A 72089-nucleotide genomic window follows, 5' to 3' on the forward strand; every position below is an offset into this window, starting at 1 on the left:
TGGAGGAGGTTGAATGACACTATAGCTAGTCGGTTAGGGATTTTGGGTACTGATATGGTAGGTTGGTTTACCCCTATACACTGAGGTCCTTTTTTCCAGCGCATAATTCTGTGTATGTGCAGAATCCCTGCAACATGGTGCCGCAAATGTTTGGTCTGGTTGTTATCTGTGAGACGCTTGAGTATTGCTTGTGCTTGTCTACAATCCCCTCACTTCTGTTTCCGGAGACAGCTGTGATTGTGTATCCTCCTATATTGATGTTTTTATAGGTTCTTTCAAGTTTGAAGTTTTTAAAAGGGTTTTCATCTTTCTTCTTAACCCGTTATTGCGCTGCCGCACTCTAAGTTGTTAATCTTTGTTTTTCGTGATGGCGGTTGATGTTCCGCCTTATAGCCACCCGCGCGCAAGACTTATTTGGTTCAATATGGAGTGCCTGACGTGGGTGCAGAGCTTATATTTGTGGTGGAAGCAAATCCAGCGTACCACTTGGAGGTGTTTTATTCTTGGGTCACCTGGGATGGAACAGATGATTTGTTCCATGAATACACTGCCACGGCCCTTCCTCACGCTTATCAGCCTTATAGGGCTTTTGAAGTTCCGCTTACAGCTTGGCAACACCAAATTTGGTTTAATGGCGCCCTTCCTCACCCAGTTCACCGGTCCGTTTGGGTCCTTTATCGATAGATAGGGCCACTTGGCCCGTTTTGGCTGGGTACAACCCATACTCACGTTATTTAACTTTTGCAATTGGAGACCTTCAAGTCTTACATACATCTTTGATACGCGTACATAAGGCTGTTATTCAGTACATTACACGCACCGTCCAGGTGGACCACCTGGCGTTGATGCGCAACCTGCTGGACTTGGTGGTGTGACCATTAGTCCCGTTATAGTTAATTCAGTAATGGGCAAGCGCCAACAGAATAAGGATGAATTACCTTATTGGCTTGCTGAAAAATGTGGACAACTAAAGGTGTTTTTTCCAAATACCTCTCCTGTGGAGAAGCACAGGAAATTGACTATTAGTTTGCGTAAAGACTTACTTCCCGAGTTAGCTGATTGTAACACCTGGGGTAAGGTGTTTGCAGCGGTATATTCAAAGTGTCTCGGCACTCCCTCCATGACCGTGCTCCCCTCCGTGATTAAAAGTGTTCAAAATGAACACGGCGCTGAAGCGTCTGTAGAGCTGGGGATGAGACTGGTGGGTGTGTTGACGTGGTTGCTGATACGATCCTTGCCAATGCCAAGGGTGATGCAGTAAGCGTTCAAGTGGCAAACCACTAGGAAGCTGTCCCTGATGTGAACAAGCCACACAAATTACAAAATATTATTGCAAAAGCTTATAAGAACATATGCCGCAATAGTCTGGGAGTTAAGCCTTTTACTCAAACTCAAACTCAATCTCAGACTCAACAAAAGGCCCCCACTGATAAAAATGGGCATCTGTTCGTTCCTAAAAAGAACTGGAAAAATAAAAAAACAGCCGCAGCTACAACAGAAGTAAGGTTCGCGTGCTGGTTCACCGACACCAGAGTCTTCTGAGCATACTTATGACTTGCGCGATAGCGTGATAATTAAGTTTCCTGATAAATTTCAAGTCCCTGATCAGCGTTCTCCTCGTTCTTCACAGGACACATCTGGCTCCCAAGTCAGTGGTGGGGAACACCGAGATCGTTGATGAATACAAGCCCCAGCTAGGCCCGCAGCATACAAGGGTTCGCTCTCCTATAACGGAAGCTAGAAGGAAGTTGGCACGGAAACTGCAAAGTACAAAGACAAAGTTTATTAACCCTTAAGGGTGGTCCTACAATCCATACAACACTCTTCAGTATTGCATAGAGTAGCACAAAGAACTTGCGTACATAGTCCCCTTTTATACACAATAGAGGGGCTCATAAGTGGGTGGATACAACATGGAGCAAAATGCATTACCTTTTATGGGCATTTTCGATACAGAATCAATATGTGGGCGGAGTAACTAATTTCCTGAGCCCGCGAAAACATGGTCAAACAAGGATTAACTGATTACAGATGTGGTCAAGTCTGGGCATGCGCCAGACGGACAAAGGAGCTATTTATAGCCTGTTACTGGGCAGATTGTAGAGCAACTAGCAGAAAGATAGGACTCGTCTCGTGCAAAGCACGTGGAGACATGACAACACAAAATGGAGTCCAAACATTAGTCAACATAGGAGGGAAACTTGGCCCGGCGATAAGGGAATTCATGTCTTTGGTGAATGCTTAATCACATCGTTGTTTCAATTTTCAACAGACGACCCTTTCAGCATTCACTGAAGACATTCGGTTTATTAGGATAATCATCATATATGTCAATTTTCATCATTTCTTCTACTTCTTTAGTTAAATGTTTCTGATAGGTGACTTTGGCAATAGCTTTCTTATCAGGAATACAGAATGACACACATAGGGAACAGAGTAAAGGACCACATTGGATACAAATGCAACAAGAAAACAGAATTGCTACGATAATACAGAGACCAGTTAAAACCTTCCATCCCCATGTAGTAATCAATGCCCAAAACCATCCAGAAAAGGTCCAAGTGCCATTTTCTGTATGGATTTCAGCTGCAATTTTATGCAATTTATTGATAGCATTATAAACTGATGGCGTGTGATCAGGAATAAACACACAACAACTACTTCCAATAATTTTACATGCTCCACCTCGGTCAGCTAACATAACATCTAATACCATACGATTCTGTAATGCAACAATTCTAGTAATTTGCAATTCTTCCGTAAGATTCCCAAGAGCAGCAGCGGTCTGATTTGTCACAGCCTCTACAACTCTTGTTAATCTTCGAACTTTCCTACAATTTAGGGCAGCTCCAACAAAGAAAAACAATCCTAAATTGAAATAAATATACTGTTGCAAACTCGTATCAGTTTGATCGACATCATCAATAGATAGAGTACGTCTATACCTATTTACAGTCACATTATTCAACAACTTCAAATCTTTATGATAAGATGCAGGTGCCAAGAATACAGGTGGTAATAGGAATGCTACATAACATACTCCGGACCAACCGGCTGGCAAACGATAATAACCCTTATTCCCACATACGAAGTATGTGTTATGGGATGCTAAGAAAGTACTGTTATTCAATCCATCAATGTTCAGGATAATGATACAGTCACTAACACCAACAGGAATATAACCCACACTCTGGACACACAGGTCCGCTTGAGCTTGTGCCACTTGAATCACAAATTGTTCCTTCCCTACAGTGTCTCTAGTGTTCGTGAAAATGTAGGGGATCGATTCATTGTCTGGTCGATACTCTTCCGATTCCCATATCATCCCATTCGCTTGTGGGTAACCATCTTTATCTTGATGACATTCCCTATTGAGTCTAAAGAGTAATCGTCCCACTGTAGGTTTCCGGGTGGCGAAAAGCAAAGTATACCATGCTCTACAAGAGCCATTATGAGAAAAGGGAAGAGGTATGAATGGCGTTCCTCCTTTCTTCTGATGAGCTGGCATCATACCACATATCCAACAGTTCGTAGCATTTGTAGCAACATGGGTATGATGCAACATCTGGATGAAAGTGTTATTCAGATAAGACTGCCGATGCTTCAATTCTTGGTACGGAAGGGTATAAAAGTAGTGCTCTTCAGGCACTGGAGTGGTCAAAACAAGCAACTCACGGGCAGGAGTCACATCCTCAATAAACCATGTGGTTATACCAACAATAGCCACAATGATAATAAAGCTTGTCGCACAAAGAATCTTCTTCGTCTCCATCTTGTAGTAAGAAGTCAATATCTTCCTGAAACTAAAAGGTTGTCAGAACTCTTCCCCTTAGGCAGCCGTTGATTTCTTCACCAGCGGGCCAAGACGGGTGTCGCTATACTAATGCAGGGCTGATCCCCCCCCCCCCTTGCCACATTGGCTCTCCGTTTCACTAACCTAAGGGCCGTTCTGACAACTTTGGATACAGCAATCACTTTCTTGATCTGAGGTGATATCTTCTTCTTCCAGGAATCACCTGGTCCGGGAAGAGCTCCTCAGTGTCGTTCGGTTCCACGGCACGGCCTTTCTCCGCAGTCAGGATTTCTCGATGGTCGGTCAACACAGCAGGCTCCACCAATCCAGACGGCACTTTGCGACAGTGCAAGGAGTGGATCCAGTTCTTCCGATTGGAAACCCGCACAGCTGTCCTCGTTGCGAGCAAGACTTGCTCAGGACCAACCCATCTCGGCTCCAAACTGTTCGTCCTTTCGAAGACTTTGATCATCACCTGATCACCAGGTTGGAGATTATGGCCTTCACCGGTGGACCGATCAGGGAGCGCCTCTCGAACCTGTTGATGAATAGAAACCAAGTTATCCGTTAACTGTGCCAGATAATCATTCATCATTACACAAGGTACATCATACACGGACTTAGGTTTTGGTGGACCCCAAATATTCATTGGGCGTCCAAAGACGATCTCATAAGGTGTGAGACCGGTTCGAGAATGCGGTATCGATCTAATTGACAATAATGCCAGCGGCAAAGCGTCTGGCCAAGTCAAAGAAGTCGAAGCTTGGATCTTAGCGATCTTGAGCTTCAGAGTACCGTTATACTTCTCAACCAATCCTGCAGACTGAGGGTGAAATACTGCATGGAACTTCTGGGTAATGCCTAGACCCTTCAGGACATACTTAATAACGTCTGCTATAAAATGAGGTCCGTTATCACTCCACAACAATCTGCAAACACCGTATCGAGGGAAGAACTCCTTCAATAGCATCTTGGCTGTAGTCATTGCAGTATTGTCTTTCGTAGGGTATGCCTCAACCCATTTGCTGAAGGCACAAATCACTACTAAAACATACTTCAGATTGTTACAGCGCTCAAGCTGGATGTAATCCATCTGCAAAACCTCAAAGGGTGCAGTAGGTGTCGCAAATCCTCCTGCTGGAGTTCGGGTACCCTTTCCCGGGTTATATCTCAGGCAAATCATGCAGGTCTGTACTACCCTCTTTGCCGTACTAGCGATCTCCGGATGCTCCCAAACTCGTGTGAGTAATTTAACAATTGCGGAAGCTCCGACATGCGCTAGTCCATGTGCCATCTGAACCATAGGTTGTACGAAGGCTGTGGGTAACTTCCATTTATCCATCTGCTTATTTCTCCAACATCCTTCGTCATCTAATTCTCCATCATTGGACCATTGCTCCCGTTCCTTATCGGAAGGGGTCCTCTGTATTTCCAGCACTTCTCTCCTAGCATCGTGCCATCTTTCTGCCTGCGACTTCACAACATACATTGCGGTAGCACCAGGCTGCATCGCAGTCTCTCGTGCCACCCGGTCTGCCAAAGCATTCCCTTCTCCAACTTTATCAACCACTTTCTTATGGGCACTACATTTAATTATAGCAATCTTCTTTGGGTATGTTAATGCAGTCAAAAGGTTGTGAACTAACTCCCCGTACATTATCTGCGCTCCATGTGACGTTAGAAACCCTCTCTCCTTCCAGAGTAGGCCGAAATCGTGCGCTACTCTGAAGGCATAGCGGCTATCTGTATAAACATTCACACACAATCCTGCACTAAGCTCACATGCTCGTGGTAATGCTATCAGTTCCGCTGCCTGAGCTGATTTCTGCGGTCTGCGTGCTGTCTCCACTATTGTTTGCAGTGTGGTGATTGCATACGCTGCTGAAGTCATACCATCTGGTAGCTTCAGGCATGATCCGTCCACCCACAGTTCTCCATCTACATCTGTAAAGGCCGTATCCTGGAGATCAATACAACCCTTTGTCTGTTCCTCAGTCACAAGAATACAGTTGTGTGCTTTCCGTGCTTCGGACTGAGTTTCCGGGAACGGCAACAATGTAGCCGGATTTAACGTTACACACCTCTTTAACGTAATATGAGGAGCCAAAAGCGTCAACTCATATCCCGTTAAACGGGCACTGGTCAAATGCTGCGTCTTTGTCTGATTAAGCAGGGCATCAACAGCATGGGGGACTAATACCAACAGTTTGTGAGATAACACAATTCCCTCACTTTGACGTATTGACACAGATGTCGCCGCAACCGAGCGAAAACAACCAGGCAATGCTCGGGCAACAGGATCAAGTACGGCCGAAAAATATGCACAAGGGCGCTGCTTGTCGCCGTGCATCTGCACTAAAGCTGATAATGCACATCCATCTTTCTCATGCACATATAGTGAAAAGGGCTTCGTATAATCAGGGGTCCCTAACACTGGTGCTGAACAAAGGGCCTGTCGCAATTGCTGAAATGCAATTTCACACTCATTTGACCAGGGAAGAGGAATTGGTGTGTCCTTTGTCAAAAGGGCTAACAATGGTTTAGCTATGTGTGAAAATCCCAATATCCATTGCCTACAAAAAGAAACAAGACCCAAAAATGCACGCACGTCCTTCTGTGTGGAAGGCACTGGCGTGTCAAAAATTGCTTGAATACGATCTGGCGTGAGTGCAAGCCCCTCCTTAGACAAAAGGTGACCCAAATAAGTCACCTTTGGTCTACAGAATTGCAATTTCTTCTTCGACACTTTGTGATTGTGAGATGCCAAAAAGGAAAGCAAGGATAACGTACTTTTCTCACAGAGCTCAGGGGTGTCAGCCGCCAACAAGATGTCATCGACATATTGTATAAGGGCGACACCCTCAGGCAGAACAAAGGAATCCAATTGCCTTTTCAATGCTTGACTGTAAATGCTAGGGCTTTCTGTGTAGCCCTGAGGAACTCTACAAAATCTATAAGACCTATTATTCAAAGTAAAACCAAAAAGGTATCGGCTATCGGGATGAATAGGGATCGAAAAGAAGGCATTTTTCAAATCAATAACTGAAAACGTGGTCGCCGTTGGCGGGACCAAAGTGAGCAACGTCGTGATATCAGAAACCACTGGATACTGAGGTATCACAATCTTGTTCACTTCTCTTAAATCAATGATAAACCGATAAACCCTGGCATCCGTATCCTTCTTCAAAATGGGTAAAATAGGACTGTTGCAAACATTATAGGGAACTTCTTCCACTACTCCCACTTTAATCAAATCCTGCACAATCTGAATGAGTGCCTCCTCCCCCTCCTGGGAAATGCGATACTGAGGGAGGCGCGGTAACACCGCACCCTCCTGGACACTAATATGGACCGGTGGAATCACCATCTGTCCCACATCAGTATCTGAAGTAGCCCACAATGAATGAGGGAGGGAAGCTAACACAGTATCCTCCACGACCACACACATCCGGTCTGTCATCGGGTGATTATCATTTAATATCACACATACTCCAGCGGGGGAGCAGCGGATCATAGCTCTGAAGTGCTTGAGCATATCAAGACCCATGATGTTATCAGGCGTGTTCGGGGCAAGCAGAAACGGACAGGGTGCAGAAAAGGGATCAACATGGAATGCAAGGGGTCGGGAAAGAGGGCTTCGAGAGAGTGTACCATCAAACCCTACCGATGTAACCATTAAGCCAGATGGGGGAGCCCTCGGAACCAATTGTTTTGACAGCGCACTGCGGGTCGCTCCTGTATCAACTAGGAACCGATCAGTAGAACCCAAAACCTTTGCTGAAACATAAGGACCCTTCTGATCAACCGGCACTTCAACTGATTCTAACCCCCATCCAACGCATTCCTATGCGTGCTGCGGATCATGGTACCCAAAGCGGTCAGTCCCTGACATTTGATACTGGTGCTGTCGATCAAATACATTGGGTCTATCTCGTTGCTGCGCATTAGGTTCAAAACGAGCACGATCAGTAGAATTCCCTCTGAAATTCGAAAAGCCCCCTCTACCTCTCGGTGGTCCCTGACCACGTCCCTGACGAGATGCATACAACGCCGGACAATCTCTGGCCCAATGGCCCGACTGTTTACAATATGCACATTGATTCCTATTTACATCTGACCGACCCGAAGGGGGACCATAGAATCCTCCCCTACCTCTGTCGACACCCCGACGAGGCGGACCATACACTTGTGCTAACATCACCTTTGTTTTCAAATCTTTCGATTTCTTCTCCTCCTGCCCCTTTGCTTCTTGTTCCTGACGCTCATAATACTGAGCCATAATCAAGAGGGATGCCGGAGACGAGGTGGACCAAGAACTTTCACTCGCTTTTAAACGAGCTGCTATTCCCGGTAATAAATTTGCCACATATTTATCCACAAAGAGATGGCGACCCGTATCATCAGTAAGTGACTGACCACTGAAATCATGAAACGTCTCCTCAAACCGCGTAAAGAAATCTGAGACTGATTCATCAACCTTCTGTTTACACGATGCTAACATATTCCAGTCAATCTTTTTAGGGGGGATAATCATTTTCAACTTAGTCAAGATAGCAGCAGGAAGATCTAAAATAATCTGCGGTGGTTTTTGCGCGGGTTTTCTCTCCCTATCCTCATCCTCAATCTCGGACCACCTAGCCTTAAAAGCGGGAACATCATCCACCTTCCGCACAGATCTCCACATATCCGGGGGTAATATGAGCCCAAAGAACAAATCTATATCTGCTAAATTCATAGTACAAGAGTTCAAGGCCCCTTCGACCTCTTCATAAAAGGCCGCTGGGTTCTTGCGGGGGTCAGGCAATGCATTCTTTAATGCCATAACATCAGCCCTATGCCAGGGAGTATAGACCCAATTATACATAAAATATCCCTTAGCATCGGCGGAAGTAATATCCGAACTAGTTCCCGCTCCTTTAGGAGGAACATACAAAGGCGCTGCCTCTCGCATCGGTTTAGCATGCACTAGTTCGCTCTTATCTGAGTGGGAGGTAGATGACTGGTCATCGCCGATACGTGGATTCGACTGCTCCTGCTCCCCTGCCTTTAGGCGCGCTCTCTCTTTAAGGTCACTCGCCGCGTCCCGCAATGCAAACAGCCGTCGAACCGCATCAGGTGCCTTAGAGGGAGAAAAAACACCGTTACGTAATGCTTTAGCATCTAATACTACATCATCAGGCTCAAAAACTTCTGAATATTTCCGAAAGGCAGTAATCACTTCATCAGAAAAGGCGCCCAAAATATACAACTTCTCCCTGTCCTGCCACTGTTCCAAAGAATCCAATAACTCAGTAAGGGATAACTTGCCCTTAAATGCACGAAGAGAAATTTTCCGAAGCTCACCCATACGATCAACTGATAACATAGACCGCGTGTCTACCTTATCGGAAACCACTCCAGAATCCTGCGATCTCGGGGCAGACGCGCCAACATAAGGGGGCGGAGAGCGATCTAATAAATAAAAATCATCTTCAAGATTAGTAAGGACAGGATAAAGTGGCTGGCGGACAGCATATTGACCCGAGACTTGCAACCTACGCTCTTTCTCTTGTCTCTCCACCAAATCTCTTTCCTCCCGGCGCTTCGCTTCCTGCGCTCTCACATGATCATTTTTCCGTTGCTCTTTATCGATCAGCGCTTTCTCACGTTTCTCTCGCTCACGCACTTCCTTCACCCATAACCGTACACACTCAAACATGTCTTGCCGAGCACGCCGTTTACACATGCACTGTTCCACATACTCAATCTTACGCATATCAAACGATCCATACAAAGGCCAGCGCAACTCAGGATCCTTTTTGGTGTATTTCCTCCATACTGTGCTGTACATTATAGAAGAAAGACCATGCTTCACATACATATCCCTATTAGGAGTCCCCTCCGGGGGGGCTGGAGCAGATTCCTCGAGGTTTAACCGGTTTCCAAAACAGCAGCACCACTTACGGAGTGCGCTAAAAGCAGGCATGCTCAAAAATAATGCAAAATATGCAGTATTATCAAAAAAATGACACTTAAACTTTGCGCCGTTCAAATTGACACAGCTCCGGAGAAATATCTCCACATTACCTGCCTATATGTGTTGCAACGCATATATTTTCACAATAATCAATACAAAATATGACCGGTCATCACAAAACCAAACTCAAATAGCCAACCCAGGCTTCACAACTCGGAGCAAGTACCGTACAACGGTTCTTACCAATCAAGAGTGTCCAGATTCCAACTGCCAAGTTCCACAATTCGCCCAAACGGCTATCGCGGCAAACCGACAGAAGAGATCTCAGTCGAGGACCGGCGCCACCCAGAAGGTCAGTTCGGAAGGGAAGGAAGAAAACCTCGGGATGCCAGGGCTAAAAGACGCCGCTGGCAGTGATCACATCCCCGGCCAAATTCCTCACCTTCACCACGACCAATCCTTCGAGCATCCGAGTCGCCGATGAGCCCCACGTGACGGGCGCCAATTGATGAATACAAGCCCCAGCTAGGCCCGCAGCATACAAGGGTTCGCTCTCCTGTAACGGAAGCTAGAAGGAAGTTGGCACGGAAACTGCAAAGTACAAAGACAAAGTTTATTAACCCTTAAGGGTGGTCCTACAATCCATACAACACTCTTCAGTATTGCATAGAGTAGCACAAAGAACTTGCGTACATAGTCCCCTTTTATACACAATAGAGGGGCTCATAAGTGCGTGGATACAACATGGAGCAAAATGCATTACCTTTTATGGGCATTTTCGATACAGAATCAATATGTGGGCGGAGTAACTAATTTCCTGAGCCCACGAAAACATGGTCAAACAAGGATTAACTGATAACAGATGTGGTCAAGTCTGGGCATGCGCCAGACGGACAAAGGAGCTATTTATAGCCTGTTACTGGACAGATTGTAGAGCAACTAGCAGAAAGATAGGACTCGTCTCGTGCAAAGCACGTGGAGACATGACAACACAAAATGGAGTCCAAACATTAGTCAACATAGGAGGGAAACTTGGCCCGGCGATAAGGGAATTCATGTCTTTGGTGAATGCTTAATCACATTGTTGTTTCAATTTTCAACATCGTGGCAAGAGTCAACCTGCGCCACAGAGATGTGATCAGCCTCAACAGTTTGAAGTCAAAGGCAAACATCTACCTCATTTTTGACCACTGTTTCAAAAGAAAAAAGTTGCCACTTTAACAGCGAGATATGCCTCAGACGGTGAGAACACGACTCCTGGATTAGACATGGGCAGCACTCTGCTCGACAGCGCAGTGGAGGTTACCATAGTGCGGGAGTCTCTGCGTCCCTGTTTAGAGGCAACAGCAACTGATACATTCATTACAGTAGAGACTGCAGATACCCTGGTAGCCCCCCCGTCGGATAGGCTCTATGAAATTATTTTCCAAATTGAAGGTGATATACCTCGGCCAATCAAGACGGTTTTCTGGGAGAATCTAACCTCCTCGTGTCAAGTACAACTAACCTGAGAACTGAGCTTCGACAGGAGCAGAAGATTTTAGCCCAAACTCCACTGTCAACGGACTAGTCTCGTCCACGAACAGTAAAGAGGAGGAAAGGGGTTGGGGAATGAGAAAACAGAGAGACTGCCACAGCTACGCCCCCTCCGCACTGGATGTCCAGTGAGGGTCTTCACAAGCGTCTGTAAATACAAGCACAGGGTTACTAACTCCTACCTGTGCCCTCCACCCACCAGAGTTATTCACTGCTATGCTCCCCTATAGAATCTTATACCTGTACAATACTGTGGTATTGCCGCACTCTGAAATAATTTGTCTTACAGTAAAAGTTGAACGAAACAGTTCTTCTTTTCTTTTACTTCATTGAAGTCGATGGTGTAAACTGCTGAGCCCTGCTGCTGGTAAGTATTCGAAGATATATATATGGTCTGCGCTCATGGCTTCCACATGCAGGCAAATGCTGGAAATGCTAGCCAAATATGCAGCCCTTGAGCTGGAACAAGTCGAGGCAGAAATCAAAACACTCCGTGAGATGCTGGACAAAAATGAATCTCAGAGTGAGATCGTTTACTTTCTGAAAGATATGGACGCCAGGCTTCTTAAGTATGAAGAGGGCATTAAATCCAAGAAGTGCTGGACATTTATAAGGGACCGTAATGATTATGTCCAAGGTCGCATACTAACCTTTGGTCGCAAATATGACTCAGCAAGAAGAGATTTTGTGCAATCAGAGAAGGCACGTACTGTGGAACCTGGAACCTCTGAATCCAACTCGGAGGTTCCATAGGATCTGGATGAAACACCTGGTGCATCGGCACCAGCGAGAGGCCACTTTCGTTCACTCACTGAATACCGTTTTTTACGGGGATGCCTGGGTTGAAGAAAGAAAGCACCCAGGGGAAGATGAAAAGGCGGAAACAACGTTCAAGAAAAAGACAAACCAGGAGAGGAGGCAAAGGCCAAAGACAACGAGACGCCCTATGGGAAAGGACAACGGCATTCCAAGCGCAACAAATGATGGGTGAGCAATCTAACACTAATAATCTTTCTATCATTAATATCTCCTCCCACAACCTTACATATGAGGAACGTGCAGTGTTAGAACTTGGTTTATCCTTTTTCCCCACTGCGAATTTTAATTTCCCAAGGGCCCGCATTGACATTTTTCTGTTTATAAAAAATTAAAACTGCTTAAAGTCCATACTTTGAAACAAGGTGGGGCTGCCCCGGCCCTGACTACATCACCCAGCCCTCAGAGCCCTGCACTTGACCCCTTGACTGTATGTGACAATGGTCTGTTGCCAGCGGCGAGAGAAATTGAGCAAGGCAGCAAAGACTGGGATACTGATCGGGATCTGTTGATCAGTATGGGTATCACTATTGACCATAAATCTAGGAATGATTTTAAGCCAAAATCCAGATTCAACCCAGTGACCCTACATGATGGAATCGATACATATCATGAGACGATTCTATCGGAGCTTATGCAGCTCTGGGAGAAACAGAATAATTTCTTTGGCAACAATCTCACACCTGAACAGAAGGTGGGCCTTGAATCCCTGCGGAATGCCAATTCTTTTATCATCATGCCTTCGGATAAGTGGGGGGAACGTTGTTTTGTGGGACATTAACAAGTTTAAGACTGAAGCAACGCGGCAGCTGAAATTCTCAGGTAGCTATCTAAGATCAAGCCAAGCTGCATATAAGAATACTATTGTCCAATATCACCAACTATTAGAGATGTGGCTTGGGCAAGGGACCCTGAGACGAAATTAATTTCTCTTTATGATGACCAAGAAACCAGCTGTCCCAGTGTTTTATATGCTCCCTAAGGTGCACAAAAATCTTGGTAATCCACCTGAGAGACCCATCATTGCAGCCAACCAAAGCCTACTAGAAAACTCTTCCATATATTTTTTCTCTGTGACTATGTTTTTAATCTAAAAAAAAAAAAAAAAAAACAAATAGGGTCTGAGGGCAAATATTTAAAGACCTACAAAGATTCCTAAACCCCCTTCCAAAGTATTTCAAAACACAAAAGGGATCCGAGGTCTAATATGCAACCCTTGATATGAATTCAAGATAGTTGACTAATAGCAAATTTATGCCAATAGTGAATTAGTGTAGGTAAGCATGTGAAAGAGCGATACAAAAAATAGAAGACAACAGAAGGTGAATCAAAAAAGCTTGATCAAAGGATAATCAGCATCCCATCATTACACTCTGAAAGTGCCCAGTGTCATCATCTGGGGTACCAAACAACTCTTCTCGGAGACCTCATATTATATCGAGGCCATATGAATGAGTTGTATCCTCTTATCAAGAAACATCCAGAAAAAGAGGGAAAAATAGAAAATTGTTAAGAGTGCAATGAAACAAACAAATATTTTTGTATTTTACCAGTGTTCGTTAAACAGAATACACAATTGACTTGCACTAGATATATGTATTTCTAAACTGTGCCCCATCAATCGTATTTCTATCTAAAAACAGTGTGAAAACAAAAAAACGGGGAAGAAAAGGCAGGTAAACCACGTTTGCTGCCCACTATTTGGTCGACATGTTTCAGCCTTCAGGAAGACTCTCCCTGGCTTTCTTCAGGACCTCATGATCAAAGTCCCTGATATGGACTTTGGGAAAGAAAATGGGTTACTACTATACCCTTGTAAAGGTTGTCCAATTCCTCAATGTGATTGCTGATGTTAACTGACATCAAATATCATCAGAGGAAAAAGCCCCACCTCACTCGGCACCAGCTTGAGTCAAGGAAGAGGCCCCGCTCTGTCCGTCGGTACAGTCCCAGCCGGAGGTACCGACGGACAGAGCGGGGCCTCTTCCTTGACTCAAGCTGGTGCCGAGTGAGGTGGGGCTTTTTCCACTGATGATGTTTGATGTCAGTTAACATCAGCAATCACATTGAGGAATTGGACAACCTTTACAAGGGTATAGTAGTAACCCATTTTCTTTCCCAAAGTCCATATCAGGGACTTTGATCATGAGGTCCTGAAGAAAGCCAGGGAGAGTCTTCCTGAAGGCTGAAACATGTCGACCAAATAGTGGGCAGCAAACGTGGTTTACCTGCCTTTTCTTCCCCGTTTTTTTGTTTTCACACTGTTTTTAGATAGAAATACGATTGATGGGGCACAGTTTAGAAATACATATATCTAGTGCAAGTCAATTGTGTATTCTGTTTTACGAACACTGGTAAAATACAAAAATATTTGTTTGTTTCATTGCACTCTTAACAATTTTCTATTTTTCCCTCTTTTTCTGGATGTTTCTTGATAAGAGGATACAACTCATTCATATGGCCTCGATATAATATGAGGTCTCCGAGAAGAGTTGTTTGGTACCCCAGATGATGACACTGGGCACTTTCAGAGTGTAATGATGGGATGCTGATTATCCTTTGATCAAGCTTTTTTGCTTCACCTTCTGTTGTCTTCTATTTTTTGTATCGCTCTTTCACATGCTTACCTACACTAATTCACTATTGGCATAAATTTGCTATTAGTCAACTATCTTGAATTCATATCAAGGGTTGCATATTAGACCTCGGATCCCTTTTGTGTTTTGAAATATGTTTTTAATCTACCATCTTATTGTAGGAACACAATGGACTTCCTTTCCAAAATACAAGGCATTCCATGGAAAGCCTTGTATATACTTGCCACCATTGATGTGGTGTCACTGTACACCTGCATCGAACATGATCTAGGTCTAGAAGCATGTAAATATTTTATGCGCGATAGACCCATCTCTATGTTTAATCACACTGTGCTACTGTTGGACATTACACTTTTGCCTGCATACCAACTGCTTTTTATTTGGGCACACATGGTACAAACAGTACACAGGTACTGTGATGGGGAGTTGCTTCGCACCTAGTGATGCCTGTATTTTTATGGGATGGTGGGAGGCGGAGCATCTCTGGCATCAGGGCAATGGGTGCTACTCTGACAATGTAATCCTGTGGACCCGCTACATTGACAATATTTTTCTGATTTGGGATGGTCCGCATAATTTACTACAGGACTTTATTGCTGGACTTTCTATTAATAGCCTTAATCTTAGGTTCACCAGCAATATTGATACCAACACCATTGAATTCCTGGATGTCCTAGTGGAGGTTCTTGATCACACTATACACACAAGCCTGTTCAGAAAGGCTACTGCCGGGAGCAGCATTCTTCACGCACGGAGTCATCACCCAGAAGGCCTTAAAAGGAGCATCCCTTATGGGGAGCTCCTCAGAGCTAGGCGTAATTGTAGTACCCCACAGGCTTTGTCTAAGGAACAAATTTACATGGTCGGACGTTTGAAGACACAGGGCTACTCAGGAAAAACTGTTAGAGCAGCCATTGAGAGATCTTCCACCAGAGACAGGGACAGTCTCCTTATCCCAAGAACACAAGGTAAGGGTGCTGGAGTGAGGTTTTCCTTAAAATTCGTATACCTCCTCCATTTTATCGTGTTAAAAATTAAAACGAATAACTGATTAATATTGATAGTATTAATGGTTTGCTGTGTTTGAATAATCAACATTACTAATTAGAAAATACACGTGGGAATCGCATTGGCATGGCTTGATTGATACGTAAACTAATTTCATACGCATACTAATGTTAGATACTTAGAATTTACATGTTATATGTTGCTTTTGTGATGTGATTTGTGAATTGTGCTTTTAATGTGAGTATAAACCGCAATGCGTGTTGCTTTTGCTAGATAAATACACACACATAAAGGGTTTAGTGAGGGAATAACATTTTAATAGTCACTTCCATGTATTAATTATGTTTTGTGTTTCTTTGCTTAAGTTGACTTTTCTGGAGTGGCCACAAAATGGCTGCCATCCCTATTTGATGGACAGACGATATACAGAAGTCACTGGGTGAAGTGCGCCTGCGCTAAAAGATGAGCAACAATAACCTGGTCCTGACCCCAGGCAGACTGTATCCGTGAAGGTCGCACCGGGATGGGTGCCAATCTTCAGACAATGGACTTCCTTAAACTAAGAACTGTTATAATTGATGACACCATGGACACAAACCCGTATGAGAACCAAAATGCCCTGAATGAACAAGTAACTGTTGCAAATTATTAATAAAATGAGAATTACATCTAAAGAAACATCGAGCGCATGAGAACGAGGAAGAATGATCCTGGTTCCACCAATCAAATTTGTTTTAAAACATGTATTGTAACATTTTGTTGTTGATTTTACTATAAAAGAAGTAGACTAGAGAGGGTCAATAAGCTTGTTTTCCTGATGTTATGCTGACGGAGAGGACGGTGACACTGCTGGACAGCTGTTTGCCAGAAGACTCTGACGGACTGATCAGATGCCCAATTAATTTACGAACTGATTAATCAATTTATGGGTATAGAGACGAAAGATCTGAATATCACATAGAGGACGTCATTTAGCCAGATTAGGTAAATATGCGAATCAAAATGTTGAATGCTTTATGATTATCTTATGCTTTATTTTAGATAAATATTTCAATTCATTATAAGAACTGTGTCGGGTTATTATTTAGAAGTGTAACGATGTATATTGTTTAGAAGAATTAAGTGTCACTCTTCCCAGCAACTCAGCTGATCCATGGCCTATCCATGGGAGGAACTGCTAGACGAAAAGTTTAAGTCCCTGGTGAGGTAGGGAGGAATAGGTGAACTTATTACTCATCAGGGATTTGTGCAATTTCCTCCCATTTCCAGCGCATGGAATAAAAGGATCCCCTCTCGAGGACCATAGATCTGAAAATAAGAATGAATGAATGGTGTTATGGGCCCCACCAGTGAATGAGTGAATGAATGTGGTTGAAGAGATCTGTGGTCTGTGACGTAGAAAAGGGATTTGGTATTCAGCGCGGGAGCAAGGGCAAACAGGAAGTTAGGCTTATCACCACCTTCTCCAATGCATCCCAGGCACTACCCAAAATTGTAAGTAAACACTGGTACCTGGTCAGGCAGGATTCAGTCATAGGCAAGCTGGTCAGCCCCAAACCACTTATTACATACCGCAGGTGTAAATCCCTACAGGACACACTGGTTCATAGTCACCTCACGCAACAAGCCAAAGCAACAGGCATGTGAAAAGCTACTGATTACCAATTGGAAGGAATGAGAAAATACTGTCTTTTATCAATTGTAACACTGAATATGTTGTTTATGTTGTGACATGCATTTGTGGTTTACGCTATGTTGCAGCACTGTGTTTCGTGTTAAGAAGCGTATACTTGAGCATCTTCGCGCCATCAGAAATATGGATCTTACCTATACTATTGCCAAGCATTGCGCGCTAGAGCATGGAGAGATAACTGATGTCAGCTCTAAGATCTAATTTTTGGGAATTGACAGGGTGGCAGTGCATCCATGTGGAGGTGATCGAGAGCGCCGCCTTCGACGTTTGGAATCTGAATACATAATTTGCCTACAGAGTAAGGCTCCTGGAGGCCTCAATCGAGAGGAAGACCTTCATGTTCATCTATGATGAGGAGTTATCATATACCTGTGGTGCCCCAACATCTTGGACTCTGTATATATATACTCTGGTCCCCATTTGGCCCACCGGTAATTTTTCCCTCTGCCCCTCTTCCTTCTCCTGGTGCTCCACCTCAACTTAGATCCTGCGCAGAATAGTTTAAGTCCATTTTTCTCTTCCTTATACTCCTTGGCCACAACTTCTTCCAAGCGGTTGCTTGGTTGAATAGTATGTATTGCCACCACGTACTGATTTTTTAATACACGGGGGTGGGTTATTCCCAGTAAGATCCAAGCTTTTTCTTAGACATTTTTTCCTTTGACACACTGATTGTGTGATTTTTATTATTTTCCCATTCATGTTTTTATTTTAGTTTTTAAATCCTCAGCATAGCCATTTAGCGCTCACCCTGGGTTATTGTTTTTTGCAGAACATTTATATCAATAGGACCCACCACTTGTTAGGTACTATTTACAATACCTCGACTGTTGCTGTTTTGGTGTTTAATTTCCACCAACGATAATTTGTTTGTTTTCTGCACTGCCACTTGGCAGCGTTACGAATACTGGATGTGCACCATTTTTTATCCTGGTACGCATTTGATGGGGGCATTTCTCTGCACATAGCGGTTTGATCTGGCGCTATTGTGATGGACTGTGCTTTTCTTTGTTATTGTATTTTATTTTACTTTCCACATTAAGCAATTATAAGTAGGGCATGTAAATGTATTTTTATTTGAAAATAACTTTCAACAAATGCTGGCTTTAATGTGGATGGAGTCTGTTCTCTTGTATACTAATGACTCTTTTTTCTATGTCTATTTTCGAACCTGCTTGGTCCAACCTGGTTGTAAATGCATACATTAGTAGCCACTTCCTGCCTTTGAAGTGACTTTGACAAAGACCGCAAGGTTGAAACGCGTCAGTCAATAAATTTTTCTCTTCCTGCAACCCTGAGTGCGATTTTTACCTTGTTGTTGTGAAGCAAGAGGGTTTTCTCACACATAAATATATATATATATAATATATATATATACATCTATATCCACTTATTGACTTGTAGATTCTCTTTTGAAGGCTATGCTGTAAGATGCACAGGTTATATAGACTTAATCTGTTCTAGCATTCAAGTCTCTGACGAGGATTTATTCAAATCAGAGCCAGGTTTCACGAGTGTTATCAATATTGAGATGCCTCAATCAGAATTCAATTGCCTAAAGTCTCTGACTGAAAATTCGATTATTAAATTGTCTCTGAGTTCACCTCCAAATATCAAAACGGAAAATATACGAATGGACAGAGTTCATTCACTTACTGGTGTCGTCTTCACCAGCTTACTGCTGCCAAATACGGATTCACTGTTCAGAATTCGAAGCGAGAGGAATTCCATTTCACTATATCTGAGAAAAACTGGGTGTACGCTGAAAAATTGGGGAAAAGAACTTCCTGGAAAATGCAAACTGAACTGCTACCCACAGCTCGATAGAGCGCTGAAACTGCGCAGTGAGTTCCTGACTGGATTTTCACTACACCAAACTGAGACTGCTTCTTCTTCAAAATTGACTGTTGAAGTGCGCTGACTACCAGTTGCGTGAGCGCGAAGGCAGCACACTTCTCATCAAACCTAAAATCACTAGAGCGTCAACAAGCGGTTTTCAAATCGGCAAACCGCCATCTTGGAAAATCGCTTCTCACGTACTTAGCCTTGCCTACAGTGCTTCTGCGAGAGCACCTGAATGGTGATGAAATGCTGCCAGAAAGGTAAGTAAAGGGAAATCTTTTAAGTTTGGAGCCCTGATTGGGAAAATACTGCTTAACCTTGTACTTGGGTAAGGCAATCCTGACACCTCGTATGACATTTTGTTAGGGGAGGCAGACTTGGCCTCCACCTTTTGTGTTCGCAATTAGAACAGTCATTGTCGCACTTTTGCGGTGCAGAACACTCACAGCTCTGCGCTGGTGAACAATCTTGTTTGTAAAACATACAAAACTACACCTGATATTTCTAATGGTTTCTACAGTCACAATCTCGCACCTGAGAGCAGTGATTTGACAGCATTCACTGCCATCGGGAATCAGAAAAAATGTATACGATTGTCTATTGGGTATAAGAATAGCCCCGGGGCATTTGCGGCACGGGTTGTATCTTTGTTGAATGACATAGACCCTGATGCATTCTCGTATGTAGATGACATTTATTTGACGGACGATGAGCTTATGCCTCACCTTTTCCGGGTCGACAGGATTATTTTGTCCTTTGCCGACTATTAATATGAATTCAATTTTGCAAAGTCGCACATCGCCCATTTGGTGGTACTCTTTTTGGGCTATGAGCTCAATAATGAAGGAAAGGGCTTATCTCCCCACTTCTTGGAGAAATGTGCACAATTGCAACTCACTTCGACAGTGAAGAAACTTCAGTCCTTGCTGGGATTTTCTAATTTCGGGAGAACATACAGACACAGGAGTTTTTACAGTATGAACACGTTCATGCTCCTCCCTTGTTTTTACTTCCTCTACATGAGTACAATTGCATCATTTATACCGATGGCTCAGCTCAGCTCAGCCTGCCACGGATTCTAAACATGCTTATTCTGCAGCTTGCGCAATTGTTGCTGACTCAATTTGTTAATGGAGAGTTTAAGTCTTCCATTGTGCATACTCAGGCACTTGGAGACTGTACGGCACAATTGATGGAGCTGCGTGCTCTTGTACTTGCTCTCGAGTTTGCTGATCCAAATGTGAATACTCTTATTGTGTGTGATTCTTATTACTGTGTCCAGTCTTTTAATGACAACTTCTTCTTTTGGTCTCGAAATGAATACTGTGACTCTAAAGGCAACACAATTAAGCATAAAATGCTTTGGGTTAGAGTGGCGGATCTTAAACAATGTCTGCCCCTCACACATGTTATACATAATCTTGGCCATCAGCATGTGGGAGCACATGCTCTTGGCAATTCCTTGGCTGATGAAGCATCCAAGTCTGCAGTTGCCACGTGTTTCGTAGCAGCAGTTACAAGGTCCATGACTACGATTGATAATGACATTCTGGCATCTGTAGCTGCAATGAGGGAGGGAACTGCATGTCCTCAGGGTTTCCCTTTGAAATACTCTTATCACATAACTCGCAAACAGGTTCCTTATGCTTTGATTCCTTCAGTTGGGGATCGGATGATTCACAACTTGGACCGCAGACAAGCTCTGATCAAAGCCGCACACAAAGGCATAGCATCTGCACATGCCGGTGTGTCGGCAACAGTCTCTATTTTACAGCAACGTTACTGGCGGTGTGGTTTATATAAACAGACCCGTAATTATGTACTTTCTTGTGACATTTGTCAGCAAATCAAGCCGTCTACAGTCACCCCCCCACCGCAAACACGGCTATGTATTTCTAATCAACCTTTTGGCTGTATCTAACTTGATTACTGTGGTCTTCTCTCTTCTGATGCTGCGTATAAATATATATTTGTTGCAGTTGATTCGTGCACTAGATTCCTTTGGGTTTGGCCACAACGCAGTGCTGACGCTCGAAATTTCATCAGGGATTTGCATGTTTTTGTCGAGATGTTTGCCTGTGGCACCTTCGATTCTGACCAAGGTCCAGCATTCACCTCTAAGGCGTACAAGTATGCGATGAAGTCGATGGGGTGCTGGTGCAGTTTTCGTCTCCATGCAGGCCTGAGGGCAATTCAATTGTGGAGCGAATGACCCACGACTTAAAGCAATCTGTGACGGCTAGAGTCTTAGGTACTGGCAGGAACTGGTTGCCACACTTGTATGGGGTTCAATGTGCACTTACTAATCTCCCTAGAAGATCTCTGGGCGGGCGGACCCCATACGAAATGCTCTTTGGCATTAAGATGTTTGTGCCAGACCCTGATGGTCTAGACCAGGCTTCTCCAACGAGTTGCTCGTGAGCTACTGGTAGCTCTCCAGCTACCTGCAAGTAGCTCTCCTGTGTGCTGCCAGCCGACTAAATTAGAAGCTTTTGCTTAGTTGAATTTATATTTTTATATATCAAAATTGAGTGTACATATTCAAGACAAAATTGTGTTTATTTTCTGAACTCATAAGCTGATATCTGGAGGAAATGGTTGAATTTCCTTAAACATATTTAAAGATGATATTTGAGTGGTAAATCACATGACATTGGGGAGACTTTTTACAGATGTTACCACCTTGGTGCTGAGGTACCACAGCTATGGTTGTTATGTGTTTTCCATGTGTAGGCATAATATATTGCCAAAGGCTCTTTTTTATATCACTGCTGGCAACCATGCCTGATGCACTAAAGTGTTCACTGACAATGATCTCGCATATTTGGTGGGCACAAATGCAATCTTCTCTGATGTGGTCAATATTACATCACTAATAACATTAGTAGCTCTTGATGAGTTTCGTTGAAAATAATTAGCTCATATTACAGCAAAGGTTGGAGACCCCTGGTCTAGACGTTGTGGCGGCTGCTGCAAACTTTGACGTAGCTAATCATTCCACTGTGTTACAGGAACTGCAAAAGACATGTGACAGCTATGCAACTGAAAATGTACCCTCTTCCACTGATGCGGAACTGCTGAATGCTGTTGCCGGTTGGCTTCCTAAAGTCAGAGAACTAGTATGTAAAAAGCTGCAGAACAAAACAGAATTTGCTCCCTCTTATCGTGCACCGGTTCCAGTGCTTGGACTGAAGGATACTCGTACAGTAATTTTACCACCTTTACTTGGTCGCAAAGACAACAGATACATTTCAGTGGACAATGTCAAGATACACCTTGTGGCTGATTCTGAATAGTATATTTAACAAAGGAGGGACAGGTAGCCGAGTTTAGAGGTCCTGCACACAGGCTCCAGAAGAAGCTCAAGTCTAAAGGGAGTGTGCAGTTCCTGTCTGGACGTGGGTAAAAGCCAGGTCTTTCTTCACAATGCCCTCACACACCCCAAGAGGTGTCATCCTTCATCATTGGGCAATTGACCCTCGTCAGGCCGGCGCTGCAATGCCTGACGGGCTCCCGGAATTGGGGATCTTTATCGGTGATCTTTTAAAGAAGCCTTTAGGTGCGTGCGGGTGTGGGGGCTGGGGTAGTGCACGGGGGTGAGATAAGTAAAATAGGTCTGGAGCAGTCCTACTTAGATCAAATATTAATGTATTAGGTAGCTCTAGCCTGGTTAAAAACAGTGTGTGTGCCCCTATGAGGCAATAATGTTCCTAAAGGGCTATCAAAGTGTGGATGGATTCTGAATAGTGTCACACCTGCAGTTTCGTGCACCTCAATTTTATTAGATCCACTTACTTCATCATCTTCCACTGCTCCTCGTATGGCTAAGAAAGTGATGGACACTATAATTGATCTTTCACCCAGCCAACCTCTATCTTCCACTATGGATATCAAGTAGATATATCATCCTGATGAGTCTGTGAGTGAGGTGCTGAACAGCCCTGGAGAACATCAAGCGGACTCGGCACTTCCACCTTTGATCAATCGAACTACGAGTGACTACTAGGGAGATTATGCTAGCCTCTCTTCCGACTCTTCCTCCTCGACATCCAGTTTAGTAGACCCACCGACTAAATTAATTATTTTCTTCTCTTGGTTCAAAAAGACTTACCTGGTTCTTCCATGAACCTACAGTTGGTTGGTACTTATACTAATGTTCCTCTTCATGTCAATTGGATTTGTGACAGTGTTCTTTTTACAAATCAATGGTCATTACTTGCCTGAACGCTCTGCTGTAAACTTAGTCGATGAAATTCTGGCCCCTCACACATTGTCCCATATCATGAAACATGATCAGTCTCTTTTTAACATTTCAGCATTCCCGATTTTAGATGGCATCGTTTGGGACAAAGTAGCCTACGAAATCCACGGACCGACTGAGGTACTTAGGGTACCATACATGTTTTGCATCTCTTTAGGAGATGTGGTGACATAGGACATACATTCTGATGATTGGGACGTACAGGCAGTACATGCATTGTTTTCAGATTTAACATATTATGCTGATTTTGATGCTGAAGATTTGTATTTAAATTCTGCCAATTATGGGGATTTATTTTGTTATCAACATATGGGCATCATTCTTTACACAAAACGAACACGATAAGACCTGATTATAATTATACACAATAGGAACATTGTCCTAATCCCGTAGAGGGGAGTTCTAAAACTCTTAGGGATAGGTTAACTTATTTTACAGATTATGACGTATCTAATCTGGAATCCTATTACTTTAAACTTCGATCATCTTTGCAATCCAAATTTATGTTGACCCACACTAAATTGATTTACACCAACTTGATTAGAAATAAATTGGCTACACGGTGTTATGATCATTGCAAAGAGACTGTTGATTTAAAATCAATCTGGTGCATGAAGCCTTGGCTGGTTCAGGGAACTGTGACTTTACATCGTGATGCCTGATCCCAGCTCAAATTTTGTTTTCAAATGATACAGTGCACCGAACAACTTGTTGTGGCCTAGCAATTGTCAACATTTTTAATACTTCTTCCATTCCATCTTTAGAGGAATATGATGATTGACGCACTCACTCAAATTATACCATTGAGGCATTGCAAGCTTTGCTTCGAAATGACACTTTCAATGTCTCTGAAATTGATTCTTCCGGGTGGTTGGTGTGGCAATCTAATACAAATGCATGCCAATTGCGTTTTTATAATGTTACGCCTGGTTTCATTCAGACTACACCTGATCCTCGGTATACCGTTACACATTCGGTCACCACATATTCGGTGGGTAAATTATGCCAACAATGGTTGGAACATTCCACACTGGCAACAGTAAAACCACATCTTTCTCTGCTGTGGCATGACATCAATCTGGCTGATTTCATCTTAGGGCCTAGTAGTCCTAGAGCTAAGTGATTTCTTTATGCCGCATACAATGAAATCTGGAAGCTTTTGCAGATTGAAGCTGCCTTTTGTCTGTGCCAAATTAGAAAAAGTCCTTGTCGTAGTAGACAACAGCATTAACACACTTTCTTCACGCATTTATACATCGGGTAATATTGTTTAATCTGTTATTGATATTGTTCAAAGTGATGTTTCTGTGTTATATCATGGTCAAAATCAGTTACGATCTGTTATGCAATTTGCTTGGACATTGCAGACTCTTAAAATGGAAAAAGTACCTTGGTATTATTTGAATGCCACTGCTTTGTTTTTGCCATTTAATCTAACTGATAAACAATGATTTATGTCCATGAAAGATGCTGCATATACACTATTGCATATTGAACAATTAGAGCTCTTGCCGTTCTCGGTAGCGGAAACGGACTCTGCTGTTTGGTTAATCCATGGGGTTATCTCTCTCCCTTTTTCACTATTTCAATTTAAATCATGCATGCAACACTTTCCGATTGGCCGTTTTGAACCACTGGGTAGTGCATTCTTACATAAATTACGGTCCCTGACTTTCACTTACAGATGTCAGAGGGAGGGGAAGGAAGTTTTTCTTACAGGGGAGGATTGCGATTCCACGGTAGGACATTCCCTGGTTTGCAAACACGTTAAATTGCATGGGGCGTGTAATGTGTCAGTGCCCAATCTTGCTTGGTGTTTTTTAAAGGGAGCCCAGTTCCGTCAAGAATTCCCTCCTTTACTTTGCTTACAAATGGCAGTTGTCTTATTTTGAACAACCAAGACTGCTGTGGTTTACGGGCAGGAGTCCCGTATTTAGTAAGAGTTTCCCAGCGCGCAACTTGTTGTAGCAATGTGCTTATTCCACCCCCGCATGGGAGTCTAGATAGTTCAATTTGGCCTTCCATTCCGACTTTGAAAACAGATTTCAACGAGTTGAGCAGGCTCAAAGTGCTACTATTCCAACAAGAGGTGGCGCTCACTTCGGCCTGCAAGACCTTCGAGTTACAGGTGGCTAGGACTTCTAGTGAGATACAGTCCCTTCTGAACACAAATCTCCCACAGAATTTTGGGGAGTTTATACACCAAATATTTAATGTGTCTGACACCAAAGGCCTTGCGTATTTTTTTAAACATGTGGGATCCGGCCTTGCGAATTGTTTTCAGACGGTATTTGGAATAATACCGGGTTTTATTCATTCTATCTTTTCCAGCGTCTTCGGAAGGTTCCCCTTAATTTTGGCGCTAGGCGCTGGAATCCTGCTTCTCCTGTTCCTGCTGTACAATGGCTGCTCATCTTGTGGTAATGCACAGACCAGGCCAGTTGCAGCTGTTTTGTGATTGCATGCAATACGTTTTTTGATGCGTGCCATTAGCAACGCTTAGCGTCAGTTATAGATTAACTTTTCGCTTTGCCTACTTTACTTGCGTGCAACCAGTGTTTTACTGTCGGCACTGCCCCTTCTATTGGGCAATTCCTCTCCAACATGTCACGTCCAGTCCCGGATTTTAACCAGTGGATCTTGTTCTGGGGATGGCCGTATGGCACGTGCGGCTGCACTTGGAGTATTGGCTGAATGGGAAGTCTGTGTGGCTGCGCAGAATGTCCTGCAACAGTGTTTCATCGAATATCATGCAAGTTGCCCACATATGCTTTTAGCGGTGTCTGATTATGAGGAGCACGTTTGTTCCTTCGACTTACTTAATTGTAGAAACAATCGCAATGGACCGCACTCCGCTAGCCCCTCCTCCGGGTCGCCCCTGGGGAAGCTGGTACATGGAGTTCTTGAGTGGTTCACCCCAGTGGGTGCAAGTCAGTACTTGTTGAACTGATGATCTCTAACATGAAGTTCTTGAGTGGTTCACCCCAGTGGGTGCAAGTAAGTACTTGTTGAACTGATGATCTCTAGACCCGATACATGTCCCGGGTTTTCAAATATCGCCAGAGACATGGCTCGGGTTTCGGGATAAACTTCCCTCCTCAGTAGAGAAAATAGTTAGGGGTGGAAAAGAGGGCCGCCAAACAACCGTCAAAGGCCTCGTTGCCCGCACAGGCACGCAGGTGCGTCGTCCAGGAGCTCGTCAGCTCAAAGCTCAAGGGAGCCATATTTGTAGAAACAATCGCAATGGACCGCACTCCGCTAGCCCCTCCTCCGGGTCGCCCCTGGGGAAGCTGGTACATGGAGTTCTTGAGTGGTTCACCCCAGTGGGTGCAAGTCAGTACTTGTTGAACTGATGATCTCTAACATGAAGTTCTTGAGTGGTTCACCCCAGTGGGTGCAAGTAAGTACTTGTTGAACTGATGATCTCTAGACCCGATACATGTCCCGGGTTTTCAAATATCGCCAGAGACATGGCTCGGGTTTCGGGATAAACTTCCCTCCTCAGTAGAGAAAATAGTTAGGGGTGGAAAAGAGGGCCGCCAAACAACCGTCAAAGGCCTCGTTGCCCGCACAGGCACGCAGGTGCGTCGTCCAGGAGCTCGTCAGCTCAAAGCTCAAGGGAGCCATATTTGTAGAAACAATCGCAATGGACCGCACTCCGCTAGCCCCTCCTCCGGGTCGCCCCTGGGGAAGCTGGTACATGGAGTTCTTGAGTGGTTCACCCCAGTGGGTGCAAGTCAGTACTTGTTGAACTGATGATCTCTAACATGAAGTTCTTGAGTGGTTCACCCCAGTGGGTGCAAGTAAGTACTTGTTGAACTGATGATCTCTAGACCCGATACATGTCCCGGGTTTTCAAATATCGCCAGAGACATGGCTCGGGTTTCGGGATAAACTTCCCTCCTCAGTAGAGAAAATAGTTAGGGGTGGAAAAGAGGGCCGCCAAACAACCGTCAAAGGCCTCGTTGCCCGCACAGGCACGCAGGTGCGTCGTCCAGGAGCTCGTCAGCTCAAAGCTCAAGGGAGCCATATTTGTAGAAACAATCGCAATGGACCGCACTCCGCTAGCCCCTCCTCCGGGTCGCCCCTGGGGAAGCTGGTACATGGAGTTCTTGAGTGGTTCACCCCAGTGGGTGCAAGTCAGTACTTGTTGAACTGATGATCTCTAACATGAAGTTCTTGAGTGGTTCACCCCAGTGGGTGCAAGTAAGTACTTGTTGAACTGATGATCTCTAGACCCGATACATGTCCCGGGTTTTCAAATATCGCCAGAGACATGGCTCGGGTTTCGGGATAAACTTCCCTCCTCAGTAGAGAAAATAGTTAGGGGTGGAAAAGAGGGCCGCCAAACAACCGTCAAAGGCCTCGTTGCCCGCACAGGCACGCAGGTGCGTCGTCCAGGAGCTCGTCAGCTCAAAGCTCAAGGGAGCCATATTTGTAGAAACAATCGCAATGGACCGCACTCCGCTAGCCCCTCCTCCGGGTCGCCCCTGGGGAAGCTGGTACATGGAGTTCTTGAGTGGTTCACCCCAGTGGGTGCAAGTCAGTACTTGTTGAACTGATGATCTCTAACATGAAGTTCTTGAGTGGTTCACCCCAGTGGGTGCAAGTAAGTACTTGTTGAACTGATGATCTCTAGACCCGATACATGTCCCGGGTTTTCAAATATCGCCAGAGACATGGCTCGGGTTTCGGGATAAACTTCCCTCCTCAGTAGAGAAAATAGTTAGGGGTGGAAAAGAGGGCCGCCAAACAACCGTCAAAGGCCTCGTTGCCCGCACAGGCACGCAGGTGCGTCGTCCAGGAGCTCGTCAGCTCAAAGCTCAAGGGAGCCATATTTGTAGAAACAATCGCAATGGACCGCACTCCGCTAGCCCCTCCTCCGGGTCGCCCCTGGGGAAGCTGGTACATGGAGTTCTTGAGTGGTTCACCCCAGTGGGTGCAAGTCAGTACTTGTTGAACTGATGATCTCTAACATGAAGTTCTTGAGTGGTTCACCCCAGTGGGTGCAAGTAAGTACTTGTTGAACTGATGATCTCTAGACCCGATACATGTCCCGGGTTTTCAAATATCGCCAGAGACATGGCTCGGGTTTCGGGATAAACTTCCCTCCTCAGTAGAGAAAATAGTTAGGGGTGGAAAAGAGGGCCGCCAAACAACCGTCAAAGGCCTCGTTGCCCGCACAGGCACGCAGGTGCGTCGTCCAGGAGCTCGTCAGCTCAAAGCTCAAGGGAGCCATATTTGTAGAAACAATCGCAATGGACCGCACTCCGCTAGCCCCTCCTCCGGGTCGCCCCTGGGGAAGCTGGTACATGGAGTTCTTGAGTGGTTCACCCCAGTGGGTGCAAGTCAGTACTTGTTGAACTGATGATCTCTAACATGAAGTTCTTGAGTGGTTCACCCCAGTGGGTGCAAGTAAGTACTTGTTGAACTGATGATCTCTAGACCCGATACATGTCCCGGGTTTTCAAATATCGCCAGAGACATGGCTCGGGTTTCGGGATAAACTTCCCTCCTCAGTAGAGAAAATAGTTAGGGGTGGAAAAGAGGGCCGCCAAACAACCGTCAAAGGCCTCGTTGCCCGCACAGGCACGCAGGTGCGTCGTCCAGGAGCTCGTCAGCTCAAAGCTCAAGGGAGCCATATTTGTAGAAACAATCGCAATGGACCGCACTCCGCTAGCCCCTCCTCCGGGTCGCCCCTGGGGAAGCTGGTACATGGAGTTCTTGAGTGGTTCACCCCAGTGGGTGCAAGTCAGTACTTGTTGAACTGATGATCTCTAACATGAAGTTCTTGAGTGGTTCACCCCAGTGGGTGCAAGTAAGTACTTGTTGAACTGATGATCTCTAGACCCGATACATGTCCCGGGTTTTCAAATATCGCCAGAGACATGGCTCGGGTTTCGGGATAAACTTCCCTCCTCAGTAGAGAAAATAGTTAGGGGTGGAAAAGAGGGCCGCCAAACAACCGTCAAAGGCCTCGTTGCCCGCACAGGCACGCAGGTGCGTCGTCCAGGAGCTCGTCAGCTCAAAGCTCAAGGGAGCCATATTTGTAGAAACAATCGCAATGGACCGCACTCCGCTAGCCCCTCCTCCGGGTCGCCCCTGGGGAAGCTGGTACATGGAGTTCTTGAGTGGTTCACCCCAGTGGGTGCAAGTCAGTACTTGTTGAACTGATGATCTCTAACATGAAGTTCTTGAGTGGTTCACCCCAGTGGGTGCAAGTAAGTACTTGTTGAACTGATGATCTCTAGACCCGATACATGTCCCGGGTTTTCAAATATCGCCAGAGACATGGCTCGGGTTTCGGGATAAACTTCCCTCCTCAGTAGAGAAAATAGTTAGGGGTGGAAAAGAGGGCCGCCAAACAACCGTCAAAGGCCTCGTTGCCCGCACAGGCACGCAGGTGCGTCGTCCAGGAGCTCGTCAGCTCAAAGCTCAAGGGAGCCATATTTGTAGAAACAATCGCAATGGACCGCACTCCGCTAGCCCCTCCTCCGGGTCGCCCCTGGGGAAGCTGGTACATGGAGTTCTTGAGTGGTTCACCCCAGTGGGTGCAAGTCAGTACTTGTTGAACTGATGATCTCTAACATGAAGTTCTTGAGTGGTTCACCCCAGTGGGTGCAAGTAAGTACTTGTTGAACTGATGATCTCTAGACCCGATACATGTCCCGGGTTTTCAAATATCGCCAGAGACATGGCTCGGGTTTCGGGATAAACTTCCCTCCTCAGTAGAGAAAATAGTTAGGGGTGGAAAAGAGGGCCGCCAAACAACCGTCAAAGGCCTCGTTGCCCGCACAGGCACGCAGGTGCGTCGTCCAGGAGCTCGTCAGCTCAAAGCTCAAGGGAGCCATATTTGTAGAAACAATCGCAATGGACCGCACTCCGCTAGCCCCTCCTCCGGGTCGCCCCTGGGGAAGCTGGTACATGGAGTTCTTGAGTGGTTCACCCCAGTGGGTGCAAGTCAGTACTTGTTGAACTGATGATCTCTAACATGAAGTTCTTGAGTGGTTCACCCCAGTGGGTGCAAGTAAGTACTTGTTGAACTGATGATCTCTAGACCCGATACATGTCCCGGGTTTTCAAATATCGCCAGAGACATGGCTCGGGTTTCGGGATAAACTTCCCTCCTCAGTAGAGAAAATAGTTAGGGGTGGAAAAGAGGGCCGCCAAACAACCGTCAAAGGCCTCGTTGCCCGCACAGGCACGCAGGTGCGTCGTCCAGGAGCTCGTCAGCTCAAAGCTCAAGGGAGCCATATTTGTAGAAACAATCGCAATGGACCGCACTCCGCTAGCCCCTCCTCCGGGTCGCCCCTGGGGAAGCTGGTACATGGAGTTCTTGAGTGGTTCACCCCAGTGGGTGCAAGTCAGTACTTGTTGAACTGATGATCTCTAACATGAAGTTCTTGAGTGGTTCACCCCAGTGGGTGCAAGTAAGTACTTGTTGAACTGATGATCTCTAGACCCGATACATGTCCCGGGTTTTCAAATATCGCCAGAGACATGGCTCGGGTTTCGGGGCACTGAGGCCCTTGACGGTTGCTTGGCGGCTCTCTCTTCCACCCCTAACTATTTTCTCTACTGAGGAGGGAAGTTATCCCGAAACCCGAGCCATGTCTCGGGCGATATTTTAAAACCCGGGACATGTATCGGGTCTAGAGATCATCAGTTCAACAAGTACTTACTTGCACCCACTGGGGTGAACCACTCAAGAACTCCATCAGAGATCATCAGTTCAACAAGTACTTACTTGCACCCACTGGGGTAAACTACTCAAGAACTTCATGTACCAGCTTCCCTTGGGGCGACCCGGAGGAGGAGCTAGCGGAGTGCGGTCCATTGCGGATGTTTATAAAAATGGCTCCCTCGAGCTTTGAGCTGACGAGCTCCTGGACGACGCACCTGCGTGCCTGTGCGGGCACTGAGGCCCTTGACGGTTGCTTGGCGGCTCTCTCTTCCACCCCTAACTATTTTCTCTACTGAGGAGGGAAGTTATCCCGAAACCCGAGCCATGTCTCGGGCGATATTTTAAAACCCGGGACATGTATCGGGTCTAGAGATCATCAGTTCAACAAGTACTTACTTGCACCCACTGGGGTGAACCACTCAAGAACTCCATCAGAGATCATCAGTTCAACAAGTACTTACTTGCACCCACTGGGGTAAACTACTCAAGAACTTCATGTACCAGCTTCCCTTGGGGCGACCCGGAGGAGGAGCTAGCGGAGTGCGGTCCATTGCGGATGTTTATAAAAATGGCTCCCTCGAGCTTTGAGCTGACGAGCTCCTGGACGACGCACCTGCGTGCCTGTGCGGGCACTGAGGCCCTTGACGGTTGCTTGGCGGCTCTCTCTTCCACCCCTAACTATTTTCTCTACTGAGGAGGGAAGTTATCCCGAAACCCGAGCCATGTCTCGGGCGATATTTTAAAACCCGGGACATGTATCGGGTCTAGAGATCATCAGTTCAACAAGTACTTACTTGCACCCACTGGGGTGAACCACTCAAGAACTCCATCAGAGATCATCAGTTCAACAAGTACTTACTTGCACCCACTGGGGTAAACTACTCAAGAACTTCATGTACCAGCTTCCCTTGGGGCGACCCGGAGGAGGAGCTAGCGGAGTGCGGTCCATTGCGGATGTTTATAAAAATGGCTCCCTCGAGCTTTGAGCTGACGAGCTCCTGGACGATGCACCTGCGTGCCTGTGCGGGCACTGAGGCCCTTGACGGTTGCTTGGCGGCTCTCTCTTCCACCCCTAACTATTTTCTCTACTGAGGAGGGAAGTTATCCCGAAACCCGAGCCATGTCTCGGGCGATATTTTAAAACCCGGGACATGTATCGGGTCTAGAGATCATCAGTTCAACAAGTACTTACTTGCACCCACTGGGGTGAACCACTCAAGAACTCCATCAGAGATCATCAGTTCAACAAGTACTTACTTGCAGCCACTGGGGTAAACTACTCAAGAACTTCATGTACCAGCTTCCCTTGGGGCGACCCGGAGGAGGAGCTAGCGGAGTGCGGTCCATTGCGGATGTTTATAAAAATGGCTCCCTCGAGCTTTGAGCTGACGAGCTCCTGGACGACGCACCTGCGTGCCTGTGCGGGCACTGAGGCCCTTGACGGTTGCTTGGCGGCTCTCTCTTCCACCCCTAACTATTTTCTCTACTGAGGAGGGAAGTTATCCCGAAACCCGAGCCATGTCTCGGGCGATATTTTAAAACCCGGGACATGTATCGGGTCTAGAGATCATCAGTTCAACAAGTACTTACTTGCACCCACTGGGGTGAACCACTCAAGAACTCCATCAGAGATCATCAGTTCAACAAGTACTTACTTGCACCCACTGGGGTAAACTACTCAAGAACTTCATGTACCAGCTTCCCTTGGGGCGACCCGGAGGAGGAGCTAGCGGAGTGCGGTCCATTGCGGATGTTTATAAAAATGGCTCCCTCGAGCTTTGAGCTGACGAGCTCCTGGACGACGCACCTGCGTGCCTGTGCGGGCACTGAGGCCCTTGACGGTTGCTTGGCGGCTCTCTCTTCCACCCCTAACTATTTTCTCTTCTGAGGAGGGAAGTTATCCCGAAACCCGAGCCATGTCTCGGGCGATATTTTAAAACCCGGGACATGTATCGGGTCTAGAGATCATCAGTTCAACAAGTACTTACTTGCACCCACTGGGGTGAACCACTCAAGAACTCCATCAGAGATCATCAGTTCAACAAGTACTTACTTGCACCCACTGGGGTAAACTACTCAAGAACTTCATGTACCAGCTTCCCTTGGGGCGACCCGGAGGAGGAGCTAGCGGAGTGCGGTCCATTGCGGATGTTTATAAAAATGGCTCCCTCGAGCTTTGAGCTGACGAGCTCCTGGACGACGCACCTGCGTGCCTGTGCGGGCACTGAGGCCCTTGACGGTTGCTTGGCGGCTCTCTCTTCCACCCCTAACTATTTTCTCTACTGAGGAGGGAAGTTATCCCGAAACCCGAGCCATGTCTCGGGCGATATTTTAAAACCCGGGACATGTATCGGGTCTAGAGATCATCAGTTCAACAAGTACTTACTTGCACCCACTGGGGTGAACCACTCAAGAACTCCATCAGAGATCATCAGTTCAACAAGTACTTACTTGCACCCACTGGGGTAAACTACTCAAGAACTTCATGTACCAGCTTCCCTTGGGGCGACCCGGAGGAGGAGCTAGCGGAGTGCGGTCCATTGCGGATGTTTATAAAAATGGCTCCCTCGAGCTTTGAGCTGACGAGCTCCTGGACGACGCACCTGCGTGCCTGTGCGGGCACTGAGGCCCTTGACGGTTGCTTGGCGGCTCTCTCTTCCACCCCTAACTATTTTCTCTACTGAGGAGGGAAGTTATCCCGAAACCCGAGCCATGTCTCGGGCGATATTTTAAAACCCGGGACATGTATCGGGTCTAGAGATCATCAGTTCAACAAGTACTTACTTGCACCCACTGGGGTGAACCACTCAAGAACTCCATCAGAGATCATCAGTTCAACAAGTACTTACTTGCACCCACTGGGGTAAACTACTCAAGAACTTCATGTACCAGCTTCCCTTGGGGCGACCCGGAGGAGGAGCTAGCGGAGTGCGGTCCATTGCGGATGTTTATAAAAATGGCTCCCTCGAGCTTTGAGCTGACGAGCTCCTGGACGACGCACCTGCGTGCCTGTGCGGGCACTGAGGCCCTTGACGGTTGCTTGGCGGCTCTCTCTTCCACCCCTAACTATTTTCTCTACTGAGGAGGGAAGTTATCCCGAAACCCGAGCCATGTCTCGGGCGATATTTTAAAACCCGGGACATGTATCGGGTCTAGAGATCATCAGTTCAACAAGTACTTACTTGCACCCACTGGGGTGAACCACTCAAGAACTCCATCAGAGATCATCAGTTCAACAAGTACTTACTTGCACCCACTGGGGTAAACTACTCAAGAACTTCATGTACCAGCTTCCCTTGGGGCGACCCGGAGGAGGAGCTAGCGGAGTGCGGTCCATTGCGGATGTTTATAAAAATGGCTCCCTCGAGCTTTGAGCTGACGAGCTCCTGGACGACGCACCTGCGTGCCTGTGCGGGCACTGAGGCCCTTGACGGTTGCTTGGCGGCTCTCTCTTCCACCCCTAACTATTTTCTCTACTGAGGAGGGAAGTTATCCCGAAACCCGAGCCATGTCTCGGGCGATATTTTAAAACCCGGGACATGTATCGGGTCTAGAGATCATCAGTTCAACAAGTACTTACTTGCACCCACTGGGGTGAACCACTCAAGAACTCCATCAGAGATCATCAGTTCAACAAGTACTTACTTGCACCCACTGGGGTAAACTACTCAAGAACTTCATGTACCAGCTTCCCTTGGGGCGACCCGGAGGAGGAGCTAGCGGAGTGCGGTCCATTGCGGATGTTTATAAAAATGGCTCCCTCGAGCTTTGAGCTGACGAGCTCCTGGACGACGCACCTGCGTGCCTGTGCGGGCACTGAGGCCCTTGACGGTTGCTTGGCGGCTCTCTCTTCCACCCCTAACTATTTTCTCTACTGAGGAGGGAAGTTATCCCGAAACCCGAGCCATGTCTCGGGCGATATTTTAAAACCCGGGACATGTATCGGGTCTAGAGATCATCAGTTCAACAAGTACTTACTTGCACCCACTGGGGTGAACCACTCAAGAACTCCATCAGAGATCATCAGTTCAACAAGTACTTACTTGCACCCACTGGGGTAAACTACTCAAGAACTTCATGTACCAGCTTCCCTTGGGGCGACCCGGAGGAGGAGCTAGCGGAGTGCGGTCCATTGCGGATGTTTATAAAAATGGCTCCCTCGAGCTTTGAGCTGACGAGCTCCTGGACGACGCACCTGCGTGCCTGTGCGGGCACTGAGGCCCTTGACGGTTGCTTGGCGGCTCTCTCTTCCACCCCTAACTATTTTCTCTACTGAGGAGGGAAGTTATCCCGAAACCCGAGCCATGTCTCGGGCGATATTTTAAAACCCGGGACATGTATCGGGTCTAGAGATCATCAGTTCAACAAGTACTTACTTGCACCCACTGGGGTGAACCACTCAAGAACTCCATCAGAGATCATCAGTTCAACAAGTACTTACTTGCACCCACTGGGGTAAACTACTCAAGAACTTCATGTACCAGCTTCCCTTGGGGCGACCCGGAGGAGGAGCTAGCGGAGTGCGGTCCATTGCGGATGTTTATAAAAATGGCTCCCTCGAGCTTTGAGCTGACGAGCTCCTGGACGACGCACCTGCGTGCCTGTGCGGGCACTGAGGCCCTTGACGGTTGCTTGGCGGCTCTCTCTTCCACCCCTAACTATTTTCTCTACTGAGGAGGGAAGTTATCCCGAAACCCGAGCCATGTCTCGGGCGATATTTTAAAACCCGGGACATGTATCGGGTCTAGAGATCATCAGTTCAACAAGTACTTACTTGCACCCACTGGGGTGAACCACTCAAGAACTCCATCAGAGATCATCAGTTCAACAAGTACTTACTTGCACCCACTGGGGTAAACTACTCAAGAACTTCATGTACCAGCTTCCCTTGGGGCGACCCGGAGGAGGAGCTAGCGGAGTGCGGTCCATTGCGGATGTTTATAAAAATGGCTCCCTCGAGCTTTGAGCTGACGAGCTCCTGGACGACGCACCTGCGTGCCTGTGCGGGCACTGAGGCCCTTGACGGTTGCTTGGCGGCTCTCTCTTCCACCCCTAACTATTTTCTCTACTGAGGAGGGAAGTTATCCCGAAACCCGAGCCATGTCTCGGGCGATATTTTAAAACCCGGGACATGTATCGGGTCTAGAGATCATCAGTTCAACAAGTACTTACTTGCACCCACTGGGGTGAACCACTCAAGAACTCCATCAGAGATCATCAGTTCAACAAGTACTTACTTGCACCCACTGGGGTAAACTACTCAAGAACTTCATGTACCAGCTTCCCTTGGGGCGACCCGGAGGAGGAGCTAGCGGAGTGCGGTCCATTGCGGATGTTTATAAAAATGGCTCCCTCGAGCTTTGAGCTGACGAGCTCCTGGACGACGCACCTGCGTGCCTGTGCGGGCACTGAGGCCCTTGACGGTTGCTTGGCGGCTCTCTCTTCCACCCCTAACTATTTTCTCTACTGAGGAGGGAAGTTATCCCGAAACCCGAGCCATGTCTCGGGCGATATTTTAAAACCCGGGACATGTATCGGGTCTAGAGATCATCAGTTCAACAAGTACTTACTTGCACCCACTGGGGTGAACCACTCAAGAACTCCATCAGAGATCATCAGTTCAACAAGTACTTACTTGCACCCACTGGGGTAAACTACTCAAGAACTTCATGTACCAGCTTCCCTTGGGGCGACCCGGAGGAGGAGCTAGCGGAGTGCGGTCCATTGCGGATGTTTATAAAAATGGCTCCCTCGAGCTTTGAGCTGACGAGCTCCTGGACGACGCACCTGCGTGCCTGTGCGGGCACTGAGGCCCTTGACGGTTGCTTGGCGGCTCTCTCTTCCACCCCTAACTATTTTCTCTACTGAGGAGGGAAGTTATCCCGAAACCCGAGCCATGTCTCGGGCGATATTTTAAAACCCGGGACATGTATCGGGTCTAGAGATCATCAGTTCAACAAGTACTTACTTGCACCCACTGGGGTGAACCACTCAAGAACTCCATCAGAGATCATCAGTTCAACAAGTACTTACTTGCACCCACTGGGGTAAACTACTCAAGAACTTCATGTACCAGCTTCCCTTGGGGCGACCCGGAGGAGGAGCTAGCGGAGTGCGGTCCATTGCGGATGTTTATAAAAATGGCTCCCTCGAGCTTTGAGCTGACGAGCTCCTGGACGACGCACCTGCGTGCCTGTGCGGGCACTGAGGCCCTTGACGGTTGCTTGGCGGCTCTCTCTTCCACCCCTAACTATTTTCTCTACTGAGGAGGGAAGTTATCCCGAAACCCGAGCCATGTCTCGGGCGATATTTTAAAACCCGGGACATGTATCGGGTCTAGAGATCATCAGTTCAACAAGTACTTACTTGCACCCACTGGGGTGAACCACTCAAGAACTCCATCAGAGATCATCAGTTCAACAAGTACTTACTTGCACCCACTGGGGTAAACTACTCAAGAACTTCATGTACCAGCTTCCCTTGGGGCGACCCGGAGGAGGAGCTAGCGGAGTGCGGTCCATTGCGGATGTTTATAAAAATGGCTCCCTCGAGCTTTGAGCTGACGAGCTCCTGGACGACGCACCTGCGTGCCTGTGCGGGCACTGAGGCCCTTGACGGTTGCTTGGCGGCTCTCTCTTCCACCCCTAACTATTTTCTCTACTGAGGAGGGAAGTTATCCCGAAACCCGAGCCATGTCTCGGGCGATATTTTAAAACCCGGGACATGTATCGGGTCTAGAGATCATCAGTTCAACAAGTACTTACTTGCACCCACTGGGGTGAACCACTCAAGAACTCCATCAGAGATCATCAGTTCAACAAGTACTTACTTGCACCCACTGGGGTAAACTACTCAAGAACTTCATGTACCAGCTTCCCTTGGGGCGACCCGGAGGAGGAGCTAGCGGAGTGCGGTCCATTGCGGAGACTTACTTAATTGGATGGCATCCTTTTTTCTACCAATGATAGGGATGATCTTTTGTAGAGAATTGCATTCAGCGGTTCACACACCTTGATGGACTTCCTACCTTCTTCATAGTAACACTTTCGTATTAACTTTATTATCCCGCAGACAGCTCTATTTCAATAAGCAATGATGACAATATTGAAATGTTTTTTTTAAAGTTTTTTGATTTATTTCCACTTTGTTTTATTCAAACGCTTTGAACTCTGCTTGACTTGTGAACTCTGTTTTGGTCCATTGTCTCTGTCCTATGACCTTACCAAGGGGAAGGTGTTATGTGGTTCTTAGGGTGTTATATGGCCCTTAGGGACATTGTCGACATTGCTAAGTTAGCATGAGCTTTGCTGCCATGATGCTGCTTTTGCGCACGTTACTACATGACTTTGTTTTTGCAAGAATCTGTTTGTGCCTTTCACATGAAAACTGGCTGCTTTTCACGTTCTCTGCCTTTCCTGGAGTTTAGTCTGAACACGATGTGCGAGGTCGATTAACAATGCCCCTTGTTATTCTGTTCTGGTCAGTCCCTAGCACCTAGACATAACATGCTACACACAGCTGCAGTACTGAAGACTGGTGCTTTGATAGTACATTGTTGCATGTTGGTTTAACACACTTGGAGAAAGCCGTTCCATGGAGTAGAGCTCTGCTGTTCCTATGACGTAAACCTTACACCCAGGCTTTAAGGTATGTGGTCTGCTGTCAAAGCCCAGAGATCTTCCTTTATATAAAATAAACTTCTTCTAGTGAATGGGAGGGTGGTTAGGCCTAAATGCCCTTATTTCCACCGTTTTTATATAATTACTTCTCCCTTTGTATCCTTTTTTTAAATGTATTTTATTTATTCAAACATATCCAGAAGATAGCTTTCATAGTTACAATATAAATAGCAATCAACAGGCAGATCATACAGCAATCATAGAACAATCAGTACAGTACAAAAGGGTAGCATTAGCTAAAATAGATCACAGAGTAGTTAATACAGACAATTTAACCAATTTAAAAAAATAGGGCTAGTGCAATTATTACTAATACCATCATGCCGGTCATTTAAACAATTCATTATATAAACAATTTAACCGAATTAAGAGATAGGGCTAGTGCAATTGTTACTAATATAATCGTACTGGGCATTTAAACAATTTATTATATCCAGCCCCGTTTTAACATTCCTATTTACCCACCCTGATCAGCAGGATCTCACTCAGTCCTCCCTGGATGCTCTGCTCCAATCGGAGATCTATGCCCATATATTATTTCCCAGAATTTTGGCCTGCCTACCCCTACAGGCATATATAGCGATCTCCTGATTATGCACTCCCAGGAGCCTGGCCAGCCACATATGGAATGTTGGTGGTTCTACATTTTTCCATCTTGCGGCTATCAGTATCCTGAATATCACTGTGCCCAAAAATAGGCAATATTCTTGTGCGGTATTAAGGCCTAAGGAGCTATCAAACCCCAGAATCAACAATGTAGGGGTCTGTTGCGGTCGAAAACCAAAAAACTCCTCCCAAAAGCCAAGCGACCCTTCCTTCAACGCAGACAGTTTGTCACAGTCATACAGCATATGAATCAGTGTGGCTGGTCCTATCCCACATCTAGGACATTTATCATCAGACCTTTTTCCTCACATAAATAGCTTGGAGGGTGTAAAATATAGATTAAATATATTTTTATACAGTTGAGCCTTTAAGCTTGAGGAAAGAAGTATTTTGGGAGTTAGGAATAAGCTCTTATATATATCTACATCAGGATTTCCTAATTTTTTTGCCCAACTGATCTCCGTTCTTTCTAAATCGTCTGGTACCTTTTCAAGCAACAAGCTGTAGATATTCCTGATTCTACTGGATTTCCTGGTGATAGCTTCCATCAGTGGAATCTTATCGTTGTTAATCCTTGGTCTACACAGGTTGAGAATATTACTGACCTGGACATATTTAAAATATTGATTATTAGGTATTCCAAAAACCTGCAGAAGCTTAATAAATTGAAAATCTTGCTTTCCCCCAGAAAAGTCCCCAACCGTTTCTACCCCCATAGTTTCCCATTTCTTCCCCATAGCGTTGTTAACCTGTGCTGGAAATACTGATGAGCACCACAGGGGGTATATCTACAGATTCTTGGAATGTCCATAAATCTAGAGACCTCTTTCCATATTCCCCATGAGCCGCAAATTACTTTAAAGCATACCTTCTTATAATAGCTCTGCTCCAGTTGTCTTACGAGCAGCTCAGGCGCTTCTTTACCTATAGCGAGTTCGTAAATGGTAGGGATTCTCAAACTTTGCTCTGAATCCTTAGTTTTATCCACTACAAACAGAGACACCATCTGATGAAGGAGGGCCGCCCAATAGAGGTAATATTGGGAATTGCAAGACCACCTCTATCTTGAGGTAACGTCAGATATTTTAAAGCCCTCCTAACCTTCCCATACTGCCACATAAAATTGGAAAAAGTTGACTCCAAGGCTCTCAATATGTTGTCTTCCAATGATAGAGGTATCACACGAAATAAATATAGAATTTTCGGTAGCATGGTCATTTAAAAAAAAAATCCCACTTCCCATGATAGATAAATGTAATCCATTGACTCTCCTCAGATCCTTAGCGCAAACTCTGACCTCATTAAAATCTACGTTATCTGTGCATATAACAATTGTTTTCTCCTTGTTCAATGCATAGCCAGAGAAGCGCCCATAACTCTTGGCAATCCTTACTATTTCCTCGAGTGCCTCGGCTGGACTCGTAGTCAGTACTGCCACGTCATCGGCATATGCCAATACTTTAGTCTCGTATCCCTGAGTTGTTATTGGTTTAATCTTCTCTGTCTGTAAGAATTTAACCACTAGCGGATTGATGTATAAAGCAAATAAGATAGGGGATCATGGGCACCCTTGCCTGGTCCCCCTTGTTATATATTATATTGCCTGATTCCTTTCCCAAGAGTTGTAATCGAGCGCTTGGTTGACAATACATTGCTTTAATTGCCCTAATAAATTGTGAACCGAAGCCATTCAACTCCATAATTCCCCATAAGAATTCCCAAGACACCCGATCAAAAGCCTTTTCGGCATCGAGGAGGATCATAGCCATCTGGCCCCCTGTCCCGGTTATGATGTCAAAAAGAGAAATAGCCCTGCGAATATGGTCTGTAGTTCCTTTACCTGGGATAAAGCCGTGTTGCCACGGGGAGACCAGATGTTCTATAACCCTCCCTAGCCGATTGGCCAGGATCTTAGAGTAGATTTTCGTGTCTGAATTAATCAGCGATATTGGCCGATGGGAAGATGGATTATCTTTGGGTTTCCCTTTTTTGGGGAAGATTATGATATCAGTTTCTTTCCATGATTCAGGGGGGTTTCCACTATATTGTACACCCCTAAACAGATCTGCTAAAAGGGGTGCTATAGTTGTATCCAAGATCTTATAGATCTCCACCGGTATGTTATCAGGTCCCGCGGCCTTTCCTAATGCCATTTCATGTAGTGCTATGTGGACTTCCTCCAGTTTTTCTTTCATTGGTCTCTCCAAGTCCCCCCCAGTTCAATATCAGACAATAATCATGATATCTCCTGGGCGACTTCAGGGGTACCTTTATTAATATCATCTTGGTATAGGGTTTGATAGTTATCCTGAAACCCTTTAATAATCTCTTCTGGGTCAGTTTAAGCTTGTCCATTTATTTTAATAGAGGCTATTGTGTTCTTGGATATCTTTTGCCTAGTGCGCAGAGCTAACCTCCTACCAACTTGCTCTCCGTTTTCATAAGACTCATTCCAATGGGAATGGTATTCCTCTGCATATCTTTGTGACATCCATTTATTCAGTTCTGCTTTTAAAGCAATTATCCGATATATCGATTGGGCCCCTTCTAATCCCTGTGCTACTATCAAGATATGTTCCTCATCTGCCTTAGCCAACTCCCCCATTAATTGCTGGTTTTTGATCACCCCCTGAGTCTTAGCCCTGGCAACAAAACTAATAGTTTCACACCAAGAACAGCCTTAAAAGAGTCCCAGACAGTCCCCCTGCTAGCACTAAATCCATTTATATCGAAAAATCCTTGCGACCAGCTCTTTATATATACAATATAACCATTATTCACTAACAGTTTTCTATCAAATGGCCATTTGTTCCGTGGTTTTTTAAAATTAGCTATTTCAATTTATAAAATTAAAGGGTTGTGATCGGATATTATCTTTGGGAGTTTCTTGATACCAGTACTATCTAATACGTCCCTAGTACCAAAGAAATAATCGATCCTGACATATTTCTTATGCAGGCATGAGTAATATGTATAGCCAAGGTTGTTATAAATATCTACCAAACCATGGCTATTTTTAAAAGAAGAAAAAGCCCTGTAAACCCTAGGCTTCTGACCGCAATAACCCCCGTGATTCTGCTGATCCAAAGATACATTAAGATCTCCACATACTATTAAAGGATTGGGCCACGTGGCAAGTTCTGTTTCTAAACTTTCAAAGATCTGGGGATCATCCTGATTAGACCCATAGATCGAGCACACGGTGCCTCCTACTGCGAGTTCTACTGTGGCCTACCTCCCCAGTGTATCTACAGCCGTGCGTTTGGCCTGACCTAGAGAGGTCTTTGCTAAAATAGCCACCCCTCGAATATTTGAGGTCTGTGATGAGCAGGCCAAGATATTATATCCAGCAACCCTCAGCAGATCTCTTTTTCCCCCAAGGAATGTGGGTCTCTTGCATGCATAGTGTATCCAAAGCATTCATCCTCATGAATTCAGCTAGTATTGCCCTCTTTGTCCTATCATTCAACCCCAAAACATTCCATGAGCCAATGGTTAACCTCCCCATCCCAATTCATTTGTGATTCCCCGGATGACTCCCTTTGATAATCTTTCACTCTTTTTCATTGCTGTTTATAGCCTCATGATTTGCTTTCTGTTATCCTTTTTTAGCTGTGTACATGCTTCACTAACGTTATAGTTTCTAGATCTGTTTTTTTGCTCCCCTTTTCTACCCCCTTCCCTTGCCACCCGTCCCCCCGCCTTTCCCCACCCCCTCCACCCCTGCACCCCGCCTCCCCGCTCAAGGCATTCAGACTCAATCCTGAGTCTGTACATGATGAGTATGCAACACAAAACGAGATCAAGAGTCCGAGAGCCAGAGAGCTCATACCTCCCTCATCCTTTAACCTACTGCTGCCAAAGAAAAATGTAGAAACCCACAAAGACCCCGATTCCCAGCTTTCTCTCAAGCAACAAAAAAAAGCACCCCACGCAAGTTCCTCAACCACCCAAATTATTCATCTTTATTCTCTATTTTCCCTCTTTTATTAAATTGTTTTAATATATCTTCTTTTTCCCCCCAAAGCCTTTAACCTTGTTTTTAATTCCTTAAATCTTCCCCCCATCTTCCCGTCGTATCATTTTTACCCATTTTTTTTTTTTAAACTCTGTTTACTTGATTAATTCTAAACTGGGCCTAGCCCGACAAGCCATCTAAATACTCTTTAGCCTTAATTTCAGTCAAAAAGAATCTAGTTTGCCCCCCCCAGATCACCTTTAATCGAGCTGGATTATTAAAAAATGCTGGAGCGTTTTGTGCTGAAAAGGTTTAATCAGCTGCCGCAACCTCCACCGCCTTTCAACTGTGGAGTGGCAGAAATCAGGGCGGACAAAGTAAGAGATCTCGTTCCTTGTTTTTTTCGCCTATGGCCTATCTTTTTCAAAAACAGCTTGGCGCAACAAAAAATTACCAAAATACACCAAAATGGCACGTGGAATCGATCCGGCCCTTGCTGGCTGTTTCTGCACAAAAGGAACACGATGTGCTCATTGCACCTCTAAGGCCGAGTTCCAGTCCACTAGTTCGGGGAGTGTATCTCATAGTAGGTCGATTACAAATGTACGGATATCACCCCCTCGACCCCTTCGGGGACCCCCAGCACCCGCAGATTGTTTCTTCTCTGGCAGTTCTCAAACTCCTCAAGCTTCCAGTTGATATCAACTAGCTGCGCCTCGTGTGATTTAGCTAAGGATTGATTCGTTACCAGGTCCAATTCTACAGAAACTATCCTGGACTCAAGTTCAGTCAACCGTCCCCCAAATACACTGCAAGTCTTGGTCAGTTGCCATACCACTCCTTGCACCTTTCGTATCTCTGCCTGGGCCTTGCGTCCATCCTGGCCCGTCTCCTCGCTGTGCATTGATATGGCATGAAAGATTGCCTCTGGGGTTGGAGGCATGGGCCCAGATGGATCGGAAACCGGATGACCATCAGACGAGGGATTAGTGAGCTGGGTTATAGGTGTATAGTCCAATGCCAGATCTTTGCCAGCCTACCTCTTTTTCTTCTTCCTCAGAACAGTTCTAGCCTTAGCGCCCTCATCCTCTTCCAAATCGCTATTGGTCAAAACTGTAGCGTTAATGGATGAGTCTTCTGACCATTCACCTCCATCAGATACAGAAAAAAACTCGCTGGGCTCCTTATCTGGATCTCTATCTCTGTCTATATTGCCATCATTGGTCTCATCGGCCATAGAGGTGCATTGAGGCTGGCTAGTGCTCATAGTGCTTGAAAGGTGTTCCAAACACGGTGAATTACCAGTATCCTGCAGGGGAATCGGTACATCCCCACCCATTGTTAGCCCAGAGGGATTTTTATTCTGAGCCACGCTGCCATTCTGCAACCCATCCTCATTCCCCCCGGTGTTAGCTTCAGGGTGAGGGGATACCCCCCCGGCCAACCTTCAGTCTCGGCGGAGGGTATTGTCTCGGAGGTGTTTGATTCTATCGCCTCCTCTCGTGGTTGTCTCTCCGCTGAGCTTACTGTCCCAGGGTATGCCTTGCTCTGTCCATGTCCCTGCTCCTCGGGACCCGGAACTGTTCTCCCAACTGGGCCTCTCAGTAGCTCCACCACAGTAGAGCCGGCAGGTCGACCCTTCTGTGCAGCCCCGCCTCTTCCTCTCTTCTCCGGGTGTGAGTCGGCTAACGCTCCTCTCCGCCCAAGTCGTGGGGTCTGTTATGTTATGTTTTGATAGGTCAGTTTTGTAGAGCGCACAGCTACCCACCTAGGGTTTCCCAGCGCTAAAAGCAGACAGGGAACCCAAAGCAGTGGAGAAAAGTAATTATTGATTGAATAGCCATGTTTTTACAGATCTACGAAAATTCAAGAAAGAAGTTTCATTGCGAATGGTGATTGGAAGGGAATTCCAAAGCACCGGACCTAAATAGGCAAAGGAACGGCCACCCATTCTTGCGAATTTAACTCTAGGCACCATAAATTTGCCCTGGGTGGCTGAGCGCAGTGCCCGAGAGGGTAGGTAGGGATGAACCAAGGATTGTAAGTATTTAGGCGATGAGCCACTTTTCATTTTATGCATAAAATTCAAGGCTTTAAACTTCACACGGTTAGCAATCTTAAGCCAGTAAAGTCTGCGCCGGTGATCCCTCTGCAGCCGCTGCTCCAGCGTCTGCGCTCGAGTCGCCAGTCTCCGATTGGCCCTCAAGCCCACCTGGGCTGTCCTTGCCTTCAAAGCACCAGCAGCCACCTTAGGTCCCATCTCGATGACTCCGACCTCCGCCACACCCCCAACCTTCAGGGAGCCCCCACGGAGATCACCGCAGCCTGGTAGGTAGGTTCCGCTGTGGTCTGTGGGGGTCTTGGCTTTTACTTTGCTAAATTGTCGAAGAGCCACCAGCCCTATAACCGTGCCTATTAAGTGAAGATAGCTGCTGCAGGTTCTTGGAGGGTACTGTAGCTCCTCGCTCCAGATTGCTGGGTTCATTGTATCATATTAGTTAATGCAGCATTTAGTAGTTTGGACTCTCGGTTGGTCGGTCTGTGCGCAGCTACGGTCTCAGGCGACCGCCATCTTGCCTCTTTCGCCTCCCTTTGTATCCTATGGAATTGCACCAATGCTAACTGTGCTGAGTTTATGCATTTTTACTGCTAGTAGTGACATGTATACTGTATGGTAGAGCTATTGGGACTATTTCAGTGACTCTGCCTCATTGGCTGCTGATGACATTTTAAAGTGGTAGGACGTAAAACAATTGTGGTACTTCACTGCGGAGAGGGAGCGTAGCAAGTGAGCCTGAACCACCTATGGGGGGGGGGTTGGCAAGGATTCCCCTCCCCGAGAAATTTTAAAAAAAAAGAATGGGCAAATGGTGAATTTTCAAGCAAATTAGAGAACGCAGGAAGGTGTCAACCACTCTGAGGTCTGATGACAAGGCACCAGAGCCAGACAGCAGGCAAAGCAATGCAAAGAGTACGTGTCCTTGACCAAACCAACTTAAACAGGCAGCTCGAACATGATGTCACCCACTCTGCGGCACAATACTGCATCACTGCTAGAGAGACTCAGCATTTTGGTTTTCAGTGGGGGTCTATGGCTCATCCCAGCTATTACGTGTATCCCTACTTACACACATTTATTGATTCATACCGCCCTCCTGTATCCCATTACCTCTGTGCCTAACTACACCTCACAACTGATCCTTTTTTCCATACCTGTGCCTGGTGCCATTTTCTGCTCTTTTTACAATCACAAAATCAATCAATGTCTCTACATTCCCACAATAATCAGTATTAAAACTAAATTATCAGTTACAAAAAGATACGATTTCATAATTATTCCATAATCACAATTCATATAAGCAAAAACGTGTTACAGTTCATCACATTTTTGTATAAACCACTTTAACACTCTTATTACAAGGAAAGAAGGGTAATTATAAGATTGCTTCTTGTTAAGCAGGTTATGTGCTCAGGTTCTATAGCAGCTAGATTCTGACTTTGCTGAGCCATAAACCGATTCTGCAACTGCACCTCACCCCAAACACCACACCTCACATGTGTACCAATCTTCTGCGCTTTGTCTGTGCATGACGCTAATCTCTGGCACACACAGTTCACAAGTGATTCCAGACAGGCCCGCCTTTCCAGGCTGCCCACCATTACAACAGAGTCTAACAAAACTGACTCAGCAGTAAAACACTTCAGTCCAAACTAGGATCCCCTCGTCCACATTCAAGGCCCGTGAAGAAGGACTATGGTGAGATCCTTGCTCAGAAACAGCCTATCTGTGGCAAAGAGCATCAAGTCAAAACGATAAAAACGAAGGAATGTGCAAGTGGTTCCAGACAGAAACATCGTTAAAAAGACAAGGACACACATATTTTCATTTAAAATTAAAATGCTCCATACATGGAAGCATGCGGCATTATGCATCTTATCGCAGACAGCCGGTGGCAACAATACTCACTCAGGTTTAAGCATCCCTCACTGGCTCCTGCTGGCGCAGAACAGCCTTATACTCCCAGCTGTTACCTGTGCCTCCCCCCCTCCATTCTCTCTCCCATCACTGGTCCTTACCTGTCTCTCCTCTCCACCTCTGTATCTCTCGGGCTCAGGAGTTATGAGACGCTAACAAAATAAGGGGAAAGCTGCGACAGGAACTGCGTCATATTGACGGGCAGTGACAGTCAGAATGGCTGGGTTCTAAAGGACCCAGTGCATGTCTACGTTTGCCCCTGGCCCCATGAAATCCAGCGATTGTAGAGTGCCCCTTGCATGTACAGTTTCGATATTTCTAGAATGCCAATGGGTGTCCAGATTAATAGAGCACGCGCTTTACGTCTAGGTTAATAGAGTCCAGGACGCATGCTTGGATTAAAATCTGCTTGTTATTAGAGTTCCAGTGCATTTCCATGGTCACGGTAACCCACAGCACCTATTTAAGTTCACAAAGCATACCACGGTTTTGGTTTATCGATTCTGGTGCATGCCCAAATTCGTAGAATGTCAAATACAAGTTCAGGTCCATCAAGTGCCCCAGTAACAGACAAGGTACAATTTTGCTCAGTGCATGCCTTCTTGTATAGAATGTCTAGTGCCTGCCTTTGATCACAAATTGGACACAGAAAGCATAGGTTTCTACAGTTACTCAGCACATGCCTAAATTGACAAACATGTTATTCTGCCTCTGGGTGAAGGCTAGGGTGCGGCACTGCCACTAGAATAACAGCTGCACCAGCACCTTGGGTGGCTGTTGGTGTTACAGTAGGGCCTTCGGTGGTAATAGCAATACCAAACACGTCGCTACAACACGGGGTAGGGTGAGGTGGGTATTGCATGGCACATTGAGGTGAGAGCCTCAGCTTACTGCACCCCCAGGTGGCATCACGATTTCAAGAAAGAGCAAGGGGTGGAGAAACCAGGCTCTGGGTATGAGCAATGCCAGGCAATTTGATGCATCACTCAGTGAGGTCGAAAGAGTAATGGACACAGTGGTGAGAGCCACACCTTTCCTATTACAGCACCTTTCCTTGAGTGGGCAGTGCGAGACAAAGCTGCATCCAGTCACCTTGTGTCAGCTTGGGGGCAGATGGCTGCCATGGCGCAACTGTCAAAAATACTTATCTTTTGGTCAAACATCTTGCATTGCTGCCAAGCCCGCCTGTGGAATGTAGATTCTGAGTTAATCAGTCAGTGAACTCTGTTACCGGCTGGGTTTGAACTCACTACACATGAGCCGTAACTCTGTTTTTCTGAGCTGCACCTTCCCCGCTCCTACTTTTGATATACAGCGCTTGAAAGCAGATAAAAATCACCACTCAATGTAGACTGACAACAGATTATTTATTCCAGGTACCCAAGGCGTAAATATGAAATAGCCATAACCCTGTTGTGACTCTGGTGAGAGTCCTAAAACCGCTGCATTCAACCTCTAAACTTCTAGAACAGTCTCTCATGGAACCCTTAGAACCTCACACAGAGAGCCTATACTATGCCACACACCTCTGTGGATTCTAAGAGTGGAAGACCACATGGGTGCGAGCAGTCACAGGCAGGTGGGTTCGTGCGGGGGGATCTATATATAATAAAAAAGAAAAACTTACCTTTCTCCGCGATCGCGCCACCGCCTCATCTCCTGCTGCTCTGGAGTCCTGGCGCCTTGTAGACAGCCTCCCTCCTCCTGCTCCCCTAAGCCAATCACAACGCTGCAATGGCAGCATTGTGATTGGTGATTCGCAGCAGAGAGCGCCCAAGCTGGGCCATTTTCTCTATGTAGGCTGCATGCAGCAGCCTACATAGGGGAAAAGGGGGAGTGCACATGACTGCTTTGTTCGGCTCTGGGGCCGACCAAACAGTCAGTACTCACAACAGTGGGCAAGCCACCCCCCCCCTGCCCTCGAGCAGGACCGAACAACCAGGCACTTCTGCTTTATCGCAATGCAAGAAGCAGAAACATAAAATGGTAGTTTTAACATTTTATGCTTCTGCCTTCTCGCACTGTGAGAAATCAGGGGGACGACGCCCCCATGGTGGATCCGCCACTGCTCTGCCTATTCTCATTGTGAACTAGTATGAGTGAGTGAGTGAAAGAGTATGTCTTGCTCCCGCGATTCCTGATAGAGTCGGAAGTGTTGTGTTCTGGGTTGTCTAATCATTTGTAGCTCAGTGATATTTGGATGCGAACGAATGAGACACTATAGCTAGTCGGTTTGGGATATTGGGTACTGATGTGGTAGGTTGGTACACCCCTAAACACTGAGGTCCTGTTTTCCTGTGCACAGTTCTGTGTATGTGCAGAATCCCTGCAACAGCAGATCAAGCGCACGTAAAAGCAGAGAGAAACATACAATAGATGTAGGGAAACGAGCAAGGCATGAGATAGAGACCCACTGTTAATCTCTAATAGTGTAACCCATCAGTTGCATCTGTACCTCAAATAGATAAAGGAGGAAGGGCCAGATGAACGACCATTTCATTTAGCACCTCGCAATTTGCGACACATTGCGAGTCGCAAATTGTGAGCTGTTAAATGAAATGTACAACTGTGTGTTTAACACTGTTTGCAATTCCCAATGGGGTCTCAAATTGCGAGGCTCATTAATATTAATGAGCCTCTCGCAATTTGCGAGCCCATTGGGAATGTCAGCCCTCCCAGGGAGAGTGGCCTGCTGTGCTCAGCAGACCTTAATGTCTGGAACTGCTTTTAAAATAAGCAGTTGTTTTATATGCAGCCCGTTTTCCTTAAAGGAAAACGGGATGCCAAAAAAAGAAAAAAAATGAAACGTTTTCGTTCAATTTTTAAAGGGCAGGCAGCGGTCCCTGAGTGGTCCCTCGAACCACTGCCTACCCTTAAAATTAATTTTGCATGCATTTGCAAATGTATTACCACCTGCGTGAAGTAGGTGGTAATTGTGAGAGTTTTGTGGCTGCAATTGCAGTCGCAAAACATTTGTACATGGCTTTGAGACTTACTATTTGGAAGGGAACGCTCCTTCCAATACTGAGTCGCAAATCCTATTTAGCGAGTCACAAAAAAATTGCTACTCGCTAATTGTATACGGCCCAATAGGTTTTTGCATGCGCAAATGGGTTCTCAAACTGGTTTGCACATGCAAAAACGGGTCGTACATCTGGCCCGAAATGTATAATTGTCTAAGATCATTACATTTCCAATAAGATTTAAGTATGGTAAAGTATCCTTTTTGCAGCAAAAAGGATACTTTAATTGGCTTGTCCACTACGGTCATCTGTGAAATTCCATGTAAAAAAAACTAGCGTACAGGCTTTAGCATTTTTCGCAATAATTAAGTCAGGCCTACTGTCTTTGTCATAACTTTTCATAATGAACTTAGCAAACCTTTGGAATCTGACATAACTTTGACCAAAGAACCAACACAGCCTATAGCCTTTAGCAGTGGTTTGACAACATTACCAACACAGGGATATTGACGCCGACACGGTCAAGCTCTGCATTACTCGATGTGACTCTGCGTATCGGTCATTTTAGATTAAGTGTTGTGGTTGCCTGGCAACCCCTAGAAGCCTCTGCATGTCACTTTTGTGATATGCCACAGCTCGTTAATATTGTGAAACAACACTTGGATGACAGCGTTTGTCTTCAGTTTCTTGGGAACCAAGGAAATTCCTCCTGCGTATCACATCTGTGATACGCACACAGCTCATCACATTTGGTAAACAGGGCATTTTTAACAGCTTTTAGGGGCATTACTACCCTCAACCTTTTTGTTCTACTTCTGTGACACGCACACAAATCTGTTTAAAGAATTAAAAGGTGACATTTGTTCTTTTGTGCGTTTCTTGACATCTATTTCAGCATCTCACCTACTTCAGTTACATGCACACTCATAACATGCAATAATTTTGTATGTCACATTAAGATTTAGAGTTTTATTTAGTTATCCTTGTCTACAGTGATAGTTTTCTTATACTTATATCATCCTTATATGTGGTATCTTGCATTAGAGTGTTTATACTTATTTCTTGGTATATTTGAAGTGTTTTCTGCAAACCAATATTATCGCAAAATACAAAATGTTACTGCACTTCCTTTCCTGGGGATCCACCCATTAGATGGGAAAAATAGCGCAAAGTATTTGAAAGATACGCCAGAATGTGTGGTTCCTCTCTGAGTGCTGAGAGAAAAACAGCATTGTTACTGCATTGTCTAGGGTCCGAGGGCCAAGAAATCTTTGACCACCTCCTTGAGATTCGTGATCTGAATGAATTTGAAATTTGTGTAGCAAAATTAGACAAGCACTATTTACCTAAAGTCAGTACTATCCTGGAGAGGTATAATTTTGGTCTAAGAAGTCAATTGGATGATGAATCTGTAGAGAATTATATAACTACCTTAAGGAAGTTGGCTTCATCTTGTAAATTTGGTGTCACTCTTGATGAAAGAGTTAAGGACCAATTTACGTTGGGGTGCAACATTCAACGTGAAAGGGAGGAACTGTGGCAAAAGGATGAACCTTTTCTTGAGGATGTTATTATTATTGCTAAAAGGATTGGACACTCTCTTAAATGTGTGGAGGTCATGAAGAAAAATGGTGACAAGAAAGAGAAAGACTCTGTTCAAATTGTCAGACAGCCTCAAAAGGAAGAAAAGGAATATGAGAAAAGAAAATCACTCCTGAGAAAAACGGGAGATTTTACACCTTTTAAGTCAAATGCTTTCGTTGTGGGAAGATAGGTCATTTGGCCAATCACAAGAAGTGTCCGGGTTGGAAAGTCACCTGCAATAATTGATTATGTATGTGTTCCTGGTGACAATGATGAAGAATAGTTGGTATATAAGAGGGGAATAGGTTTAAAAGGTATGACAACCAATTGACAATAGTTTTTAACTGAAAAGATGCAGACCCAGAAAGTTTCAGGCCAATCAATGGCTTTTGACAATCACATCTGTGCTCATACTAATTAATTAACAAAAAAGCTACCATGAACTTTAAAAAAGGAACATGGTCTCAAAAAGTTGCGATTTCATTATTCTTATTGAACGTGCATGCGTCTCTCTGAAGTTGTGGAAATTATCAGGCTTGTAAACATGATTCCCATTATTACATAGCCAAGAGGAAGAGGGGAGTAGCTATTAATAGTGCAGCAGTAGCAGTTGAAGCAGCTCTGGGGATCAGGGGTGTACGTTTCTGAAACCCCAATTTTTACAGCTAAACTAATGGACGGGGGTTTAGTTTCCATGATTGCACCAGGGCCCTTGCTATTGTATGTGTGTGCTTATGTTTGTATTTATGCAAAAGAAACAATTTATAGATGGACGGAATGCTGGACAATACTAACATTCACTCCCAGTCACAAGGATCTGGGTTAAATCCATCATTCTTTTGCTCACCACACCACCTCAGTTTGAACGCAGCCATATGCAAATCAGTCTTGAGCCTGTTCCTTGTGGGAAAAGTCCAGCCCAAACTGCCAAGCCAGGTCCTCCCTGGACCAGAAACAAGCATCCTGGGACCGATTTCAGGGCATCACCCTTCATCAGCCAGGCTAGCTTAATCCAGTGGTGTAGTGAGCACAGGACCCACGTCTGGCCATACCGTTCAAACTTAGGTGACATATGCAAAAGAAAAAAATGATGGACGGAATGCTGGACAATGCAAACATTCACCCCCAGTCACAAGGATTTCTGGAAAAATCTGTTTGACTTTGTTTAGAATGGAAAATGGGACTTCACATGGGATTAGTATATTTTGTGTCTTGGAGATACCGCTGTGAATAAACTGGTGTCAGTTGTAAAGGTAGGAGAAGAACCAGTAAAGGACATGGCTGGTAATTTCCATTCAAAAATGCAAATTTGTGTGGGATGCTCAACTGTGATGAAGGCAGCCAATAGGTCCAATAACATCATCAGGCAAGGTCATCTTCATCTGTGGTCAAGACGACATCATCTGTGATGTGCAAGATGATGGTCTCCACGCTTCTTGGTGATCTCAAACCAGACTGGCAGATGGTGATAGTATGGTACCTTGCTTTGACTGATGTGATGAGGTCTCTGTGTGTTGGGCCGAGGGCCTTCAGTATCACTAGCTCCTCTGAAGATCTGTTTTTCATTTATTTTCTTTCATGTCTGCAATTGGGTTGGTATTGTAAATCATATGTTACGATCAGTATGCATTTAAGAGTGGTTAGTTAGTACTCTGTATTAAAGCCTGCAGAGAAGTATGTGATGTGGATTCTCACAGATGTCCATAGTAGGTAATACTTTTGGTTACTCCCTCTGACAATCTGTGTGGATGAAAGTTTGGTACTGTGACAATCCTTAATATGTCCAGCTAGGAGATTTAGTATTTTGATTTACCAACCCTAATGTTTTATACAAGGGTAATTTTTGACTATATACCTGATGCTTTTCTTGTGGGGAAACTTTCACTCAATATATTAGGCCAAGGTTGGTGATGGTGACAAGCCACTGATGAACATTACAGCCCTGACTGGTGCACTCGGGAATGTTATGTCTGATGAAAGAGGTCTGATTTGTTTATTGTGAAAAATGATGACAAAGCTAGTAGTCCTGTCTTATTTATTGTGAAATGATATGCTAAATCCAATATGTCTTTAATGGTGGATTGTTATGACCCGGTATTACAGGCTGTAGATAGGTGTTTTGTTACATGAAATCTCAGATTACTGTAGCAGGCAAGATTTTTGGGTGTCGATCACCCCCTCATATAAACCTTGGGTTAAATGTTTTTCAATGTGATAATCCTCCCTGGGCCCTTTTGAGAGGGGTTGTATGTTGTTTAACTAACTGTAATGTGTATATTTTGTAATTTTGTAACTGTATGTAGAATGGCTGGCAGCTTATGCTCACTTCAATATCCCTGTGTTGGTAATGTTGTCAAACCACTGCTAAATGCTATAGGCTGTGTTGGTTCTTTGGTCAAAGTTATATCAGATTACAAAGGTTTGCTAAGTTCATTATGAAAAGTTATGACAAAGACAGTAGGCCTGACTTAATTATTGCGAAAAATGCTAAAGCCTGTACGCTAGGTTTTTTTACATGGAATTTCACAGATGACCGTAGTGGACAAGCCTTTTGAATCAACCGCTGGGATTAAAGATTTGAAATATGGTAATACTTATTAGGATATTTTAGGAGCAATTTTATAATGTCTTGAAAACTGGAATTCTGTTCTTATTTGAAGGTTTTCTTTTTTATGGAATACCTAATGGCTGCCTTGAGGGAAATATTATGCTCAATACAGTAAATCTGTGTTTCTTACTGTGGCAAGCCAATGGTTTGGTGCTGGTCGGCATGCTCCAACTATTTTGAAGATATATATTCATACAAATATGGCTCACTCGGACTGACTCATTATCCCATACTCTGGTTGTCAAGGATGCAGATAGAATATAAATAACCAATAGCTAACAAGGATTGACCCAAAAGCCCATATATTTTGGGTCAAACTATATTAGCTATTGATTATTTATATTCTATCTGCATCCTTGAGAAAGTGAGGCATGGGGTAACGAGTCAATCCCCTTCAGCCATTGGTTCTTTTACCCTGTGAGTGACAACATTCCTCTGATAATATTTAAACAACTGCCTAAAAATTAGTACACTTCACTTCCAAGTCTATGGCTCAGTCCTGTATTTTTACCTCTCTCAAGGTACTGTTGAGTGCGTGTGTTTTTATTCCGGCCCAATGACTAATATATTGTTTTAGTGCCTGTATTTATTTTGTATGAGACAGGGGAGTATTTTCTGCTCACTCTGGCTTTTGTGGACTGTCTTTGAACTGTCCGTGCCCTTTATGAACTAAGTAAACATACTGGTGAAGCTGAGCCTGCTTCCGGTGGTTCATTTATGTACTTTGCCCAAATAATTGAGGAATTGTTTGCCGGTAACCAGTGCGATTTGCGTTTTGACCCCAGATATTCAGAGCGCCTCACCGGAGTTTGTTTTCGTTCAAGTTGCCGCTCGCACGGGATCTGGCCCCAGCTGATCAACGTGTCTCACTGTATATGCCGCATGCACGCTGCACGAGTTCTGACTGCTTTGTATTTTTAGAGCGCTGATTCCGTCTACCTCACTTGACGCCGTCACGGTCAAGCTCTGCATTACTCGGCGTGACTCTGCGTATCGGCCATTTTAGATTAAGCGTTGTGGTTGCCTGGCAACCCCTAGAAGCCTCTGCGTGTCACTTTTGTGAAATGCCACAGCTCGGTAATATTGTGAAACAACACTTGGATGACAGCGTATGTCTTCAGTTTCTTGGGAACCAAGGAAATTCCTCCTGCGTATCACATCTGTGATACGCACACAGCTCATCACATTTGGTAAACAGGGCATTTTTAACAGCTTTTAGGGGCATTACTACCCTCAACCTTTTTGTTCTACTTCTGTGACACGCACACAAATCTGTTTAAAGAATTAAAAGGTGACATTTGTTCTTTTGTGCGTTTCTTGACATCTATTTCAGCATCTCACCTACTTCAGTTACATGCACACTCATAACATGCAATAATTTTGAATGTCACATTAAGATTTAGAGTTTTATTTAGTTATCCTTGTCTACAGTGATAGTTTTCTTATACTTACATCATCCTTATATGTGGTATCTTGCATTAGAGTGTTTATACTTATTTCTTGGTATATTTGAAGTGTTTTCTGCAAACCAATATTATCGCAAAATACAAAATGTTACTGCACTTCCTTTCCTGGGGATCCACCCATTAGATGGGAAAAATAGCGCAAAGTATTTGAAAGACACGCCAGAATGTGTGGTTCCTCTCCGAGTGCTGAGAGAAAAACAGCATTGTTACTGCATTGTCTAGGGTCCGAGGGCCAAGAAATCTTTGACCACCTCCTTGAGATTCGTGATCTGAATGAATTTGAAATTTGTGTAGCAAAATTAGACAAGCACTATTTACCTAAAGTCAGTACTATCCTGGAGAGGTATAATTTTGGTCTTAGAAGTCAATTGGATGATGAATCTGTAGAGAATTATATAACTACCTTAAGGAAGTTGGTTTCATCTTGTAAATTTGGTGTCACTCTTGATGAAAGAGTTAAGGACCAATTTACGTTGGGGTGCAACATTCAACGTGAAAGGGAGGAACTGTGGCAAAAGGATGAACCTTCTCTTGAGGATGTTATTATTATTGCTAAAAGGATTGGACACTCTTTTAAATGTGTGGAGGTCATGAAGAAAAATGGTGACAAGAAAGAGAAAAACTCTGTTCAAATTGTCAGACAGCCTCAAAAGGAAGAAAAGGAAAATGAGAAAAGAAAATCACTCCTGAGAAAAACGGGAGATTTTACACCTTTTAAGTCAAATGCTTTCGTTGTGGGAAGATAGGTCATTTGGCGAATCACAAGCAGTGTCCGGGTTGGAAAGTCACCTGCAATAATTGTAAGAGGAAAGGTCACCTTGCTGCTGTTTGTAAAGGTAAAACCTTTAAAGGAAGAGTTCATGAAATCAATGATGATGAAAGCTGTTTGTTTAATCCATACCATCAAGTAGACTGTGGACACACCTTACTACAAGTTACTGGGGAAGAAGAAGGGAAAAGCTATCCAACTGATGGAATCTACGTGGCAGGAGAAACATCTAATGTCCTTTTTGACTCAGGTGCCGAAATCACAATAGTTTTGAAAGAATTTTATCTAAAAAAGCTTAGGGATAAAATTAAGGTGTTTCGCCCTGACATAAGACCCTGTGCATATAGGGGTGAGCCGATGAAATTGTTTGGCTATTTTGGGGGTCTACTAGAATACTAGAATAGGTTAACCAATGCTAAAATATACATCTCTCAAAAGGGGGACAGTATTTTGAGTTGGTTCCACCTGAAAGACCTTGATGTGATTTTGAATCCAAATGAATCACCATTAAGTTGAGGGAAAAGTTTGAGACAAATGTAATATCCACTGTGCAAGCTAACTCTTCTGATGATTTTATACAAACGTTAAAGTTGAAATTTCCTCAAGTTTTTTTGTGAAATGTTGGGGTGTTTGCAGAATTATATTCATCACATTCGATTGGTGGATGGTGCCAAACCTGTTTGCAGTAAGGTAAGTAGTGTGCCTGTGGCTGTACGTGAACAAGTACATAGTGAATTAGAACGGTTAAAAGCAGATGGTATCATAGAGGAACTGGAAGCAACACAATGGCTTGCTCCAGTTGTAGCAGCCAAGAAGGCTGATGGTTCGTTGCATTTATGTGTGGACCTGAGAGAGTTGAACAAGCATGTGGTGGTGGATCGTTATCCTTTGCCGAAGATTGCAGACATGTTGATGCTACTTCGGGGTGCTAAGGTGTTTAGCACCATCGACCTTAAATCTGCGTATCATCAGATTAGGCTCGATGAGGACTCAAAAGACCTTATTGCATTTGTTACCCCTTTCAGTTCTTACCGCTTTGTTAGACTTCCATTTGGTCTAGTTTCAGCAGCCTCAGTTATTCAGAGAGCTTTGGAGAATGTGTTGAAGGGCTTAACTGGTGTGAGAATATATCAGGATGATATATTAATTTTTGGAAAGGACCTTGGAGAGCATGATGAAAAAGTCTTGAGTGTTTTGAGCAGACTCAATGAATTCAACCTGACTGTCAAAATTGAGAAATGCAAGTTCAGGAAAGAATCCATTGATTATTTAAGTAATTCCATTTCTGCGGATGGTGTGATGCTTAATGAGGACCTTGTTGATGTCATTCGCAAACTACACTCTCCCACTAACAAAGAAGAGTTAATGATTTTTTTGGATATGGCAGAGTATAACAGCAAGTTTATCCAGGGTTTTGCTTCTCTGTGTGTTCACATGAGGTCATTACTGCGTAAAGGGTGTGAATTTGTATGGGACCAGGCTTGTGAGGACGAGTTTTGCACTCTAAAGGAGAGATTGAATGTTGCTCCCAAATTGAGTAGTTTTGACCCTAAAAATAAGTCCTTCCTGATAACTGACGCTATCAGGAAAGGTGCAGGGGTAGGATTACATAATTTTGTTTCTTTTTAGGAGTTTGCGGGGAGCTGAAATGTGTTACTCTGTTGTAGAAGGAGAAGCTCTCTGTGTGTATTGGTCCATAAAAAAAATGTAATATTCTTTTGTGGGGTTGTGTATTTGAAGTCAGGACAGACCACAAACCGTTGTGTGAAATCTTCAAAAAAATAGGCATCGGTGCTGTCTCAAGTAGAATTACGAAGTGGGTTGTGGCATTGCAAGATTATGATTTTGATATCAGATATTTGCCCGGGATAGAGAACAAAGTTGCTGATGCTTTGTCTTGCTTGGTAGATGATGATGAGAAATGCTCTTGTGGCGAAGATTAGCAGGTGGAGGACATGGTATGTTCTATTGAAGGGGGTAGCTTTGCCAAAGAAAGATGACATGACGATCTTAGTACAAACAATGTATTGCTTAAAGTTTTAGAATGTGTAAGGGCAGGTTGGAAGACAAAACTTAAAGGTCAGGATGAGTTGGAGAAATTTTGGGATGTAAAGGATCAACTTTCTGAACAAGGAGGTCTACTTGTCAGGGGTTTGAGGTTAATTCCCCTGACTTCTCTTAGACAGGAACTTGTTTTGTTGGCACACGCAGGACATCAGGGTATGTCAAAAACTAAGGAGAGGCTGCGGTTATCATACTGGTGGCCTGGTTTGGATTTACAGGTGGAACGTAATATCAGAGATTGTGTGCAGTGCGCATTGAGCGAAAGAGTAGCCAAGCCTAAGGTACAACCTATGGTTATACGAGAACGCCCTGGTGGTCCTTGGAAGGAAGTTGGACTTGACATTGTTGGTCCCATTCAGTCCTGTGGTTCGGAGTGGAATGTTCTGGTTTTAGTGGATTTGTTTTCCAGGTGGCCAGAAATAAGCATTACATGGGCAGTAGAGACCAAGCATGTAATGGTGTTTTTGGAGAAACTTATAGACAGAGAAGGGATACCTGATACAATTTTGACGGACAATGGGGTACAGTTAGTCTCTAGAGAAATGGAACCGTTTTTTCAATAGGCATAGTATTACACACAAGGTGCTCATTATATCATCCGGAAACTAATGGGATGGTGGATCACTTTAATTGTGTTTTAAAAGAGACTATTGAGATGGAAAAATCTGCAGGGTTGGATTGGCGTGAGGAAATCTGAAAAAAGGTTGAAATTTATAGGTTGTCTCCCCATCCTATAACTAAGAAAACTCCTTTTGAGTTATTCAGGGGTGGGCGTGCTAACACATTCATGGCCCCCTCTTGGGTCAAAGATATGCAAACCAATTGTGATGTGCACAAAGAGAAGAATGATTGGAGGTTGGCTGAGTCAAAGAGGATTGTAGCTTGTAAAGAACTTTGGGCAAGATGTAGGTAAATTCAATTTTGCGAGTCCTTAATAGCGATTTTAGCCGAATCGCTATTGAGGACTCGCAAAATTGAATGTAGGTAGGAATCGCAAAAATATTTGCGATTCCTTATTATTCCTTAATTGCGAATCGCAAATTGAGATTCGCAATCAAGGAATCCCATCCCATTCATTCCTATGGGCCACGAGGCCCATAGGAATGAATAGGATTTGCGCTCGCAATTTGCGAGTCACCAAGAGGCACTCCCAAATTGTTGGCACACTTTCAATGGTGCAAGGGTTGCAAAAGGACATCCTGTTGCACCCCTGAAATGTGCATGTGTGCACATGTGATGCATATACATGCCCTAAGGACATGTATGTGCGCCACATGGCACATTGTAAAAAGCCAAAAAGTGTTTTTTGAAATGAAATCGCAAAATGCCACCTACTTGAAGTTTGTGGTATTTTGCGATTCCTTAAGGCAAAATCGCAATTTGCGATGCCTACCAGCATAGCATTTATGGAATCACTAATTGCAATTCTCTAAATGCTTGCGCAGAATAAGGAATCGCAATTTTGCGATTCCTTATTTTGCGAGTAGGTTTTAACTTACCTACATTGCAAGCAGCCGAATAGCGATTGCAAACACTGAAATTCTGCAAATTTCAGCATTTGCGCTCGCTATTTGGCTTCCTACATCTGGCCCTTTATGATCAAAGAAAACGTATGAAGGAGACTGTAGTGAAAGTGGGTGATTGGGTTTTAATTAAAAATCCTTGCAAGAAAGTTTCTTCTACAGCATTATTGAGACCTATGTAGGTAATTAAGATCTTTAATAATGCTGTCAAGACCTCTGATCATCACATTTGGAATTTGAAAAGGGTGGTTGTTGTTAGGGGTGATTTGGTTCATGGCGATCCTTTGTGTGGAGGATCTGACTCAACTAACCCCTCTGGAAATCCATGTGACTCTTTTGGAAGTTCAGATGTTATTCGTAAGTCTTCAAGATTGTCCTTTCCTCCAGCATATTTAAGTGAATATATAAAGTAATTGTCATGCTGATATTTCGCTTTGTTTAATTTTCTTATCTCTGTTATTTTGTGGTACTTTTGTTTATAGTTCATTTTATTTGTAAAGAAGGGAGATGTGTGGTGTTCTAGGCTTCTTTTTCTGTTGCTAAGAGCTTTGGAATGTAGTGATGTAAGATGCTCTTTAAAGCAGTTGAAGCAGAGCCTGCTCCCTGGTGGCAGTGTTAAATTGGATAGGATTCTTACTTGGAATAAATCTTAAGTTCAACCTTAACCTGAGTGCTCCACTTCTTACAATTGGCTTATACCCAATTGACATAATTAATTTACCTTTTAAGTCCCTAGTAAAGTGGCACTACTTGTGTCTGGGGCCGGTAGATTAAATGCTACTAGTGGGCCTGCAGCACTGATTGTGCCTCCCAATTAAGTGTCCCTTTAAACATGTCTCAGGGCTGCCATTGGACCTGGTAAAGTAAACATGTTGCCAGGCCAAAACCTTTTATTTAATTCATATGGCACCCCTAGAGTAGGCCCTGGACAGCCAGAGGGAAGGGTGCAATGTTTACAAAAATGTAAGACATGTATGTTTAAGTTTTAGATGACCTAGTATTGAAAAACTACTGAAAGGCATACCTCTCCCATAGGATAACGTTGGAGTTATCTTATTACATTTTATAAGTGTAATTTCCAAATGGGAACAGCTAACCAGTTCATGAGTGGTGTCTCTGCAATTGGAATTCAAAATCCTAACTTATAGGGAAGTCGTATTTTAAATTACAGTTTTGAAAAATGTCAGTTTTAGAATGTTGGCATTTGCTTCCCTTTCTGGTTGGTGCCTGAAGCCTGTCTTTGGATCACATCACTGAGTGGAGTTGGTAGTTGGGCTTTGTTTATCCCTCCTAGACAGCCACACACATTGGGAGATTAGGTGTGACGTGATGGGTCATCTCTGGCAGGGTGAGAGGCAGGAGCTGTACCCAGCCCCACCTACACTTGAATGGGCTCTGTCCTGTCTCCACACAAATTACTGCATACCCCCTGTCTGGAGCCAAGGCTAGGAAGTCAGGACCTCTGTGCACTTCAAGAGCATGCCTCTAGGAGCTTCTCCCCACTTCAAAGGTACAACTGGGTGTAAGTACTGGACCTAAGACTCCAACTCATCAGTATGCTTCTGGACCTGAGGATACTCTGCTGTACTGCTGAAAGGTCTGCCATTCTGCTGGACTGCTGCTCTGAAGTACTGCTGTCCTCCTGTGCTCACCTGCTGCCATCCTGCCTGGGTAAGAAGGCTTGGAGCTGCATCTCCTGAACCCAGACCCAGAGTGGCACCATGGGGTAATTGGTTGATCTGAAGCCTCAGGGACATAACAGACTTCCAACAACCTTACCCGTACCTGGACTCTGCCATCTGTGATTCTACCCTGCCAAGCTGTGTCACCCCAGTCTTGGACCTTTGAAAGTGGACTTAAATTGCTCTGCTAGTCTATGGCTCTGGCGGAACTGACGCATCTCCTCTGCTACGTGGTGCAAACCCAACTAGGACTAACGCATCGTTGGTGCTGCATGGACTGGACCCTTCACAAAGACCCACATCGCATTGCAGCCCATAAGAATCTCCACTACGTGATGTATTCTTGACACAGGCTCCTGCATCCCTTGCTGACGCCAGCCTTCACAATGATGTCAGACTCTGCATCGCAGCCTCGCAGGTCTTCAGAACCAATGCATCACCCAGACTATGCACTGCATCTTCGACGCCAAGCTTTTCAATTCAAGCCCCATCAATGGGATCATCTGCGTCAACACAGGGCCTCGCATCACAGCGTTGCAGCATTGCTTTGGCTTCATTAAACATCTTGTACTTGCTGTATATTGTATATTGTTTTCCTTTTCCCCCTTTTTGCCTGCTTGCCTGTTGTCCTTGTTCGCCCCGTCTCCTCCCTCCCCGCTCCCGCTTCCCGCCACCGCCGCTAAACCCCGCCCCTTTCTTCATTCTGTACCCTCCCCGCTCCCGCCTCCCAGCTGCTCCGCTCCCCCTTGCACTTGGCCATAAATGGCGACCGTGCGACGCAGGTGAGTGTGACCTAGTTTAGGACACCCCCCGCGCCGCACGGCCACCAGCTGCTGCGTGTGCCCCCCAACTACCTGCCTCTGTGCTCCGGCTGCCGCCGTGAGACCACGCCCCCTGCCTCGAGCAGCGTGGTCTGTGCTCTCTATCCTGCCTTGCGCCACTGTTTCTGCTGAATTGTGTCCCTAATTGTACTTGCTGTATATTGTATATGGTTTTCCTTTTCCCCCTTTTTGCCTGCTTGCCTGTTGTCCTTGTTCGCCCCGTCTCCTCCCTCCCCGCTCCCGCTTCCCGCCACCGCCGCTAAACCCCGCCCCTTTCTTCATTCTGCACCTCAAGTGCATCCTGCTCAACACCCGCTCCGTCCACAGACACGCCATCGAACTCTGGAACCTCCTCGACACCACAGCTCCTGACGTCGCCTTCCTCACGGAAACATGGATGAACGCCTCTTCTGCGCCCGACATCGCCATCGCCATCCCAGAGGGATACAAGATCACCCGGAGGGACCGCTCCGCCAGCCAGATGGGAGGAGGCATCACCGTCATCCACAGGAACACCATCCGCATCACGACCGACACCGACGACACCCTGACAAGCGCCGAACACCTGCACTTCCAGATCCACACCGACCCGAAGACCACCCTCAGAGGCACCCTGATCTACCGACCCCCGGGACCACGCACACAATTCAGCGAGGACATCGCCGACTTCATCAGCCCGCATGCCCTCCGCTCCGCCGACTACATCCTCCTGGGGGACCTCAACTTCCACCTGGAGAACAACAACGACCGCAACACCTCCACCCTGCTCGACAACCTCGCCAACCTCGGACTCAAGCAGCTGGTGTCCACCCCCACCCACCTCGCCGGACACACACTCGACGCTGTCTTCTCATCCAGCAAAGACATCACCTTCAACCACGCCACAGGACTCCACTGGACGGACCACAGCTGCGTCCACTTCACCTTCAAAAGAACGACGATCCACCACCACCAGCAACAGGCTGCCCGAAGAAGCTGGAACAAGATCACAGCCGACCAGCTCGCCGCTTCCCTGAGCCAGCACCCTCCTGCCAGCTCAGCGAACCCCAGCCAGGCCACCGACAACCTCACGAAGTGGATGAGCAACTGCGGGGACGAACTCGCCCCACTGAGGACCCCGCCCATCAGACCCGGCAGCAAGAAGGCCCCATGGTTCACCGACGAACTCAAGAGCTCCAAGACGAATTGCCGAGCCCTCGAGAAAGCCTGGAGAAAGGAACCAACACCGGACAACATGACCACTCTCAAGCTTGCCACCCGGAAGCACCACCAACTGATCCGCGCCGCCAAGAAAACTGCATTCAAGGACCGGCTGGACAACAACGCACACAACTGCAAGGAACTCTTCAACATCGTGAAAGAGCTCTCCAACCCCAACGCCGGAAACAACGACATCACCCCATCGCAAGACCTCTGCAACTCCCTCGCCTCCTACTTCCACAACAAGATCGCGGACATACACAACAGCTTCAGCATTCAACTGACGCACGCCACGACCACAGCAACGCCGCCCACCACCACCCTCCGCGCCTGGACTCCGACCACCACCGAAGACACCATCCGCATGATGAACTCCGTCCACTCCGGATCTCCGACCGACCCCTGCCCTCACCACGTCTTCAACAAAGCCGACGCTGTCATCGCACCCCACCTGCGGGACATTATCAACACCTCCTTCAACACCACCACCTTCCCTGAGAGCTGGAAGCACGCCGAACTCAGCGCTCTACTCAAGAAACCTACAGCGGACCCCACTGAACTCAAGAACTACCGCCCCATCTCACTCCTCCCGTTTCCTGCAAAAGTCATCGAGAAGACCGTCAACAGACAGCTTGCCGCCTTCCTCGAGACGAATGGATCCCTCGACCCCTCACAGTCTGGCTTCCGAGCCAACCACAGCACCGAGACCACCCTCATCGCCGCCACCGACGACATCCGGGCCCTGATGGACAACGGAGAAACAGCGGCCCTCATCCTCCTAGACCTCTCCGCGGCATTCGACACTGTCTGCCACCGCACCCTAGTGCAGCGCCTCAGCAATGTCGGAATCCAGGAGAAGGCACTGGAATGGATCGTCTCCTTCCTCGACGGAAGAACACAGAGAGTCCGCCTACCACCGTACAAGTCAGAGGCCACCGAAGTCATCTGCGGCGTCCCTCAAGGATCCTCGCTGAGCCCCACCCTCTTCAACGTCTACATGAGCCCCCTCGCGGCCATCGCACGCCAGCACAACCTCAACATCATCTCCTACGCTGACGACACCCAGCTGATCCTCTCCCTGACCAATGACCCCGCCGCCGCCAGAGCCAACCTACACGAAGGGATGAAAGATGTAGCCGAGTGGATGACGACCAGCCGCCTGAAACTGAACTCAGACAAGATGGAGGTCCTCATCTTGGGCCCCTCGCCCTCCGCCTGGGACGACTCCTGGTGGCCCCCCGCCCTGGGCACCGCACCCAAACCGACGGACCATGCACGCAACCTGGGCTTCATCCTGGACTCCTCCCTCTCCATGACCAGACAAGTCAACGCCGTCTCCTCGTCATGCTTCAACATCCTGCGCATGCTATGGAAGATCTTCTGGTGGATCCCCACGGAGACCAGGAAGACAGTCACCCAGGCCCTCGTCACCAGCCGACTGGACTACGGCAACGCCCTCTACGCCGGAACCACCGCCAAGCTCCAGAAGAGACTCCAGCGGATCCAGAACGCCTCAGCCAGACTCATCCTCGACATCCCACGAAACAGCCACATCTCTGGACACCTGAGGAACCTGCACTGGCTCCCCGTCAACAAAAGAATCACCTTCCGTCTCCTCACCCACGCACACAAAGCCCTACACGATCAAGGCCCGAGCTACCTCAACAACCGAATCAACTTCTACGCTCCCAAACGTCACCTCCGATCAGCCAGCCACGCCCTCGCCGCCGTCCCCCGCATCCGAAGAGCGACTACAGGAGGAAGGTCCTTCTCCTACCTGGCCGCCAAGACCTGGAACTCCCTCCCGACTGACCTGCGCTTGACCCAGGACCATCTCTCCTTCAGGAAGAAGCTCAAGACCTGGCTGTTCGAGCAGTAGCGGCACCCCCCCCCCCCCCAAGCGCCTTGAGACCCTACGGGTGAGTAGTGCGCTATATAAATGTCATTGATTGATTGATTGATCTTCAATGCAGACCCTCGCACACTTCACAAACCAGGATTTAAGGAACTTTGTTCAGTGGCCTGGTAGCCAGCCCACCAGCCATTGTAGTTGGCTTGTACGCGTGACTTTGTCCTGGTCCAGTGCAACCTGATACTTTGTGCTTTTTGGCACTATTTTTACAAAAATCGTTAAAATTGCATTACATTTTTGTCATTTTGGTCTTGCTTGTTCTATTGTTCTAACTTGGTGTGGGATTATTTTTTGTGTGGTGTTGCCACTTTATAACTGCTTGGAGTGCTGCAAAATACTTTACACATTGCCTCTTAGTTAAGCCTGACTGCCCATTTCAAGCTGATAAAGGGTTGAGCACAGGTTAATTTATGGTTGGCTTGTGCCTCACCTTGACAAGGATTGTGGTTGCTGCTTGGCCAGGACTCATAAACCAGTCAACCCACAACCCAAATTACCACAGAGTTTCATAACCTTGATGCTTTTCCCATCAATGAGTGTATGATCTATGTTTCTTTTAACTTTAGCAGTTGGTAAAGTAGTGTATCTGTGCTCCTGAGTCTGTGGGCTTCTTCCTGATTGGTCATTTTCCTTATAGGTATTCCTATGGTGTAGGGCCTTGTGTACATGCAGGCTGTATTGAGGGAGCATCTCGCTTCAACTGGTAGCCATCTGAGTCTTGCAAGAGAGTGTTTAATGTGGTCCGAACATTTTCCTCCTAAAATTGGCCAGGTTTCTGCAGTTAGTGTTGTTTTAACAGGACCTGAGTGGGTTTTTGGTGTACCGGTGAGGGTCTTTTAATTTATAATGCATTTGTTGTTGAATTTGTGTGTGTGTTTTATTATGGTTGTGTACAGAGTGAATGCAAAAATGAGTCAGTGAGTAGATAAATGACGGAGTGCATGCATGACTGTTGGACCGATGCACTTAAACTGGTTCCAAGAAACTGGTCGCAATTTGTATTTATTTATCTATTTATTGAAACCAGTAAAGAATTTTACAAACTGGCCTATTTATTAAGAGGTTGTTTCATAAAATTCTGAATCAGAGTGGATCGCAGTCTGACCTAGTTCAAGAGTATTAATGAGGTAGGTTACAAATTGCAACTCACTCCACTAAGTCATAATTACAGGGATGGTGGCCTGCTAGGGTCAGCAGACCACTATGTCTGTGAACACCTTTTAGTAAACTTTTTTTAGATCGAGCATTCAAGACCTATTGTACATACTGTAGTATATACTTATATGTGTATGTACTTTGTGGGCTCTGGAGATCAGCCCTACGACATGTCTTCTTCCGCTTAGGGACTTTTTTTCTGTTCAACTTCCTCTATTTAACTGTCTTGATAGAAAATTACCAGTAGACGTCAGTAAACTACCAGAATTGCTTCCTGCTTGTTCAACTGCCTCTATTTAACTGCCTTAATAGAAAACGACGAGCAGGAGTCAGTAAAATACCAGAATCACTTTCACATTCTCTAGATTCCAGTTCATAGAAATTGTCCTCCACGAGCACCCGTAGACAATAATATCTTTTCAAATCTTGGATTTTTAGTGATATGACCACTGAAGGCCCTGATTTTATATTAAAACAGAGCTTTGGACTATACCATTTCCCACTGAAAGGCAATATTTCTCTCCATGTGTTCCCATACCTGGTGTGTCACGCAGTTTGGTGCTTACTTTCCCTCTATGTTAAAAAACAGTAGATGTTTCAGCACCTAGGCTAATGTGCTGCATAGCTAAATACATATAAGGTCCCAAAGGCGAGACCGATTGCATTGCAAATGCTTGTGTTTTAATGCAGCCCATTTTTCCTAAAGGAAATGGTGCTGTGCTTAAAAATAAAAGTTAGCTTTTTTAGCAAGTCTGATTGAGAGTTGGAAGTGCGACTGCTGCCTACTTCCCAACAAAAATTGTTTTACATTCACAAAGGGTAAGGGGCCCCAGAGGACCCCATCCCCTTTGCAATGTATTTTCAACCCAACATGGGAGTCCGGTATATTCGAGATTTTTGTACCAGATTCCAGCTGCCAAAACATTGATCAATTTCTTTATGGATTGATTTTTATGGAAGGGATGCCTAAAACAAGCTACCATCCAAATAACTATTTGGTATGGAGTCTTAAAATCATTTTTGCAGACGGCAAACGTTTATCCACTGCTAAAATGGCTTCAGCACATTTTTGGTTTTGGGTTCACAAGCAGTGGTTCAGATTGTTTGTGGCTGTAAAATCATCTGGTCCATTGTGATATAGTAGCTGCTTGCAATACATATGCTTGTTTTGATGATGGTCACGTCTTGTCTCCTTTACAAAAACAGCTGTAAAATTCACGGCACATTCTTTTTAATGACTAGTAAAACAACCCAACAGTTAACGTTTTGTAGAGTAAGAATTTTTATTGGAAGGATCTAGTGGAGTGGGCACATTTAGGTACACGTCTCAAACAGGAGACCCCTTATGGAAGGGAAAGGGGAATGGGGGGGGGCAACAAGCTAATTCAAAAGGTCCAAAAGCCTGTGCTCCTATCAAGAATCAGGAAATTCAAAAATAGGGCTAATGTTCTTGAGTGGAAAGGAAGGAGGGGAGAGGCCCGGTCTCTCAAAAAATGGGGAGTGCCTGGGCCAGAGTATTGGAACGGGACAGTCAGCAGAACTGTGTATGTTGCCCTCACACATCCGCTAGAGGATATCATGCTTCATCATAGGGTGGTGTTCTTCATTGGGCTGGCGCTGCAATGCCCAAAGGTCCCCCGAAGGGTCGCTTTGGTGGAGATCTGTTATGAGGCTGCCGTATGATGAGTGCGGGTGAGGTGGCTTGTGAAGTGAAGCGGGGTGTGGATTAAAGGATAAAACTGGTAAGGGTGATCCGACACTGTACTTTAATGAGAGGATTGCTCTTCCAGGGATAAAAAACCTATGGTAGGTGAGTGCTACCTGTGGGTTTTAAAGGAACCCATGTAGTCTGAGTGTAGAGATTGAGTAGGAGACCTTCTTACCATTTCGAGAGAGGGACCTAACTGTGGTCACTCCTTCACAAGTGTGTTGATATGTTTCATACCTGAGCTGATCATAAGGGTCTGGGGCGCTTCATCAGGACAAAAATCAAAAGGCATATGGTGAATAAACTACCCCACACTGATTGGTACACCCCTTGATACTACCTACTGTGTGTATGTTGTTCCAGGTCCGACCTGTAGGGATGAGAGAGCATAGTGACAAAGACATTAAACAATACTTGTAGAGTGGTTTGTGAACCACCAGTGAATTCTCTTAGTCATGGACCCATACACTGGTACACCAATTGTGTACAGTGGTGAAAAATGGTGTTAGAAAAGCGTGAAAAAAGCATGTGCGTATGCATGCTTAAATGAAAAATCATAAGACTCAAGGTCAGTACCGCTGTGGGGGCACTCACAAAGGTGAGCTGGCACAGTGATTTCCGTAGAATATGTTGTCACTGTGACCCCGGTACTTATAATCCACATATATCATACTCCTTAGTATCAGGGATATGTATCTCAGGCAAGTCCTTGTGAATGTGATTAGTCACATGAAATCAGAAAGATATCAATCCCCCGCCGAGACTGGCTGGAGCGTATCTTAGTTAGCACATGGTACCCAACAGCACTAAAACATGAGAAATATAAAAAAGAATTATAAAAAAGTTATAACAAATATGAAGATGGGAGACACAAATGGTTTTTGAAAGTCAATAGGATCTCACGAATCTGCTGGTAATGGCACACACTTATCTCAAGTTGTATATAACCCAGTTGTTTTGCACATAGTTGATCACTAACACATAATGTCATGCCCTATATAATAGTACTGTGGACGACAGATCAACATCATTATCATTGAGTACAGGCTCACATCTGAACACTCATGGTAAAGACAAAAATACAAATGAAAACTACTGGTGCCCTCAAGTATTCATGCCCCAAAAAATGCTTGTGGTGGTTGACACATAAGCAATTAGTGAGTTATATGGCAAGTATTTTTATAGTGTGTCCCTTGACACCGTGCTCGCATCACACACTTGTGGTGTCAGTGCTCATAGTGCACTCCTAAAAGGTTCAAAGCAGTCATTAGGACTTGGGTTGCTGTGCTTACCTGAAATAGATTGGACTCCAGCATCATCAGGTGACTGCAGAGATGCTGCGTTATACGTGTGCTATCTGTAAGTCCCATCTCAATTATCATTGCTTCAATAATCACAGAATGAAGTGAAAGCATCGGCCTGCTCAAAAGGCTAACTTCCTGTGTACCTACATACTTTGCGTGCGAACCACTTGTCTGCACCTTCCAGACTCCACGACCCCTGGATAGTAGTCCCAGACGGGACCAAAGCTCGTTAAATCTAGTTCTCTTCGAAGAAGGCTAGAGCACTCAACCCTCAGTGTGACGGTACTGCACATGTCCAGCGGCCATCTTGAAGTGGTCGGGGGCACATAGATGACTTGTTTGTAAACTTGGGAGATGAAAAACCTCGCATAAGTAGTTCACGGGTGCTAATGGGACCGGAAAACAAGAAGAGTGGGTGGGGCAGAGGTATAGTATGCATATTAAGGTGAGCCAGGTGAGGTTCCCTAAGGGTATGTCATTGGACAGATGTGTACCAAGTGTATTCATAAAGACGCAGCCATCAGGGTGATTGGAGTGATTGAAGCCCCATGTTGACATTATCACTGGACAGTGTCCTACTGTTGTGGCTAGAGGACTGAGATGGAGAGTATGTGTTACTCAGCGTGCCCAGTCCTAGATGCAATTAGGCTGTTGGTGCATTAGGTCAGAAGATTGTAATAAAGAGTGTATATTCTGGGATGCACCCGGTACAGGAGGCACAGAAAATGGTGCTGTATGCAATTTGTCATGGAGGGCCAATCAGTGCTGATGGATGTTAGTATTTATACCTCAGTCCAAGGGATCTCCTTATTGAGTCTGTTTTTGTTGGTCTGGAGGCGGAACACCCACTGTTGTTCTTGTCTGAAGATAGTGCTTGCATTCCAGGATGGGTCTGCTCCCAGGATAGTCCATTTCAGGTCAGTGGTGGAGTGGTTCGCCTTCTTATAGTGGTTGCTCATTTTAGTAGCATTGCTGCCACATCTGATGGTACTTCTGTGTTTTACCATTCTGATCTTCACAGGTCTTGTGGTCATGCCAATGTAATACATGGTGCACAGTCAGGTGATCATATAGATACAGTTCTTTGTGTTGCAGTTTGTATGCTTCCTTTGAATCCATCTGAAAGTACCCAACTGGAGGACAGTTAAGTAGCTAGTGGAGTTGCATGCCGTGCAGCTTCCACAATGATGGTGTCCAGTGACTCATGGGAGGTTCCAGAGGGTGGACTGTGTGTTTGGTTTACTTATATGTGGTCTGGTGTGTACCAGCTTATCACTCAGATTGGCCGATCCGTTGAAAGCGAAATGAGTGTGATTTCCAAGTTAGAGATGGAGCTTTTGAACTTGAGGTAGGGGTTTAGGGTGTTGATCCATTCTGTGAAGGAGTCACAACTGTCTTTGTCGCCCTTCCAGAAGACTAGGACGCCATCTATGTATCTCTCCCACAGTAGGATATTAGACATGAATGGGTTGGTGTCACAGAGTATGTGTCTTGCTTCAAAATCTGCCACATACAGGCAGGCCAGACTGGGGGCGAATGTGCTGCCCATGGGGTTGTATGACATTAAAACACATTCATTTACTATTCACGTTTTTACTACGCATATTTTACAAAGCATACCACTGTCATGCATTCAGATTCACTCTCATTTGAAATACCTTGACCACGCATACTTTCACCACGTTTACTGTTAGTATAAAATCCAGTTACAGTCTGACACTGCCACCTACTGTTCCATAGTTACACATTAATTCTTAATACTTTATTGTTGACATATGTATATATATATATATATATATATATATATATATATATATATATATATATATATATATATATATATATATATATATATATATATATATATTAACTACTGGCAGTCACCAGTAGGTAGTGATAAATAGGACCTATTTTCCATAGGAAAT

Source organism: Triturus cristatus, chromosome 10 (genome assembly GCF_964204655.1).
Source record: "Triturus cristatus chromosome 10, aTriCri1.1, whole genome shotgun sequence".
In the NCBI taxonomy this organism is placed as follows: domain Eukaryota; kingdom Metazoa; phylum Chordata; class Amphibia; order Caudata; family Salamandridae; genus Triturus; species Triturus cristatus.